At 43.0% G+C, this 72,089-nt stretch overlaps 2 protein-coding genes across 11 annotated transcripts in view; both read left to right on the top strand.

The window, feature by feature from the left end:
• LOC311129838 (forkhead box protein P2-like) overlaps positions 1 to 5,269 on the top strand; it is a gene marked incomplete at its 3' end in the record, with an annotated part of 49,245 nt that extends 43,976 nt beyond the window's left edge. For all 10 annotated transcript variants that reach the window (XM_084162324.1, XM_084162331.1, XM_084162332.1 and 7 more), the window contains one exon: positions 1,501 to 5,269. In XM_084162324.1, coding sequence (XP_084018450.1) covers positions 1,501 to 1,645 — 145 coding nt within the window. The remainder of the gene's footprint in view (positions 1 to 1,500) is intronic.
• A 30,725-nt stretch (positions 5,270 to 35,994) lies between these two features.
• Positions 35,995 to 65,812, top strand: LOC311129111 (myoD family inhibitor domain-containing protein-like). The gene is made up of 5 exons (XM_084161394.1): positions 35,995 to 36,233; positions 36,525 to 36,687; positions 38,395 to 38,523; positions 57,349 to 57,654; positions 63,755 to 65,812. The coding sequence occupies exons 2-5, from the start codon at positions 36,594 to 36,596 to the stop codon at positions 64,006 to 64,008; spliced, it is 783 nt and encodes a 260-aa protein (XP_084017520.1). The 5' UTR covers positions 35,995 to 36,233; positions 36,525 to 36,593; the 3' UTR covers positions 64,009 to 65,812.
• The last annotated feature ends 6,277 nt before the right edge of the window (positions 65,813 to 72,089 follow it).

Raw genomic sequence — 72,089 nt, 5'->3', positions numbered from 1 at the left:
GCCAGACACGTTCTAATACAGAGAGTACTTGATAAGGATTTTTCTTGCTCTCTCGCCTTCTCTCTCTCACTCTCTCCCCCCTCTTAGTCCACAGGGATTCCCTGATGCATCCGACGTGTCAGAAATAATTAGGTTTTGTCAGATTTATCATCGCGCCACAAACCCTTTCCCTGAGTAGGGCCCCGGATCATGTTAAGCCTTGTTTGTGTGTGACAGCATTATTATTCTTGTTAGTAGCCCAACACTTCTGCCCACACTCTCCCTGTTGTTCTGGAGGGGAAACGTCCCCACGTCCCCACTCAGACCGGTGTTTCAGTGTTTTCACATTGCCTTTATTCACAGTGGCTAAAGATATTCTTCCATTTAGAGTTAAAAACATGTATCATGTGTGTCCGACTGAACTGCCGGGCTGAAGTTGATTAATGGCGGAGACTAGCTGCAGGTTTTTCCTCTGGAGGAGCGACACGCACGCCCCTGCATATTAACGACGTATTGCGCTTTCTATTAACAAGATAAAAAAAGCTTGACTCCCCTTGCTCCGGGGGACTAGAGGGGATGAGAAATGCTCCATTATTTAGTATGCAGTGTGTTTTATATATATATATATATATATATATATATATATAGATATTTTAAGTCAACCAGGTGCCATCAGTAAACTTTGGAAGGTCAATCATGTCTGGGTATTAGCTGTTTTCACATTTTTGTCATGCAATTTTGGTGCAGTTGCATAGAGTGGAAGTGATGTTTCATGTTGAACTATCGTTCACAAATACTATGGTTGTTGTTACATGCTGTTTAGCAATGTAATGCCAGCTTTGATATATTTATGATAATTCTGGATGATTTCAATTATTGTCAGCAAAATTGTACATGTTTTCTCTGAAAAATATGAATATATTGTATGTGTATTAAATGGAATATCTAGGATACATTCTGTAGAAGAGGGAGGCTATTTTAGTGATTTCTTAGATGTTTTTTTCTGGTTCACCCCCTGCTAATTGTGCTGAGGGGCTTCTCCCTCACAATCTTTCTAATTACCTTTAACAAATAGCAGTATGATAAAATATGTGACCAGGGTGAACAGTTGATTCCTTAGAGCCTTGTACGCAAACAACTCAGATATTCATAAGAGGATCTCTTTGACTTCGCCACCATTGTAGACCCCTGTCTGCAGCTCACTGACCAACCACCAGACAGACAGAGAGACAGGTTTAGTTCAAAGCTGTGTGCTCAAACACCTTGGTAGTGCATGGGTGAAATCCGGACTTGTGGCACTCATTTGAATTTTAACCAGCCTAACTTCTCACTTCAATAATAGTTTTTGTGTTTAATTGTATGGGAGTTCACACATTCACCACCACTGTATCGCAGTAGCTCCTACCTGGGTGGATTATGGAACTAAGGCACACTGGTGGAACTGTATCAATTTCCTACTCTGATATTATATGTCTTTATGTATAAAATAATGAACAACATATTTCATCCATTCCTCTCCAGGCCAGTGATCCACGTCAAGGAGGAGCCGTTGAACATGGACGACGATGACTGTCCGATGTCGCTGGTGACGACAGCCAACCACAGCCCAGAGCTGGACGACGACCGGGAGCTGGAGGAGGGCAACCTATCAGATGACCTGGAGTGACTACTGGAGTCCCTCCCACTACTACAGGCCCCTCCCTCCACCTCCGTCACACTGTCCTCCTACCTGTTTCCTCACAGGCTGTCCTCCTAGAACCCGCTAGAACCAGAACCAGAACCACTCCACACCCAGAACCAAACAGAACCAACAGAACAGACCACAGCTGACTCTCCTCCCTCCCGACCCACGGACTGGAGTATTTATTGAGCATGCATCCGAAAGACGAGGCCCAAAGGAACTCTTTGTTGCAGCCCTTTGGGATCCCTGACTGAACATGACAGGCATGAGATGTCTGGTTTTTAAAACGACTTTCAGACCTGTTTCATTAAGATGGCTTGGCCACTACATACACACAGACAAACACAGAGGCTCATGAATGGAAAACGATAAAAACACGAGTCTGGAAACCCGTTCTGTAGAAAGCTAACGGCCTCATATACTGCCAAAAAATATGTTTAAGTTTGTGAATATCAAAAACCCTCACAGTAGTTGTTGATGTTAGAAACGATTGCTGGTTCAATTCAAACGTTGTTGCTCTGTCCATCATTTGCACAGGAGTAGTATCAGAAATTAGTGTCACTGCCTGTATGTTGCTAAAATTCTAAAAAAAAAAAAAAAAAAAAAAAATAATCTTTTTTTTCTTTTCGCCTTATACTTTTTGTATTATGATTTCTGGCACCACCAACTGTAAATGCCATTTCCTATTTCACACCAGTAACAGAAGCACGGTATCAAGACTGTTGCAGCTGTCAAAAAAGTAGGCTTCCAGTCTGTATCTGTTTGTGATGAAAGTAATTAACGTGATATTAAGTTTGAAAAACGTAACTGTTTGTGTAAGCACCAACCAATACGGAAAAAAATGCATTTCTGCATATTCTTCTGCTGTTCTCTTTTACCTCCTTGTTCTAAAGCTTTGTCTACCTGCAAACAGTCACAGGCAACAGCTAGAAACCAAAGCCAACACTATCAATGGCCAATAGCTTAGACAGAAGCCACCAGACTCTTTGGTCAGCCTTCTGTGACTTTAACTAGTACAAAGAGAAGCTTTCCGCAAACTACCTTCTAAATAACCTCTGGGATCGTTTCATTTAGCCCTGTACAAAGATGATTCAAGAAAAAAATTAAAGATTTTGATGTGTAATTTGATAACTCGTAGAGTGTCCACTTGGAGTTTAGGGCGAGAGAGGAGTATCTACCAGGACTAGAGGAGAGGAGAGGAGAGGAGAGGAGAAGAGAGGAGATGTGATGATATGTAACTACAGCCTGTGATAGGGACTGGTAGAAAGCAGCTATACTGTAAAAGTGGATCATGACCAAAACAAACATTTGTGTATTCAATGGAAGTGCAGAACATTGTGTTGTTGTGAAGATTGTATTTGATTTTCGATTTCTTTTTTTTTCTTTTTTCTTTTCGTTACCCATCACGCCATTGTTTTTTCTAATCTAGTGAATATGTAATGTTTAGTGGGACTGTCAAATATGTCATGTCTTATTTCCGTGCGGTTTGTTTAGAGCCGCGTTTAAAACCGAAACTGAAAACATAGTAACCAAACATTTAAAATATCTAGTAAAGCCAAATAAGTCATAATTTCAAGTTGATATGAAATGATGTGGCTTGGTTATCACGTAAAAGCAAATAATATAGCCATTGTAGAAGAGGGGTATCAAAGGTGAAAATAAACCTTTTCTAGGTGATATTTGCTTTATTCTATAGTTTAAATACTTCATTGTCTAATTTCATAGCTTCTTAACTATATAGATACAGTCAGTGGTAGCATAGGATAAGCTATCTTTAACTGCACTGCATTCTGTATAGGGTAAGCAACTTTTATATCACATTTGGGATTCTTGTGGCAGGAACAGAAGTTAGTGATTGTCTAAAAATATATTTCATTTCTCTCAGCTAAATGTCATCTAGAAAAGTGGATGTTGTTGCTTTAATGGTCATTTCCGTTTTCAGTCAAACCAAAGTTACACAAAATTCTGCCTCTGGTTATGGGATAGACACTCTAGAAATTACATACACACACACCGGTTACAAAGGCTCACACACACACACACAGTCCTGTGTTTTTGGTCTGCCAGCTTTCCTGATCCTTGTTATGGTAACCTTCAGATGCAGAAAGACAAATACTGTCAAATAACTGACTGAGTTGTATTGTATTTTAACTATCAGTGTGTGTCTGCTTTGTGTGTATGTATGGAAACATACTGTGCATATGTTGTTTTCAAGTGTTGTGCCAAGCCAAAAAAGTTGGCTGCTAGAGCTTAGCGCACTACATACATAACCAAACACACATGCATAACCAAACACACGTTACACACACACTCATGCCAGTTCCACTTCAAGAGGGTGCTGGGCCCAGGAACAAAGCTTATCCCTTATGTACTTTGATGGAGTCAGCAAAATGACTTGAGGACGACGTTCATAATAATCTTATCACACCAAATATAAGGACACAGCGTCTTTCAAAAAAGGGTTCTCCCACTTACCCCCAAAAATGAAGGCTTTCTAAAAGGTTCTACCTCTGCACAACCAATTCAGAACAATTAAATGGCAGATTGCACGTCAAGTTATTAGAATGCCACAAGAGCTGTTACACTTTACTCAATGGACATGGCTCAACGGACAGTTTACATTCCCAACGTCAGATATGGAAAAAGATTAGTATTGTAATAGGTTGTCCTCAAACATTTGTAGAATGATCATGTAAAAATACCTTTAAGGGAATATTGTGTTTTAAAATGCATGTCTAAAATCATTTGGTGGACTGGAAAACAATCATTAATAAATAAAAATAATATAACAAATACAAATTATCAGGATGATGACCTAAATGTAAGTACAATGCATAAGAATGCATACATCAGCTATACTGTTTGGGAAGGAAAAAACTGTCAGCCACAGAATGCATATTACCTGTAGATTTTGCATGGGTTTTGTAAAAATAAAAATGTCTAAAATAGTTGCTTGCACATAATACCAGAAAGATCTCCAGAACTACAATCTGCTCCTCCACTAGAGTTTAGGATTGTCTGGATTTTCTGGGATGATTTTGTCTGTATTTTGATAACTGTGCATACTATGTAAAAATGTTGGTGGACCCATAAAATTTACCAGACTTTTTTCTAAGAGAAAAAAAAAATCTGTGTTTCTTTTCTGAATTTCATGATTTTTTACTGTTCTCTCATTGCTCGCTAAGAATAGCAAACCTGTTTTTTCTGCATCTGCTTTGCGTAGCTGTAAGGCTTAACCTAATGTGTGTATTTATTGCTTGTACCTCTGTGCATACTTTATGAAGCATTATGTCTGGCAGTTGAGTCATGTCTACTTTCTACTACTATCATTCTCTAATAATTGGGAATATGATCCCCCTATGTATACAGTAAATTGGGACTGTAGCAAACACATATGTTTATGTAATTGGTGAATACATTTTATGTTTTTGTTTTATTCCTTTATGATCGAGGTTAACTCATTTTTGATACTTTCATTACCGTGTACTGTGTCCGTGCGTTAAGATTCTCTGACATTAGAAAGTCATGGTTGAGAATTGTAACAAACTTTATTATTTTCTGTATTCATGGCTTTTCACTGCTGACTAAAATAAAGGACCAAAACTAGGATTTGAAAAGCAACTGTCTACCTCCAACTTCAGGGAGTTCTTACTTTTTTTGTACACATATATATTTTATTCTACAAAGGCACAACCATGAAAAATCGAGCTGGCATTATGCTTTTAACGTTTCTGGACTGTGCTACTTCTGAGAATGAGAAAAAAAACAATTCAATTTTAATGTGTATGTTACAAGGCTTTGTTCCAGATTCTAGCACCCATAGTCTTGTTTAGAGGAGGGGGACATGCGGATCCATTGGCAGAGCCCTCTGGAGCCAACCCCCTGGACCAGTAATGGCTCTGGGGCCACGTGTTCAAGCCACCCTTTGATAGAGTACACCCATGGCCCAGTACACTACTAGGCCTGTAGTTACTGGAGAGTTTATCATAAGCCTTGACTGGGGGTAGTTTATCCAGGGAATAACATACTGTAGGGATCAACAGAGACTCAGAAGAGGCACACAGGTACCCACTGTAGAGAGGTGTGGGCATCAAGAAAGGGCATAAAACATGTTTTTTATGAATTGCTGTTTATGGTTACAGTGAGGGAAAAAAGTATTTGACCCCCTGCTGATTTTGTACGTTTGCCCACTGACAAAGAAATGACCAGTCTATCATTTTAATGGTAGGTTTATTTGAACAGTGAGAGACGGAATAACAACAACAAAATCCAGAAAAACGCATGTCAAAAATGTTATAAATTGATTTGCATTTTAATGAGGGAAATAAGTATTTGACCCCCTCTCAATCAGAAAGATTTCTGGCTCCCAGGTGTCTTTTATACAGGTAACGAGCTGAGATTAGGAGCACACTCTTAAAGTGCTTGGAGTGCTCCTAATCTCAGCTTGTTACCTGTATAAAAGACACCTGTCCACAGAAGCAATCAATCTGATTCCAAACTCTCCACCATGGCCAAGACCAAAGAGCTCTCCAAGGATGTCAGGGACAAGATTGTAGACCTACACAAGGCTGGAATGGGCTACAAGACCATTGCCAAGCAGCTTGGTGAGAATGTGACAACAGTTGGTGCGATTATTCGCAAATGGAAGAAACACAAAAGAACTGTCAATCTCCCTCGGCCTGGGGCTCCATGCAAGATCTCACCTCGTGGAGTTGCAATGATCATGAGAACGGTGAGGAATCAGCCCAGAACTACACGGGAGGATCTTGTCAATGATCTCAAGGCAGCTGGGACCATAGTCACCAAGAAAAAACTATTGGTAACACACTACGCCGTGAAGGACTGAAATCCTGCAGCGCCCGCAAGGTCCCCCTGCTCAAGAAAGCACATATACAGCGCCGTCTGAAGTTTGCCAATGAACATCTGAATGATTCAGAGGAGAACTGGGTGAAGTGTTGTGGTCAGATGAGACCAAAATCGAGCTCTTTGTCATCAACTCAACCTGGAGGAGGAGGAATGCTGCCTATGACCCCAAGAACACCATCCCCACCGTCAAACATGGAGGTGGAAACATTATGCTTTGGGGGTGTTTTTCTGCTAAGGGGACAGGACAACTTCACCGCATCAAAGGGACGATGGACCATGTACCGTCAAATCTTGGGTGAGAACCTCCTTCCCTCAGCCAGGGCATTGAAAATGGGTTGTGGATGGGTATTCCAGCATGACAATGACCCAAAACACACGGCCAAGGCAACAAAGGAGTGGCTCAAGAAGAAGCACATTAAGGTCCTGGAGTGGCCTAGCCAGTCTCCAGACCTTAATCCCATAGAAAATCTGTGGAGGGAGCTGAAGGTTCGAGTTGCCAAACGTCAGCCTCAAAACCTTAATGACTTGGAGAAGATCTGCAAAGAGGAGTGGGACAAAATCCCTCCTGAGATGTGTGCAAACCTGGTGGCCAACTACAAGAAACGTCTGACCTCTGTGATTGCCAACAAGAGTTTTGCCACCAAGTACTAAGTCATGTTTTGCAGAGGTTGTCAAATACTTATTTCCCTCATTAAAATGCAAATCAATTTATAACACTTTTGACATGCGTTTTTCTGGATTTTGTTGTTGTTATTCTGTCTCTCACTGTTCAAATAAACCTACCATTAAAATTATAGACTGATCATGTCTTTGTCAGTGGGCAAACGTACAAAATCAGCAGGGGATCAAATACTTTTTCCCCTCACTGTATATTCCAATGTTGCTGTTCCTTCTTCTTTTTTCAAAACAATTCTCAATGGAATTGTGTTGACTGATGCTATAGAATAAAGAACAGTATGGATGACAAGCAGTGGATAGCTCAACTCATCTCAGCTAGGTTACACCTTGTCAGTCATGGATCGCTCTTACTGACACGCTCATTGAGATTCACACTGAATCCACCATGACCAATAGGTCCCCATTAGCTTCTCTGTATTCTAAGGGCTCATTCACATTCCAAAGAGTGGCCAGGGACATTCTATCTGGGATGCTTTGAATCATGTCCGCTGGTCATTTAATGACAACGCCAACCCGTATGTTATTTTCTCTATGTGATGTCCCATGAGAAGTCAATAGGAGATCAACACACACACACACAGTCCCCCCCAATGGCAGCCTGAGCTGCAGCCATGCCTGCTGTTATCTCCCTCAATGGCGTTCCAGAGCATTACCTCTCGAGGCACACTTGTCTCTCGTGCTATTTATGCACTTGGAAGTGTTTGTGAATTCAAGTGAGGAGTTGCAACAAGGACGGGGCTGTGTACTACACAACATCAGAGCGAGCTCCCACATTAAAGTGTAAGGCAACGTTACAGACCCCTCTTTCAAAGACCATGAAATAATAATGTGTTGTGGTTAGAGAGGTATCCGTGAGTCACACTGGCTGCTTTTCATAAAGTGGAGTTATTTACAGTGCGATGAATAAAAGAAAGGGGTAGTGGTGCAAACCTTTTCCACATGAACGCTGGGAAGAGAAGTCCCTTTTATTTCCAGAGGAAATGGAGAGAATTCTCTCTTAAATAGGTCAGAGTTAATTTCTAAACTCCTTTAGAAGGAGCGGTGCACTGGGTGAATGTAGCAGCACCTTTATAGTCACACACTGGAAGTATATAAATTATAGAACTGCAGTACATGTGCATTTTTGACTCAGAAATGCACATAAATGTAGCCTATATGGAGATTGTTTTATTCTCAGTGCTTTTATTTGTTAATATTCATCTTCCTATACAAATAGATTAGAACAGTTAATATTGTTATTGACTTCAAAAGTTACTTGATCCTTTTAGTGCTTGTAGGATACAGACTTTATCCCTCAAGTGATAAAGTGTATCATTTTAGCTTTAAAATTAGGCCTAGCAAATGAACTCCATCCAGCTACATCTAATTTCATTTCCAACACTGACCAATTAGGTCAATTTAGGCCGTCTCCTCCTGGGATGTTGTAGTAAATATCTCCAGTCACATGTTTATTGATTGAGCGTCCGTCCGAGGACTCGTCTCCCTCTACTCCTCTCCTCCTCCTGGTCTGACAGTGTGTGTCAGCTCTCCAGAATACCCTCACCCCCAGGCTGCAAAATTGCCTGCTAAAGAGTCAGAGGCAATGGCGACGCTAATTGAGATCATCATTATTATAATTGCGGGCCCTGAAAAGCGCGTCTTAAATAATTTGCATTGCTCTCGAGTTGATATTGGACCGGGTGCAAAAATAATTGCATAGCTTCGAGGCACGTTTGGGTTCGGCACTCGTTTTTCTACCGGTGCCAGTTTTATGCCATGACTCCATGTTCCGTAACGGACGCGGTCACACCACTCACATGTTTGTCCTATCAGAAGCACAGAGCCAGACAGGGCTCTGCTCTGTTTCAGTTATATTAGGCTGACAAGTGCTTTTGTTAATAAAGGCTATACAAATGATACAATGTTTTGCTATGATGCAGTATTATGTTATATTAATATAAAATGCTATCAGTTTAGTTCAAACTGATTAGATACCCTTTAAAACTAAGTGTTTTTATCCCTTTTTGTTTTGCTATTTAAACAAAATAGGACAATGAAATGAACAGTTTTCGATTTAACGTGCATAACAAAACTTTAATGAAACCAAGTACTCTATTTGCTCCTAATGTTATACAGCGTTGCCTCTGTGGGGCCAAAAATAATGTGGCCCTTTTAACATAGACATTCACAAATCATGACATCAGTGGGTCCTGGGCTAAAGGTACATTTTACTTTCTGTGGATATAATGGGCTATGAATGAAGTAATGCATGCTGGAAAAATGCATATTTCTCCCACTGAAACAAGGGATTAACCGAACAAAGTGGTGAGAAACTGCTGATATTCATGAATTCTTGCCTGTGGCATATCCAGCACCTACCACACACACACACACACACACACACACACACTGCCCCACGAGACAGACAGACAGACACACACACACACACACACACACACACACACACACACACACACACACACACACACACACACACACACACACACTGCCCCACGAGACAGACAGACAGACAGACACACACACACACACACACACACACACACACACACACACACACACACACACACACACACACACACTGCCCCACGAGACAGACACACACACACACACACACACACATGCTCAAAGCACAAATAGTGAGACTCCATAATGGCAGTAATGAATATTATATGGTATCATGATATTGTTCAGTAATTGTTTTACAGCTGGTTATACAGACAACAACAACACATTGAGGCACTGGGTAAATCTCAGACTGTAAAATGAGAACACATCAAACATGAATGAATGAGAATCAGATTAACTAAATCCGCTTATCAACAACATCCAATCCCTTCCACATAAGTATTTTACTGCACATTATTACTCATAATATATCAACATTTGAGCTTGATAATGTGGAAGTGGCTGGAGTGATATGGCTCAAGGACCTCCACTATCAATTTCAGTCCATTTGGTGGGAATCAGATCAAGACCTAATTGCCAATCCACATGAATTTATTAAAGAATGATTTCAATTACATACCACCACCATTGAGTTCTGATGCACTAAATTAAAAGAGGACTCTCGATTGCAGCTTTTCCCAACTGGAACTTCTGAGGAGGAACTTTCTGTTCGGTCTTGGCCCCCCCCAAAAAAGGATGGAGAGAGGGATGAAAAAAAACCTGAGGAGAGGAGTAAAAAAAGTCAAATCTAGCATTAGTGAGGAAAAGTGGGTTAAATCACTTACTGAAGATTTTTAATGACATTTCAGTGTTCCTCGTATAATTACTCTTCATCTAAGATATCCCATAACTATGTTGGACAGTCTCGGTTCAGGCTCGCTGGCTCGCTTCATTAGCATGTCATTCCTATTTCACATCAGAAGATTTAATTGTAATGCTGAATATGCACAGCTCTCCACTGAAGACCTAATCAAAGTGGATGCACTTGTATTATTCATATCAGAAATCGGCCTGCTTGCTATTTTTTATAAATAAAAGAATACAGATGCATAAATCAGCTGTCATTTATTAGCATGATGCTGGCATATCCGCTAGACATGCAAGCCAAACCATTCTATCTTTCTCTCTGTTCCTCCCTCTGCAACATTTATCCCCCCAAAAATGTTGACAAGAAAAGAGGGGGGGGGGGAAATTACATTAAATGTACATACTAATTCCTCACATTAAGTAATCAGATTACAAAGCAGGTGACAATGGGCACTGGAATTCAAATTATTGGCAATAATGAGGCATGAGAAAGGTGCACGGCATGCATAGAGAAAAGATGAAGGGATGGGGCATTGACAGGGGGAAGAAAAGAGGGGGAGGACAGGAGGGGAGGAAGAGATGAAAAGAGGGAGGATTAATTTACATTTAATGGCAAATACTTTTGTCCTGGGAAGGAAGAAACAGTGGTTTTGAGTTGGGCTGAAGACAGTGTCAACCCCCCACACAGGTTCTGCTGACCAACTATAAAATACAGCTAGCTGTGTTTAGATTCTTATGTCAGTCAATGCATTCTGTTCTCTGTTATCCAGATGGGCCAAAGCCTTTTATATAAGTGAAGAACACTGCTGATCTGGATGGCACACAGGGTGAAGCAGAGGAGGATTTGAAATGGCAGGTTATTGTGACTGAACTATTAAGATTAGAGAAAGAGGCGTTTTGGAGAGATTAACCCCTCATTATTATTTGTCATCCACATCAATAAAAATGCTTTGTATGCGTTTGGCATACAGTGAGGGAAAAAAGTATTTGATCCCCTGCTGATTTTGTACGTTTGCCCACTGACAAATAAATGATCAGTCTATAATTTTAATGGTAGGTTTATTTGAACAGTGAGAGACAGAATAACAACAACAAAATCCAGAAAAACGCATGTCAAAAATGTTATAAATTGATTTGCATTTTAATGAGGGAAATAAGTATTTGACCCCTCTGCAAAACATGACTTAGTACTTGGTGGCAAAACCCATGTTGGCAATCACAGAGGTCAGACGTTTCTTGTAGTTGGCCACCAGGTTTGCACACATCTCAGGAGGGATTTTGTCCCACTCCTCTTTGCAGATCTTCTCCAAGTCATTAAGGTTTCGAAGCTGACGTTTGGCAACTCGAACCTTCAGCTCCCTCCACAGATTTTCTATGAGATTAAGGTCTGGAGACTGGCTAGGCCACTCCAGGACCTTAATGTGCTTCTTCTTGAGCCACTCCTTTGTTGCCTTGGCTGTGTGTTTTGGGTCATTGTCATGCTGGAATACCCATCCACAACCCATTTTCAATGCCCTGGCTGAGGGAAGGAGGTTCTCACCCAAGATTTGACGGTTCATGGCCCCGTCCGTCGTCCCTTTGATGCTGTGAAGTTGTCCTGTCCCCTTAGCAGAAAAACACCCCCAAAGCATAATGTTTTCTCCTCCGTGTTTGACGGTGGGGATGGTGTTCTTGGGGTCATAGGCAGCATTCCTCCTCCTCCAAACACGGCGAGTTGAGTTGATGCCAAAGAGCTCCATTTTGGTCTCATCTGACCACAACACTTTCACCCAGTTCTCCTCTGAATCATTCAGATGTTCATTGGCAAACTTCAGACAGCATGTATATGTGCTTTCTTGAGCAGGGGGACCTTGTGGGCGCTGCAGGATTTCAGTCCTTCACGGCGTAGTGTGTAACCAATTGTTTTCTTGGTGACTATGGTCCCAGCTGCCTTGAGATCATTGACAAGATCCTCCCGTGTAGTTCTGGGCTGATTCCTCACCGTTCTCATGATCATTGCAACTCCACGAGGTGAGATCTTGCATGGAGCCCCAGGCCAAGGGAGATTGACAGTTATTTTGTGTTTCTTCCATTTGCGAATAATCGCACCAACTGTTGTCACCTTCTCACCAAGCTGCTTGCCGATGGTCTTGTAGCCCATTCCAGCCTTGTGTAGGTCTACAATCTTGTCCCTGACATCCTTGAAGAGCTCTTTGGTCTTGGCCATGGTGGAGAGTTTGGAATCTGATTGATTGATTGCTTCTGTGGACAGGTGTCTTTTATACAGGTAACAAACTGAGATTAGGAGCACTCCCTTTAAGAGTGTGCTCCTAATCTCAGCTCGTTACCTGTATAAAAGACACCTGGGAGCCAGAAATCTTTCTGATTGAGAGGGGGTCAAATACTTATTTCCCTCATTAAAATGCAAATCAATTTAGAACATTTTTGACATGCGTTTTACTGGATTTGTTTGTTGTTATTCTGTCTCTCACTGTTGAAATAAACCTACCATTAAAATTATAAACTGATCATTTCTTTGTCAGTGGGCAAACGTACAAAATCAACAGGGGATCAAATACTTTTTTCCCTCACTGTATCTCCTCAGATTGGAAATTATGCTTATTTTAGAATAAATCACATTACCAATTTTCAGATCTAACCAATTCTAAATTAAATCTTATCATAATGTCAGAGTGGTGTGTGTGGATGAGTAAGGAATCAAGCGCAGGAAACCAGGAGGACTTTAACTGAACTTTAGTAAAGTCCGACACGACAAAAGACGTCAACCCAACCGGGTGGCGCAAACAAATTACGCACCAAACACTGTGCGGGGAAAACAAGAAAAGGCGCACGCAGTGCGAACTCTCGAATAACACATACGAGAGACTCAAAATACTAGAGTACAAGCTGACAACGAAACAATCACGCATAACACCTGACCCAAACACACGAAACTAAATAGGGAAACAATTAAGACACAAATAAGGGACAGGTGTTATGAACAGACAAAACCAAACGAACATGAAACATAGAACGGTGGCAGCTAGTACTCCGGAGACGACGACCGCCGAAGCCTGCCCGAACAAGGAAGAGGAGCAGCCTCGGCCGAAACCGTGACAGTACCCCCCCCTTGACGCGCGGCTCCAGCCGTGCGCCGACCCGGAACTCAGGGACGACCCGGACGACGCGGAGCAGGGCGCGCAGGATGACCCCGATGGAACTCGGTCAGTAGGGACTGGTCCAATATGTCCCTCCTTGGCACCCAGCACCGCTCCTCCGGACCGTACCCCTCCCACTCCACGAGATATTGAAGACCCCCCATCCGGCGTCTAGAATCCAGGATGGACCTCACGTGTACGCCGGAGCCCCCTCGATGTCCAACGGGGGCGGAGGAGTCTCCTCAATCTCAAAGTCCTGGAGTGGACCAGCTACCACCGGCCTGAGGAGAGACACATGGAACGAGGGGTTAATATTTTTGTAATCAATAGGTAGTTCTAACCTATAACTCACCTCGTTCAATCTCCTCAGGACTTTAAAGGGCCCCACAAACCGCCGACCCAGCTTCCGGCAGGGCAGGCGGAGGGGCAGGTTTCTGGTTGAGAGCCAGACTCGATCTCCAGGTGCGTACACTGGCCCCTCACTGCGGTGTAGGTCGGCGCTCGTCTTCTGTCGACGTATGGCACGCTGCAGATGGACGTGTGCAGCGTCCCACGTCTCCTCCGAGCGCCGCACCCACTCATCCACAGCGGGGGCCTCGATCTGGCTCTCATGCCATGGTGCCAGAACCGGCTGGTACCCTAATACACACTGAAAAGGGGTTAGTTGGGTGGAGGAGTGGCGAAGAGAGTTCTGTGCCATCTCGGCCCAGGGCACATATCTCGCCCACTCCTCCGGCCGGCCCTGACAGTATGACCTCAGAAACCTACCCACATCCTGGTTGACACGTTCAACCTGCCCATTACTCTCCGGGTGGTAACCCGAGGTAAGGCTTACCGAAACCCCCAACCGTTCCATAAATGCTCTCCACACTCTAGAGGTGAACTGGGGGCCTCGGTCAGACACTATATCCTCGGGTACCCCGTAATGCCGGAAGACATGGGTGAACAGAGCCTCTGCGGTCTGTAGGGCAGTGGGTAGACCCGGCATGGGAAGGAGACGACAGGCCTTAGAGAACCGATCCACAACGACCCGGATGGTAGTATTCCCCTGTGAGGGGGGAAGGTCGGTAACAAAATCCACCGAGAGGTGGGACCAGGGTCGTTGTGGAATAGGCAGGGGTTGTAACTTACCCCTGGGCAAATGTCTGGGCGCCTTACACTGGGCACACACCGAACAGGAGGAGACATAAATCCTCACATCCCTAGCTAACGTTGGCCACCAGTACTTCGTGCTAAGGCAGTGCACTGTCCGGCCGATACCCGGATGGCCAGAGGAGGGGGACGTATGAGCCCAACAAATGAGGCGATCGCGTACCTCGAGCGGAACGTACGTCCGACCCACAGGACACTGTGGAGGACTCGGGTCGGTGCGTAACGCCCGCTCGATCTCACCATCAACCTCCCACACCACCGGAGCAACCAGACAAGACTCCGGTAGTATGGGCGTGGACTCAACTGACCTCTCCTCTGCGTCATACCGCCGAGACAGAGCATCTGCCTTCCCGTTCTGGGACCCAGGGATGTATGTGATTTTAAACACAAACCGGGCTAGAAACATAGTCCAGCGAGCCTGGCGACTCCATTCACCTTTAGGGCCTGTACCACGGCTAACAGCTCCCTGTCTCCTACGTCATAATTCCGCTCCGCCGGACTGAGCTTCTTTGAGTAAAACGCACAGGGACGGAGTTTAGGTGGAGTGCCAGAACGCTGGGAAAGAACGGCCCCTATCCCGGCTTCTGACGCGTCCACCTCTACTTGGAACGGTAAAGAGGGATCCGGATGCGCCAACACCGGCGCCGAGGTAAACAGGTCCTTCAGTCTCCCAAATGCCCTGTCCGCCTCAGCTGACCACCGCAAGCGCACCGGACCCCCCTTTAACAGAGACGTTATGGGAGCTGCCACCTGTCCAAAACCCCGGATAAACCTCCGGTAATAATTCGCAAAACCCAAGAACCGTTGCACCTCCTTCACAGTGGTTGGGGTCTGCCAATTACGCACAGCTGACACCCGGTCTACCTCCATCTTCACCCCTGACGCAGATAACTGGTAACCCAGAAAGGAGACCGACTTCTGAAAAAACAGACATTTCTCTGCCTTGACATATAGGTCATGCTCCAACAGCCGCCTCAATACTCGGCGCACCAGGGCTACATGCTCAGCACGGGTAGGACTATACACCAGAATGTCGTCGATGTACACAACTACTCCCTGTCCCTGCATGTCCCGGAAAATCTCATCGACGAAGGATTGGAAGACTGAGGGAGCATTCATCAACCCATATGGCATGACTAGATACTCGTAGTGTCCGGAAGTCGTGCTAAACGCTGTCTTCCATTCATCGCCCTCTCTAATGCGCACCAAGTTATATGCGCTCCTAAGATCCAATTTTGTAAAGAACTGCGCACCGTGCAGTGACTCCGTCATAGTCGCAATCAGAGGAAGTGGATAGCTGTACTTCACTGTGATCTGATTGAGACCGCGGTAATCAATACACGGGCGCAGACCTCCATCCTTTTTCTTCACAAAAAAGAAACTTGAGGAAGCGGGTGAAATGGAGGTCCGTATGTATCCCTGTCTAAGAGACTCAGAGATGTACGTCTCCATAGCCTTTCTCTCCTCTTGAGACAAGGGATACACATGGCTCCGCGGGAGAGCTGCTCCTGACTGGAGATCTATCGCACAATCCCCCCGTCTATGAGGCGGCAGCTGCGCCGCCCTAGTCTTACTGAACGCCAGTGCCAAATCCTCATACTTGGGGGGAATCTGCAGTGCTGGCATTAGATTCGGACTCTCCACCGAGGTCGCCCCTATGGAAACACCCAGACACCGCCCCTCACATTGAGCAGACCACCCTTTAAGAGCTTTCTCTCGCCACATAATAGTAGGGTCATGAGTCATCAACCAGGGAAGACCCAGCACTACCGGATACGCAGGAGAGTCAATCAGATAGAGCTGAATTATCTCCTCATGACCCTCCTGCGCCATCATCTGAAGGGGTGCTGTGACCTCCCTAATCAACCCAGACCCTAACGGACGGCTATCTAGGGCATGGACGGGAAAAGGCTTATCCACTGGAAGGAGGGGAATCCCTAACTCTATACAGAACTGGCGATCTACAAAATTCCCAGCTGCGCCTGAATCTACCAGCGCCTTATGCTGGGAACGAGGTGCAACCTGTGGGAAACAAACAGGCAAGGTTAGGTGCACGACAGAAAGCTCTGGGTAAGCAGGGCGCCTACTCACCTGGGGGGACCCCCCAATGCGTGACCTGCCTTCTCCCTCACCGGAGGACCCGCCCCAACACCTAGCCGCGGTGTGCCCTCCACGACCACAGTTAGTGCAAGGGCCGGGTCCCCTCGGGCTCCTCCTCCTCCGTTCCCTAGCGCCAGCACCACCGAGCTCCATAGGGCTCGGCTCGGAGGTGCTGGAGAGTGGAATGGGCGAACCCCCCCTCCCGGGACGTCCACGGGTGGCGAGCAGGGTATCCAGCCGAATGGCCATGTCGACAAGCTGGTCGAAAGTCAACGAGGTGTCCCTGCACGCCAACTCTCGCTGGACGTCCTCCCGGAGGCTGCAGCGGAAATGGTCGATATGGGCCCGCTCATTCCACCCTGCATCGGCCGCTAGGGTCCGAAACTCCAAGGCAAAGTCCTGGGCGCTCCTCATCCCCTGTCGGAGGTAGAATAGACGCTCCCCCGCCGCCTTCCCCTCTGGTGGATGGTCGAACACAGCACGGAAGCGGCGGGAGAACTCCGCATAGTTCGTGGTAGCGGCGTCCATTCTCCTCCACTCAGCGTTGGCCCACTCCAACGCCTTGCCGGTGAGACAGGAGATGAGGGCTGAGACGCTCTCGTGTCCCGAGGGCGCCGGGTGTACGGTGGCGAGGTAGAGCTCCACCTGCAGCAGGAACCCTTGACACCCGGCAGTGGAGCCGTCGTACGCCCTCGGGAGCGAGAGCCGAATCCCACTGGGTTCCGGAGATGAGACAGGAGGGCTGACCGATGGGGCTGGTTCGGTTCGTGGGGGTGTGGGAACCCCGCTGGTCTCCCATCGGTGCAGAGTATTCATCACCCCCTCCAGGGCATGACAGACCTGGTTGATGCGGTCCTCCTGACCACGAAGACGTTCAGCCATCTCGGCTGTTGGCGCGGTCGCTCCTGCTGATTCCATGGAGATTATGCGTGATTCTGTCAGAGTGGTGTGTGTGGATGAGTAAGGAATCAAGCGCAGGAAACCAGGAGGACTTTAACTGAACTTTAGTAAAGTCCGACACGACAAAAGACGTCAACCCAACCGGGTGGCGCAAACAAATTACGCACCAAACACTGTGCGGGGAAAACAAGAAAAGGCGCACGCAGTGCGAACTCTCGAATAACACATACGAGAGACTCAAAATACTAGAGTACAAGCTGACAACGAAACAATCACGCATAACACCTGACCCAAACACACGAAACTAAATAGGGAAACAATTAAGACACAAATAAGGGACAGGTGTTATGAACAGACAAAACCAAACGAACATGAAACATAGAACGGTGGCAGCTAGTACTCCGGAGACGACGACCGCCGAAGCCTGCCCGAACAAGGAAGAGGAGCAGCCTCGGCCGAAACCGTGACACATAAAGCCTCACCAATAATTGTCTTGAGTAATTCTTATGATTTTGTTACTCTTAATTCCTAAACAACAAAGTATTTACATAAAAAATATTGACAGTATTATTACTGATCTACATTTCACTGATCTACACTTTTTGTCATGACATCACCGTTGTAAAGCCATATAATTGGCTTCTCCTCCAGGTCAGATGGCATGGGTCATTAACAGTAGTCATGGCAACGCTGAGCCAAGCAGAGCCACATTCTCAGCTGCTACTTAGACCTAGGAGGCTTCTCACCTGCTCATCTCACCTCTACAAGCACACACCAGGGATGGATAGCAGGATCTGAATTCTGAAGTATTGCTGGATTTATTTTCTCCCTGGTCATTATAATAGGTTGATTAATCACGTCATTGATTGGCCAGATATTCCACTCACCTGGTGACCCAGGTCTGAATCAGCTCCTGATTAGAGGGTAGAAAAATCTGCAGTATTTCTGACCTTGAGGTCCAAACTTGAGAAATGGCACTGCTAGGCTAGTTTCATGGACTATAGCCCTATACATTGAACAGACTGGGTGTTAAAGTAACTGTCCAGTCAAAATGTAACTTTTAAAAGTTCGTATTCTGTTAACCCATACCCAAATAATGTTGTTGACTCATCTTATACTCGTATTTGTGGCCAAAGCATAAATTGGAGAAAAACCCCCACCTCAAACTTGTATCTCAAACAGGCCGCATAGAAACTGCTTGCTATTTCCTCATAGAGGATGATGTCATCCTCCTGAGGAAGACGAGCTGGCCAATCAGCGGTCTACTTGCATTAATATTTTTAATGACCGGTATATGCCCACACCATTCTGTTGTTAGGGTACGCCCAAACCATTCCAACACAGAAAAGCTGCTTTTTAACATACTTAATTACCATTTCACTCATATTGTAATTAATTACAGGTCAAATTTCAAAGAAATCTGGAAACACTGGACAGTGACTTTAAAAGAGAAGCACATCCTTAAGTGTTAAAAAGTGGTATTGATTGATTAGAACTTGAGGTTCGTGTGTGACGTTTTTGTGTTCATGACCGGATAGGAACTCTGATGTTTTATCTACAGTAAGTTGGGAAGACAATGTAGAGTACTGTACAATTGAATCAGGCCGCCAATATCAAACAAAATCGTCATGCCAACAAGTAACAGGGGAATTTGGCATCCCTTTGTGAAGAGCTCTTGTACCTAAGCAAACTATCTGTGTGTTCTGAGTGATGAAAGGGGGAGTGCTTTTACCACAGTGATGAGCGAGAGAGACGGGTAGAGAGAGAGAGCGAGAGAGAGCGAGAGAGAGGGAGAGGGAGAGAGAGAGAGAGAGAGAGAGAGAGCGAGCGAGAGAGAGAGAGAGAGAGAGAGAGAGAGAGAGAGAGAGAGAGAGAGAGAGAGAGAGAGGGAGAGGGAGAGGGAGCACCTGTCCAGCACAGTTCAGTTATGAGTTTGAGGTATTTCTCCCATACCCATGATATATAGCCCACTGAAGTGTCATGGTGAGGAGCTGTGATGATATTCACTCCAATCTCTCCAGTTTTCCATTCCAAACCCCTTTGATCTGTTATTTGCATTTTACTGGCCATGGGGCAAAAATTATTTGGATGAGATTTTCTTTTTGCAGCATCTTCTTTACCCTCAACACACCCAGCATACCTGCTGGGGCTTGTAGTCATCCCTCCCTCCCTCCCTCCCTCTCCACCTCCTTCTCTCTCTCCTCCCTCCTTTTAATGTCTACTCCCTCAGTTTAGCCCGGGATCGAAACAAACAAATCCAAGGACACGAGGAGGCAGGGATTCAATCTTCCCTCTTCACCTTCCATGGACCCCAGAGCATCCTGTACAAGCCTCCCAGACAGCAGAGCACGACCAGGGGGAGTCCGACAACATGGATCCCCCTGAGGAGGGGAGCAGGAGGGTAACCCTTGGCTGAGTGATTCAGGTATAGAGGTTATGGAAGCCTGCACTGCTGTTTTTTTTACAGCAGAATGAGCCTGGTGGAGCCGAGCTGAGCCGGGGTCTCTCGATGTGAATGAGTTCATCTCAGCCAGTATGTGTCTCCTGCTGTCTTTGGATCCGGCCCTGGCTGTGTGTGTCTGTATGTCACCCTCTTCTAGATGAACACCATTGAATTCTGGGTATAGCTACAGCTCTCCTCGCATTTGATGTTTTAAAACAATTTATATTTGTTATCATATCAAAGAAGGAGGCGTGTGGTTATCAAAAGCATGAGGCGCACAGGCTGCCGAGGGCTATTCCAGCATCGCATTCATTCCTTATTCTATTTTATCTTTCTTTTGGTTTTGACTAATGTCAGTAACAGCTACCGGTAATAAACTGGCTTGTTAGGGTTTTGCTGTTGCCTCCGAGCGCAGGCTTTGATACATTGTCAGCCCTATTTGGCTGGGTTTCCTGATTACCTTATACCCCAACTGCAGGTTTATTGATAGAAGTGAATAAAGCACAAGCAAGCTGACATCCACCACCGCTTCATTTTAAAGGAGGCGTTTCCTTTGATGTGAAAGTGATACATTGTTCTGGCAAGTAAACGTCTGGTGTGTGTTATAATGTCAGCCCTGCTTCAAGGCCCGCCCATGCCGAGATTGGGGTACACACACACACAACAGAGGCTTTTTCTCTGACTGCAGACTGATTTCATTTCAACTGTATGAAAAAAACCATCAATGGGACAAAACCCTGTCTGTGTGTGTGTCTGTGTGTGTCTAGTGCCAAACTGTCTGCTATTCAGATCTCTGACCAGACTAATTGTCTTGTTGTGTGTCTTCCCCTTGGTTTCCTCCTTAGTGACATGCTTGTGCCTCCGTCTCTCTCTGTCTCCACAGACAAAGGCCCTGTACTGTATACGATCCACTCTCTCTCTGTGTCTGTCTGTCTCTCCACTCCGCTGAGCCCAGACTCGTGTCAAATCAAAATAACATCTTGAAAAATTCAGTCAACATAGCCCTACAAACAGAAAGGCCCCTGGTTTTGTATTCATGTATTCAGGTGTACATTGTATCATGGTGTAGGCCGTTCTGTTGCTCGGTTGACGAACACGGCGATTCCCATCAAAATTTGATGTATTCATTTATAGTCACTAGCAAGTATGTTTGTTTACAGATAACGGTGATGTTTACTGGTCCAGACCTGCCAGGAAGGAGTGACTACACACATGCAAATAGGTGTCTTATCATACGAGTGGTCGCCTATACACACACCTGCAGGTCATATCTCTTCTGGCGAGTCTCCTGTGTACGGTATGTACTGTATGTCTCCACAACTCCCACATTCTCATTCTCCAAATGCTCTCCTTCATCTCTTTCTCTCTATTTTTCTCCCCCCCCCTCTCTCTCTCTTTCTCTCTCTTTTTCTCCCCCCTCTCTCTCTCTCTCTCTCTCTCTCTCTCTCTCTCTCTCCCTCTCTCGCTCTCTCTCCCTATCTAGCTCTCTATCTCTCTCTATTTCACTCACTACCTCTCTTTATCCTTCTCTCTCTCCCTATCTAGCTCTCTCTCTCTCGCTCTATTTCACTCTCTACCTATCTTTATCCCTCTCTCTCTCTCTCTCTCTCTCTCTCTCTCTCTCTCTCTCTCTCTCTCTCTCTCTCTCTCTCTCTCTCTCTCCCTCTGTCTCTCCCTCTCCCTCTGTGTGGCGGTCACACACACACCTGGGAGAGGCCATGACAGTGGAGCCAGGTTGAGCACATGCAGGCTGGTGTGTATGTATGTGTGTGTGTGTGTGCGCGCGCGTGTGTGTGTGTGCCGCGGTGTGAAGAGCCCCAACGCACGGCTGTGACAAACACCAGATGTGCCCGGCGTGAGAATTATTGGCTCCCTCTCCTCCCCTCCCTCTCTCTCAGTGTATTTACATCCTTGTTTAGTGTCAGTTTCCCAGGGTCAAAATAAAGTGCTGTTGCCTGGGGCTGGCTCCGAGGTTTTGTACCACTGTGTTTGCTGAACGTTCGCCATCCTGCCTGGTTCTTTTCCCGTCATTTTTTTCCAAATTAGTTATTATAAGATACCCGATGGCGGTCTCACTTGCAGCCTGCGCAGATCTGGAATAATATGTAAATAGAGAGTACTGATAGTTCATTTAGTGCAGACGGCTTACTAAATCAGGAAGGGGGAGCCCCCCTTGTTTGCCTCCTCTTGTGACCCCGCCCTCCCACCTCCCCCACCCCCCTCCCCCTCCTCTCTTGCCTGTACCACATTTCCGTTGTGCTCTATTTTGGATCCGCCCCAAAACCTCCTTTCGTGTCAAAATGCATTACGAACATCAAAACATTTCTGTTTACAGCATCATAGTCGTGTCAATTAAATCTGATAAATTATTCAAACATTTATCCTCTCCCTGGCCTGGGGAATTTTTAATCAAGCTTTGGTATTTGCTTTAAATTAGCACTGTCAAGTGTGCATTTGTGTAAAATCCCTCGTATCATTAAAGATTTATCAATTGAAATCTGTTTGGGTTTATTTTGCTGTTAATTGGCTAGCAGGCGTATGGAGGCTGACTGGGGCTCCATGTTCCATGCCTGCTGCTGCAACAAGTGGCTCAGAGCCAGAAGCCAGAGCCTGAAGAGGCATTGTAGTGGAGGACAGATGTGAACCACATGTGAGGGGTTGGCATGCAGGTCACACGGGGGTCAAATGCCATACTGTCTCTCTCTCTCTCTCTCTCTCTCTCTCTCTCTCTCTCTCTCTCTCTCTCTCTCTCTCTCTCTCTCTCTCTCTCTCTCTCTCTCTCTCTCTCTCTCTCTCTCTCTCTCTCTCTCTCTCTCTCTCTCTCTCCTCTCTCTCTCTCTCTCTCTCTCTCTCCCTCTCTCTCTCCCTCTCTCTCTCTTGCACTCTCTACTCTCTCTCTCTCTCTGTCCTCGCTCTCTCTCTCTCTCTCTCTCTCTCTCTCTCTCTCTCTCTCTCTCTCTCTCGCTCTCTCTGTCTCTGTCGCGCTCTCTCTCTCTCCCTCTCTCTCTATCTCTCTCTCTCTCTCTCTTGCTCTCTCTACTCTCTCTCTCTCTCTTGCACTCTCTACTCTCTCTCTCTCTTTCTCTCTCTCTCTCTCTCTCTCTCTCTGTCTCTGTCTCTCTCTCTCTCTCTCGCGCTCTCTGTCTCTGTCTCTCTCTCTCGCTCACTCTCTCTCTCTTGCGCTCTCTACTCTCTCTCCTCTCTGTCTCTGTCTCTGTCTCTGTCACTCTCTCTCTCTCTCTCTCTCTCTCTCTTTTTCTCTATCAGATTCAGATTCAGATTGCTTTATTGGCATTTGAAGTACAATTTGAAGATATTACCAAAGCAGTATAGTGGTACAGCATTTCAGTAAATACAGTACAATGCAATGAGGTTAACAACAAAATGTACATGGATGATGTTGGCACTATGTATTACTTGTAAGTTATATACAATGTAAATACTTCAGGGAATGAATCTCTCTCCGCTCTCTCTCTTCCCCCTTTCTCTCTCTTGTTCTAAGTGTTTTTCTCTCTCTGTTTGTGCCTCTCCCTCTCTCTCTCTCTCTCTCTCTCTCTCTCTCTCTCTCTCTCTCTCTCTCTCTACAGATCACACCATCCACTCATTCCTGCCAAACGTCTTACATTATATGTTGTGTGTTGTGCAGTGTACTTCTTACTCTTGGCATGTTTGAAGCAATATCAGTGATGATATGTTTTGACAACATTTCAAACCCCTCGCTTTGTAATGCTAATCTCACTGATTCAATAGGAAAATACGGACACATGCTAAATGGATACCTGATGGATGGCTGAAGTCTTAAACATTGATGGTTGGACTCCACGTTCGTGAAGGATAGTAATATTAACTGGTTGTGATGGAAGTGTTTTTAGGGTTTCACTGGTTCCTCTCGCCGCCCGGACCCAGGGGTCATTGTTGGGGCTGGATCACAGGCTCCATGTGCCTCCCTCCGTGTGCCCCAGACCTGCAGCTCACATCTGGCTGCAGCGCGGCTCCTGCTCCACTAAATGCGGCCAGGTGTTTGCCCACAGCGACGCTCACGTCTTCAGGCTTGCAGACACTGATGTAATTGCTCTTTTCGTTGAACTGTGAAAAATGAAAAGGGAGAAAAGGGAGAATGCATGTGTGTGTGTGTGTGTGTGTGTGTGTGTGTGTGCATGCCTGCATATGTGTGTTTCTGTGTCTGTGTGTGTTATTTGTGTGCTTCTGTCTCTGTGTCATGCGAGTCCTCTCCCCAGAGAAACAAGGCGGCGTTGCACTATAGACGTGAGGCCTGCTTGCTTTTAGAGATGATGTGAGGGCAATATCAATTAATGTATTCATGATATTTATATATTTAAATATATTTATAAGGGAGTAACCCATAGGGGGTGGTGGCCTCCCATCTTCCTAATGATATGCAAATGGAGTGTAATACTTAATGTTTTGTTCTGTCTCAAGCTCATCCCAGTGTGTTCAATGGGGTTGTGAGTGACACAGTAGACAGCAGACAGAAGATGACTAGATGACTGGCCTATCCAATAATGCCTCGAACACTTGATACAATGGGCAGTTAGGAATCACAAAGGAGCTTCACCAAAGCTAATAGCAAAATAACCATTTCTAATGCAAAGCCATGGCATTGAATTATAATTTGTGAGTTAAATGTGTTTTCATGTTGACTGTAATTAGATCTCTTATCAATAGGTGTGTCTTATCTCCTCCTCTAATATATTACAGCGTCATAACACACAAGCACGCACACACACACACATGCACACACACACACAATCACACACACACAGCCTCATCAGGATGCTGAACTGAACCCTTCCAGGTTAGCCACATAGGGAGATATAATTAATCGGATCTAATCTTCATTTAACTGGAAACCACAGGGGGTCTCAGACAGGTAATGCGGCATTCATCGCCTGGTGAATTAAGTTGTTGTTGTTCGTTTTAAGTAATGTAAGGTTCTCAAATCCAAATTTCATAGGGGGTTATTATAATAATCATTTAAAAAAAGCTATTGACTCCAAAGTCAAACATCAAAATATCATAGGGGTTTAAAACTGTAAACATTTAATAGGTATTAGTTTGTCGGACACAGTATCGACTTCCTCTGTTCTGTTTTAGAGTGTGATCAATCTGCTGTTATTGATGAATGTTCTCTTGGTGAGTCTACCTGTCTGTTCTGTGTGTTGAGGCTGAGATGTTGTAGTGTTAGTGTACAGTACATTAGCTATGTGACAAGGTGAGAACAGGTTACCATGTTGGCTCCCCAGCCTGGTCCCAGATCTGTTTGTGCTGTCTTACCAACAAATGGCCATTATAGTTGGCAAGACAGCACAAACAGATCTGGAACCAGATTATTTTACTGGAGCACAGGTTAGCCACATCTACATTCCTCTGTCGCCATGACGCTAGCAGGAGATAAACCCCAAACAGAAACAGAGCTGGAACAGACTCCAAAATGGCACCATATTCTCTACATAGTGCACTATATAGGGCAGGGATGGGCATCTCCAGTCTTCAGGGGCCTAATTGGTGTCATACTTTTTCCCCAGCCCCAGCTAACACACCTGACTCCAATAATCAACTAATCGTGATATTCAGTTTAGAAGGCAATTAGTTTAATGAGCTGTGTTTGCTATGGATGGGAACAAGTGTGACACCACTCTGGCCCCCGAGGACTGGAGTTGCGCATTTCTGGATGCCATTTCAGACACAACCTGGAACAGACTCTGCTCTCTGATCTGTGTGAATGGCTGCAGCACTGCAGTTAGCATCAGCCAGCAGCAGGGTTGTCATTTGTAATAATAATAATATGCCATTTAGCAGACGCTTTTATCCAAAGCGACTTACAGTCATGCGTTCATACATTTTTGTGTATGGGTGGTCCCGGGGATCGAACCCACTACCTCGGCGTTACAAGCGCCGTGCTCTACCAGCTGAGCTACAGAGGTAATGTCAATGTGGTCATTGAGGATGTTTTCCAAAGAACCCCCTCTGCCTTCTGATGTCTGATAAGATTTTTCCAGAGCGTTTGTCAGTTCTGTTCTGTTTAACGTCCTTCCATTTCTAGGAACACATGAACAAAGATACTATAACCAACAAAGACCATATTTCTGCTGAATCAGCAGAGGATACTATTTATTTTATTGAGTTGTTCCTTTAATATTAATTCATTTTTCAGTTTGCGGTCAATACGTATGTATGATTAAACCTCAAAGTTATTTTGCAAGTACATTTTAAAATTATGGTTAATATCATATGTATTGATTTGGCAAGCTGATTGGTGATTTATCATTTACCTTCTCAAATCCTCTTTAGTAATGCTGATATTTGGAGAATTCTTGATTTACATAATTAGACATCTTTGATCTGAGATTTGTGAAATCCCCTCTTTCTCCCGTCCTGCCTTGTTTCCTTGCACATCTCACAACCTTCACATTAATACTGTGAGTCCTTGGCTTAGATTTGACATTTGAAAAGGCATGTTTGACTGTATGAAAAGAGAAAATAGCATCATCACATTCTGAATGGATACAGGCCAACTCAGGCTTGTATTTACGTGAGGTGGCACAGGCACACACTCAAGCACACACACACACACACACACACACACACACACAGACACATGAAACAAACACACCTACACACAAGCACACATAAAACTACACACTCACAAATACACATATAATCACAACATTGGGCCTGACTGCTTTGAATAGTATAAAGATGCCCGTGGACTTATTTCCGCTCTAACTGAGTTATCAGTCTGTGTTGGGAGCAGGGGCCTCTATGAAGGAGACCCACAGAGCGCTCCAGTGCTTTATTGATCTTTAGCTGCACTCCTCTTATTCTGAATGGTACTCATCGGACACATACCTCGGACTGTGATCCCATGTCAGTGAGACCAATGCCTTCTCAACAGGCTACCCCTTACTATACTAACAATACCCATTCTACCTGTTTGTCAATAACATACAGCACTGTACATCAAAGTCAATGGATCTTTTTCATTGACAAAATACAGCAAGGTGTAATTTATTGGCGTGCATAGTAATTGCAGATAATGAGTTGAGAAGGAAGACATGGTTGGGGGATTTGGATGAACCTAGGTGCTTGAAGGTTTATTTGGGATTTTAGGACTCTAGTCTAAACATCTCACTCAGCCTGTGGAAGTGCTTGACCTGATTCTACAAACAAGGTAAACAGCCATCCGGACATTTAGAATGTCTCGTCAGAACACATCAAACATTCTAAACAGGAAATAACTAAAATTCAACCTCAATGCTCCCACAGTATCAACTAGCTAATACTGTTGCACTGTCCACTATTGTGCTAGCTATTCGTACCAAGCCATCTGGATGTTACATCATTTCAACATTGATGTCATTGCGTCTCACCTTTAGCTTGGTTTGTCTTTAATTATTGTCAGAGCAGCGCAGAGAGCCAGACCTCATCAACTGGATAAATATTTGACTGCTGTTCCATACAAATTGCGTTGGGTTAATTTTATATCTGCACACCCAGCCAAACCTAGACACTGTGGATTGGCTTCTTTGCCGGTGACCACAGTCCATCTCCACATGAGGTAAATTAAAACCTACATTTGTTAAAAATGTGATATTCCTTCACTTCCAGATTTGCCTTATTTAATTATAATATACACTACTGTTCAAAAGTTTGGGGTCACTTAGAAATGTCCATTAAAATAACATCAAATTGATCAGAAATACAGTGTAGACATTGTTAATGTTGTAAATGGCTTCTTTAATGGAATATCTACATAGGGGTACAGAGGCCCATTATCAGCAACCATCAGTCCTGTGTTCCAACGGCACGTTGTGTTTGCTAATCCAAGTTTATCATTTTAAAAGGCTAATTGATCATTAGAAAACCCTTTTGCAATTATGTTAGACAGCTGAAAACGGTTGTGCTGATTAAAGAAGCAATAAAACAGGCCTTCTTGAGACTAGTTGAGTATCTGGAGCATCAGCAATTGTGGGTTCGATTACAGGCTCAAAATGGCCAGAAACAAATAACTTTCTTCTGAAAGTCGTCAGTCTATTCTTGTTCTGAGAAATGAAGGCTATTCCATGCGAGAAATTGCCAAGAAACTGAAGATGTCGTACAACGCTGTGTACTACTCCCTTCACAGAACAGCGCAAACTGGCTCTAACCAGAATACAAAGAGTAGTGGGAGGCCCCATTGCACAACTGAGCAAGAGGACAAATACATTAGAGTGTCTAGTTTGAGAAACAGACGCCTCACAGGTCCTCAACTGGCAGCTTCATTAAATAGTACCCGCAAAACACCAGTCTCAACGTCAACAGTGAAGAGGCGACTCCAGGATGCTGACCTTCTAGGCAGAGTTGCAAAAAAAAAGCCATATCTCAGACTGGCCAATAAAAAGAAAAGATTAAGATGGGGAGTCTGAGATATTCCATTAAAAATATGCTGTTTCCAGCTACAATAGCCATTTACAACATTAACAATGTCTACACTGTATTTCTGATGTATTTGATTTTATTTCAATGGACAGAAAAATTGCTTTTCTTTCAAAAACAAGGACATTTCTAAGTGACCCCAAACTTTTTAACGGTAATGTATGTCAAGGTCTAATCTGAGGCTTAGGCAGGGCCATTCAATTAATCAAAAATAGTTTTGTGGAATATTATGGTGGCTTCACAGCATTGTGTATGTGTGTGTGCGTGCGTGCACGCATGCGTGTGTGTGTGATGATATGCCTCTAGTCTTGCCCTGCTGCACCCAGGGGGGTACACTAACAGGACTCTGGGGTATGTGTTTGGCACCGTGTGAGACGGCTCAAAGCTGGACACACAGGCTATGTGGCGTCACGCCTTCACAAATAAGTAACCTGTGATTTTTTTGCCAGTGTCTCCACTGTATATCTTTGGCTTAGGTTTATGCTAATGATACGTCTCTGATGAATCAGAAAGATCTAAATAGTGTGGTGGTGTTCAGCTTTGAAAACAAAGTCAATCAGATCGAGCCAAGGACGAGAAATGCTAAAAAAAAAACTGCTCCAAACTTTAAAGGGGCAATCTGGGATTGCTACATCAATTTTTGGACTTTTTTATATAAACCCATTGATTCTTGAAAAATATAACTTATGAATGCCTAATGAGCTTATTTCAACTGTCAAAACCCATCAGAACCCAAAATATAAGCTTGTTTTACTCCATTGTGTGTAAATAATATAATTGTAAATGTATAGCCTCAAAACATGGTTAAAACCATAATGTTGATATCATGGACGGTCAATCCTTGCATCCATAACTCTGTCAAATTAATTTGAAAGTGGTTACATCTCCGCAGCCCCATCCCTCATCCCTTTACCAAAACAGTGGTGGAGAGCTCGCTTTGTTATTGTTTGAACTGCAGATTGCCCCTTTAAGTTAACAAATCGTATATTTTATATTATCAAAGCAGAGAAGAGTTTTATATATCTTTGGTTTGCATCGTAACAGAGTCATACTGAACATAGACTACATGTACCTTCATCATGTACCACACCAGCTGTGACACACTGTCACAACCTCCGCCGAAGTTGGTGCCTCTCCTTGTGCGGGCGGCTATCGGCGGTCGTCGTCACCGGCTTTCTAGCTGCCACCGATCTACGTTTCTGTTTTCCATTTGTTTTGTCTGTATTGTACACACCTGGTTCCCATCACGTTCATTTGTTTCCCTTTTAACCCTCTGGTTCCCTCATGGTGTTGTGCGTGATTGTTCTTTGTTTGGTGTTTATACTGCTGTGAGCTGATGTAATTAGATTTGTAGTTTTTTCGAGTAAAGTTAGTCTATTACTCAGTTCTGTGTCCTGCGCATGACTCCGTCCTACCGCTGCACACTGACACCTGACACACACTGTCCACATCAACATGCAATCTGTAGCTTATCAAAGAATGTTAACACTAAGGAAATTAACTTCACATCAAGGTGCCGACTATCATGTTACACCGCTGTGTGTTGATGCCTACAACACAACCACTCACATGTCAAACTTTCCGTAACCTAGAATGACATGTATTTAGCATGTAGTCACACATTCCGCTCTTACTGGGGTGTCATTTGACATGTTGTTGGTCTCACGTACTGTAACTCTGCTGCAGCTGTGAAAGTGGAGAAACTGACATTAGAGCAACAGGCTGCTGGTGGTAGGGGTTAGTGGGGTTGGTTGAGTGTCTGTGTGTGTGTGTGTGTGTGCTTGTTAGTGTGTGTGAATGTACATGTGTGTGTGTGTGTGTATGTGTGTGCGTACATGGGTTTGGGGGTGCTGATGAGTGTTGCAATGACCCCCTCCTCAAGTCAGGGCCAGGGGGTCCAGTTCCACATTTAGAACTAACTAATACTGACTCAGATTAACTCCTTTTTCACTCATACTCTCTGCTCATCTGTATCAACAGCAGAAAATTAGTGCAGGACTGCGATGGATTGGATGATTTGACACATGTATCAGTGGCTTGGGGTAGAAGGTCAACAAGGTTAAGCAGCACAACTTTGATCTTTGGATCCCATCATCAGGAGCTGTCAGCCATATTGTTATAGCCTAACTGTCACGTTGTCCTGCTGTTGTGCATGTGGACTATGAGTCGTCTGGCCTTAGTTATCATCATGAAAACCTGCCGAGCAGTCGATTGTTTTTTAAATATTCGTTTTCCTTCAACTTCTCTTTTGCTCAGACCAAGGGCCATTCTTTAGTTTTTTATTGGAGAAAGGGATACATATTCATGAACTCATGACTAGTCTGACCCAGTGTGAACATTTGCTACTGATTACGTGCATTCTTCACTCATTCCAAAGTTTGAGTCCAGATGTGTACAAGGCAAGCGGAGGAGGAATATTACTCAGCTGCTCACTTCTTCTTCTTCTTCTTCTTCTTCTTCTTCTTCTTCTTCTTCTTCTTCTTCTTCTTCTTCTTCTTCTTCTTCTTCTTCTTCTTCTTCTTCTTCTTCTCCTTGAGGGAGCTGGTGTTTGTTTGCATTTGAATCACCAATCAGTTATAGTAATTACCCAACCGTGCTGATCACCAGGAAACGTGTTTTTTAATGAGTCGCACATCTATTCATGTCATATTCGTTTCAAGCAGACAGCTCCAGACTAGGCTTGCTCTGTGAAAACAAAGTCTGTCTCAGTATCTGACAGTGAGACCAATAAAAGTGTGCAGAGTGTTGATCAGAGAGTATTTCAAACGCCGTCAGAAATGACCATAATGCCGTTAATCACACAGGGCGTCAAGGGTCACCCAATGCCACGGTGAGCTTGGTCTGTGGACGGCTGGCGTTTTTTCCTCTGTTAGCTTCAAAGCTCGACTTATTAAGTTCCACTCATTCTAGCCATCGACTTCCTTGTGAGTTTCTTTGAAGGTTTGATCAGTTACGGGTGTGCATTGTGGCTGTGCCGTGGTGTTGTGGTTCAAAGTGACACCTTCTCATTTCGCTCGGCCATTAAAGTCAAGACGAGGACCCGGCTCCGTCGGTAAGTTTCACATTTCTATTCCAATCACAGCGCAGAAGAATAAGCTCATTAGGCATAATTACTGGTTTCCAGTTCCACTGCTTTTCTTTTCCGCCGTTTGGGGTGAAACTTTAATTCCATAACAAAAACCAAATGCGTCCACCACAGGCCGCTGGTGAGAGCGATGCATAAGGGCCATGGTGTACCTCTTAGTTAACTATAAGAACATCTGCAGGTCCTAGTTTAGGGCTATTCAACTCTGGGCCTTGAAGTTCTCCACAGCACTACAGGGTTTCCTTTCTTTCCCTCTAATCAGGGACTGATTCAGAGCTGGGAATGAGTGGACTTTCTCGCCAATCAATGACATTAATCCATGAATCAACCAATCATGAACTACCAGGAAGATTTTTTTTTTAAACAGCATGAGGCCCAGATCTGAATACCACTGACCTATTTCCCCTAGCTTTGAACAGTTTGTTCTTACCTAGGAGCACCCACATAGCCTACTGTAATTAAGTGATACTTTTCTCATTTGGCTTGTATAGTAATTGATGATCAGTTAGGAACACGCTGCAAAGCGCGTGCCTTGACTCTGGGAGAGAGTGGGCCTCCAATTTGTGTGGCAAATACACAATGTATATATCGTTCTATATCAGGACTCTATAACTTTCTCTAAACAGTGGGCCTGGGCTGCACAGTTTGTATGTTGCAATGTTTACAACATTACAACAGCGAATGGCCTTTTATCACTAGAGTAGTGGTGGTGGTGACAGATAGTTTTGCTGCATTTTTTGCACTGTGAAGTACTGCGTTTTGGACAGTGGACTCAGACAGTGAATAGGGATTACTGACTGGCTTTTGTCTGGGTCCTTTCTACTCCAGCAATCAGGCAGGCTGCCAAACAAACAGATGAAGTCAATAGAGACATTTCCTGCGTCTTCAGAGATGTGACTGCAACAGATGCACAATGCTGACACGACACTGACACAATGTGACAACCTGCTGTGATGTAGTGTGTACACAGAGGATTCCACCTCGCCTTATTTAGGCGCTGATACCGCACATGATCACACACAAGATAGTGTTTGTCAGTGTGTGTCGCTATATAAAAAATGCAGGGGATAATAGATTTTGCAATGTAGTCTGAACGCATGAAAAATCACTGTCTCAAAGAGGAAGCTTGACTTGCGCAAGAAGATATACATCTGAGATACAGTAGTTGAGTTATTTGCAGTGCTCAGCATTCAATCTTTGACTTGTACAATATAAATTCCATCAAAGTCAGGGTCCTAGTACTTTAATGCAATTTTAGCCATATCCATTCCCAATTACCATCCATTGAAACACCCCAAACAGACACAGGCAATAGCTTGGAAGCACAGCAACCATGGTTTGCCAATATTTTACCTTTAGCAGGGAGTCAGGGAGTATCTGTATCCAGGTAATTACCATCTGTGGGGCACAGAGGCCCACCGTGATTACAGATGAGCCCAGTAATAGATTCAACACTTAGAAACGGGGAATGCTGCATTCCTCCAGTCCGACTGCAAGGTGTGTAGGTATCTGCAAGATGGATTATGTGGGGTTTGTGAGTTCAGCATTGACACAGATTCATCGTAAATCATTATGCCAGAGAGCCGGAGTGATTTCTGCATTAGGAGCAGAAAATGGAGTTCACCCAGTCAATGAGGAGGGCATATTTCACATCAGTCACCCCACTCTCATGTTATATTTCACTTCTGTTACCAAAAGGGTTCATGGTATATAATAGCAATCAGCAAGATACTGCACTAACAATAGGTCCTATACGGATCCTGCACAGGGGCCACTGCATGGGGTGCTATCTTTCTTTTAAAGCAAAGACAAAGTTCAAAACGAATGTTTAACTAAATAAATGCATGTCTAATGTAAAATCTTTAATAGATGGTTTAGAAAATAGCGTATTGTCTTTTTAAGGCATTTGGCACAGAGCTGTGAGGACAGTTCCCACAAAGCACAGACCAACGCCAGCGTCTTTTAGACGTCTTTTTTTGGTCCTGTCCAGACCCGCCGTCTTTCTTTGGGGGTATTTTTTTGGTGCGGTCCGGACAGGCCTTGATTTCAATGTCCATGGACATTACTTTTTGGTCCGGTCCGGAACAAATCCAAACCAATCTTAGACGTCTATATTTGGTTCAGATTTGGTCCGGACGGGCCTTGATTTCAACATCCATAGACGTCTGGTCTGGTCCGGACCAGCCTACATTTGGCCCAAACATAGAGGTCTATAATTGATTCAGATTTAGACATCTATGCTTCACAAGTTTGTACAGCACAGTACAGTACAGTAGAGCACAGCAGAGTACAGTTCATTACAGTACACTATAGTACAGTTATGAAAAGTAGAGTATAGTACAGTACAATATATATATATTCTTTTACATTTTAGTCATTTAGCAGACGCTCTTACAGTTAGTGAGTGCATATATTTTCATACTGGCCCCCCGTGGGAAACGAACCCACAACCCTGGCGTTGCAAGCGCCATGCTCTACCAACTGAGCTACAGGGGACCCACATTATATTACTAAACTGTACTGTACTCTACTCTACTGAATTAAACTAGTCTGTACTGTACCAGGCTTTCCTCTAGGATTTTGCCTGTGCTTAGCTCTATTCCGTTTCTTTTTATCCTAAAAAACTCCCTAGTCCTTGCTGATGACAAGCATACCCATAACATGATGCAGCTACCACCATGCTAGAAAATATAAATAGTTATACTCAGTGACGTGTTGTGTTGGATTTGTCCCAAACATAACGCTTTGTATTCAGGACAAAAAGTGTATTTATTTGCTAAATTTTTTGCAGTACCAGGATGCATGTTTTTGAATATTTGTATTATGTACAAGCTTCCTTCTTTTCACTCAGTCATTTAGGTTAGTATTGTGGAGTAAGTACAATGCTGTTGATCCATCCTCAGTTTTCTCTATCACAGCCATGAAACTCAGTAACTGTTTTAACGTCACCATTGGCCTCATGGTGAAATCCCTGAGCATTTTTATTTTTTTTACCCTTATTTTACCAGGTAAGTTGACTGAGAACACATTCTCATTTACAGGAACGACCTGGGGAATAGTTTCAGGGAAGAGGAGGGGGGATGAATGAGCAAATTGAAAGCTGGGGATGATTAGGTGGCCATGATTGGCTGGGCCTGGCTCCCCAGTGGGTGGGCCTGGCTCCCAAGTGGGTGGGCCTATGCACTACCAGGCCCACCCATGGCTGCGCCCCTGCCCAGTCATGTGAAATCCATAGATTAGGGCCTAATAAATGTATTTCAATTAACTGATTTCCTTCTATGAACTGTAACTCAGTAAAAAAAAAAATTGTTCCATGTTGCATTTATATTTTTGTTCAGTATATTCAAAACACAGGAAAATCCCGTTTCTGTCTGCACTGCCCCTTTAATAAGATGCATTACAAATTGTATTATGCAAGTTTTAAAAGTACTTTTAAATAGTTTTTTTCATCAGTAGTGATAAGCCTAATAGTTAGATAAAAAGCTATTTGAGTCATGTGATGACTTGGGCAGATGATCTGCTACAATATTGGACAAGGTGCATCGATGCATATCAAGATAATGATGGGTGACAAGCAGATAATAACCTTCAGAGGAAATAAGCAGCAGCTATACTTTGAGGACCCTTTTTTCTTGAGGGGGTAGATCAGCTTCAATATTGCAGATAGATTGTAACTTCCATCAATGTAATTGTCTGCATCACTTCCAATCTCCCATATGTTTTTTTTGTCCATAATAACCTATATACTTATTATGCACTCAGTATGCTTTACATTAGTTATCTTGTTGTTATTAGTTGTTGTTAGTTGTTATTAGTCCCATCCTTCAGCTCCATTCAACACCTCCATCTATCTCTTAACACCATCCATATTGGATTTCTATTTGCCATATATTTTTCAACTGTACTGTGATGTTTCACAAAAGTTCTGAACCCTTCTATTCTCATTGTTTCTACAGATTGTAAATTGAAAATAAACATTTTTGCTAAAAGTATTATTATATTATTGATCGATTGACTATTACTTTTCAGATCACCCAGTAGTGCTATCTGCAGGGTTAGCTCCAGGTAAATATTGCAATCCTTTAGCCATTCATGGACCTGTGTCCAAAAACGAGCTACTTTGTGGACACTTTGTTTAGGATACAGTCAAGTGGCAATAGTTTACACCTCAAAGTTTACTTCTCCCATGGTCCTTTAGACACACTGCACAATAACTTTCTAATTTCTGCATCTGGCCGAGCGTGCGCAAGTGGTTTTCGGAATCCGGATATGATGAAAATGTTTCAGATCAAACTTTCTTCAAGCGAACCAGCAGAACGTCGAGGACATTAGGAGTAATATTACAACTTTTCCCGCGCGAACAGTGTGATAAACGGAATAAACGAATAATTGGAAACGTATTGATAACTTTGGAGATATTTGAATTTACAACTAGCGCTGAATTTTCCAACGAGAAGGCGTTTCACTATGGAGGAGGGATGGAAATAAGTCAAACTTGAGGCAGGGAGTTGTCATGTTTGTAAGGTACTTATCAACAAACGTATTATGCATGTTCACATAGTGTAGGCCTATGTGATTTATTCGATAATAAATAGCCATATGTATAAATGTAAACGACTTAGTTGCAGGTATCCTTGCCATTTCTATAGTTTATGTAAGGCAGTAGAGGGGGAAAATTCCACTAACTTTTAACGACATATTGTGGGTTGACGTCACTCATACTCTCCTCTCTATGATGAGCGAGAACCAGCAACTTGCTCATTGTCGTTAACTTGAGTGGTAGTTTGTTACTCAAGTCTACATTCAATTTCCCAGGGTTGAGGGCTAAGGAGGAAAAGGAGTTTCTTCTTTATCTGTCGTGTATCTCTTCAAGAGGACTGTCTCATGTCCACGGAGACAGTCTTACCTCCGGAAGGGCCTGCCGGGCCAGGGAAGAACCTTCAACAGGAGACAAGTCCTCTTCTCCCAAACTCTCACGGTATGACAATATACTGCTTATAAGGGCTGACAACATGACTGTTATGCAATTGTTGTTTATTTGTTTGGTGAAGGTGTTGTACTTGTGCTCTACATCTCTTCTGTTGGTGTCAATTTACCATTGAAGGAATATTCTATCAATAATAACTTGGTCAAGATGGAAAATTAGTCATAATTGAAATCATGGTCTTGTTTTCCTTGCATGTCAAAATCCCTCAGTTCACTCAGAACAATAATAACAACCAACATGAACCCATTCCCTCAAATTATATTCCTGTAGTTTTGCCAGACATCGGTATCTATACACCAGCATTAGGTATGATAATGTTTTCATTATTTCCCAATAAAGATTGAAGGAATGCCTTGGTGACTATTAGCAGGAACCACAGCCAATTATAGTTTTTAATTAACTTTCTAGTTGCCCGTAAGATTATCACATGTAAAATAAGCTTGGCCCCATTTTTTTTTTCTTCTTCTTTCAAACAGCCGCTGAACCGTTACCCATCCTATTTATACCAAGGATCATTACAGCACTGTCAAAAATAGCAAAGTAGGACAGAGTAAGCAATCACAGGGACGGGTGGCCAATGGATTTTCGCTGGACCTTCAAAGCCTTTCTCAGTTAAGACTGCATTTCCCCTCTCTCAGGAGGCTGTAGGTGTTCTGAGAATAGGCTAATTTATTTCTAACTGTAATCACTAAATACAGCGATGCATCACACTGCTACTGTAAGTGTGCATCGATCTGAGAGGGAGGGAGTCACACCAAGACTAAAGACTTGCCATCTATCAGCCCATGCCTCTGGCTAAGATTGGGCCATATCTATCTAGAGCCACTGTGGCTCATTCATCCCTCTCCTTCATCTGTCTGCCATTGCTTACTAAACAGAGCGGCAGCATTACAGGTCTGCAACAAATGCATCTTCCGGCTAAGGTAAATAAAATTTGCCATGTTGTGCTGAGCCATTCGTCACCTTCTTTTCCAGAACCAAACAACATGAAAAGGGCTATGTTACAACCAAAACATAAACCAATATCACAAAACGAAAAAACCCAAAACAGGAACTGTCTGAAGCAAACGGGAAGTCGTTTTTTCAACTGTCATAAAGACATTGTAGATGTTTTTGATGTTGTAGCATATTGGCTAAACATAGCAGGAATGGAGACGGCATTTTTGCAAGGATCCTTTAATGTACAGTATTTGATGGGGGATCACATAATACTAATAAAGTCACTCAGAGAGATGGGCTGTCCTTTTTCATAGTTATCGGAGAAGGTTTTTGCCTACATATGTTTTTCAATGTAGATTAATGCTGTCTTTATGGTTGTAAAAACCTTGGCAGGTAGTGCACACCCGGGAGCAGAGTAGAGAAAATGAGATCCAGAAATCTGGCATTGGGTTTTACCTGAACCGCCCTGCTCCCGACTCTGTTGTGTAACCTTTCGCCAAATGACAATGTTTTCTCCTGGCAAAAATAAGGCAGCCCTGGCTTGGCTTGTCATTTTGTCCCTGATATTAGTATTACGTCCACCGAAGTTGACCTTATCACCGTTTACATATTTTTCTGAGTAGAAGTACACCTTTATTTTGACCAGTTGAGCTGTTTAATGGGAGGACATGCAAACAATCTCTCTGTCAGTCTCTTTTCCCCCCTTCTTTTTAAGCTAAACTGTTGTTCATTTTCTTATGTTGTGTGCTTTGATCCTAGATGCTTGTGACAGTAACGAATCATCTGAAACTACAAACCCATCCAGAACGTTGTGTCCCAGAGGCACGTCCACTGAAGGACAAAGTCACGTGATGGGGGAAAGCCCTACCTATTGTGACCCTGTTCGAAGTAAGTGTTACATTGAGGGGTACCTCAGGAAATCCTGCTATTACGTGTTTTCCCAGATCCCCATCTGTTACTTTACTGGGATCCACACAAAACACAATACCTAACAATTGTACTGTACACATTGACAGAAACAATGACATAGTGACAGAAACACTCTAAACATGTATAGCCTTGTGCAGTAGCCAAGCCCAGCTATCTTACCTGAGTAATGTTTTTGTCATGACCATGTTCTGTCAGGACCTTCGGACTTGTCAATCAACACTTGTTGTCACTGTTAGGCCCTGTGGCAGAGTGACGCATGCCCGTTGACAGATGGTCCTTCTGAAAAGTTACCCTCCCAGTTTCAGAGAGAAATGGCCAGATGGTATTGAAGTTTAATACAATGATCTTGTGGGATTAAATAACAATAACATGGGATGAAGTAACATGCGTGTTCTCTCATTCTGCTATAATGACCAATAGTTGGCATGTTTCCTTCTGGTTGCTCTTCCAACCCTTCAGCTTTCTGTAGTGTGAGTGTGGAAATCCTGTTGTGGTTTGGCCTTGATTGTCCATGCCCACTTGTTTGAGCTTTCAGTGCACTTTAATCTCTTTAGAAGGCATGTCTAGTGTTTTAGTGTGTCTGCACTGTAGCCATGTTTATAGTGAATCAGATAACATGCTTAGTTGTCCTTATTTGTGAGAAAAAAAATCTCCCTTACTAGTGCTGACTTTGCTGATAGCTACTTTATTGAGGAAAAATGTACTATGACTGTGATATGTGGTTGTCCCACATAGCTATCTTAAGATGAAAGCACTAACTGTAAGTCGCTCTGGATAAGAGCGTCTGCTAAATCAGGGTTTCCCACACTCTGTCGTGGGGCCCCCTAGGTGAACTTTTAGTTTTTTGCCGTAGCACTACACATCTGATTCAAATAATACAAGCACGATGATTAGTTGGTTATTTGAATCAGCTGTGTAGTGCTAGGGGAAAAGCAAAACGTGCACCCATGGGGGCTCCAGGACCGAGTTTGGGAAACCCTGTGCTAAGTGACTAAAATGTAAATATGCTACCCGGCTGAAAGATTCAGTTACAAATGAAAGGAGAGAAGGGACCATAGCAACAGCAAAGCAATCTGTGGTTATTTTGCAGTCTAGGTGATACACACTTTGTTGTTTCTTAACCCTTTACACTCATACCAGTATACGGGTTGAACATTTGGGCACTTATAAGCGTTGAGTAACATGCTATACATGACGTCAGAGCTCTGGCTCTGTATGGGTTTTGACTGACAGCCGTTTTGAACATGAGCACCACACGCGACAAGAAGTTGCCCCCATCCCTCCTGCTAATTGGGCAACTTTTTGAGAAAAAAATTGTCTGAGGTGATTGAAATACTGTAATCTAACATGACTTAAAGTATTATGCTTAAATTCAAATATACTAATTGATAAAAATAAATAGAAATTTTGATTTAAAAAAAAAGGTATTCGTAAATGTTATTATAGGTAGGACTGGTGGAGTTATGTCGCACACGCAGCTAACAAAAACATATGGAAATGTCTGCTCTACCCAAAATTACAACCAAATAATTGCAGCATTACCGCAAAAATGGAAGAGGGAAGTGGAAGGAGGAAAAGTAAGGAACTTGGATATTGGCCCTGCATTAATTGCAGGTAAGTTGGATTGGCTTGATGGGCACTTCTTACGTACCATACGGTCAAGCTGCTCCCACAACAGCTCAATAAGGTTGAGATCCGGTGACTGTGCTGGCCACTCCATTATAGACAGAATACCAGCTGACTGCTTCTTCCCTAAATAGTTCTTGCATACTTTGGAGCTGTGCTTTGGGTCATTGTCCTGTTGTAGGAGGAAATTGGCTCCAATCAAGCGCCGTCCACAGGGTATGGCATGGCGTTGCAAAATGGAGTGATAGCCTTCCTTCTTCAAGATCCCTTTTACCCTGTACAAATCTCCCACTTTACTACCACCAAAGCACCCCCAGACCATCACATTGCCTCCACCATGCTTGACAGATGGCATCAAGCACTCCTCCAGCATCTTTTCATTTGGTCTGCGTCTCACAAATGTTCTTCTTTGTGATCCGAACACCTCAAACTTCGATTCGTCTGTCCATAACACTTTTTTCCAATCTTCCTCTGTCCAGTGTCTGTTCTTTTGCCCATCTTAATCTTTTCTTTTTATTGGCCAGTCTGAGATATGGCTTTTTCTTTGCAACTCTGCCTAGAAGGTCAGCATCCCGGAGTCGCCTCTTCACTGTTGACGTTGAGACTGGTGTTTTGTGGGTACTATTTAATGAAGCTGCCAGTTGAGGACCTGTGAGGCGTCTGTTTCTCAAACTAGACACTCTAATGTATTTGTCCTCTTGCTCAGTTGTGCACCGGGGCCTCCCACTCCTCTTTCTATTCTGGTTAGAGCCAGTTTGCACTGTTCTGTGAAGGGAGTAGTACACAGCGTTGTACGAGATCTTCCGTTTCTTGGCAATTTCTCGCATGGAATAACCTTAGAATAGACTGACGAGTTTCAGAAGAAAGTTATTTGTTCCTGGCAATTTTGAGCCTGTAATCGAACCCACAATTGCTGATGCTCCAGATACTCAACTATTCTCAAGAAGGCCAGTTTTATTGCTTCTTTAATCAGCACAACAATTTTCAGCTGTGCTAACATAATTGCAAAAGGGTTTTCTAATGATCAATTAGCCTTTTTAAAATGATAAACTTGGATTAGCAAACACAACGTGCCTTTGGAACACAGGACTGATGGTTGCTGAAAATGGGCCTCTGTACGCCTATGTAGATATTCCATAAAAAATCAGCTGTTTCCAGCTACAATAGCCATTTACAACATTAATGTCTACACTGTATTTCTGATCAATTTGATGTTATTTTAATGGACAAAAAATTGCACATTTTATTTATTTATTTGCAAAAAATATATATGGGGGATTGGAAGTGATGCAGAAAATATTGAAGCTGATCTACCCCCTACAAAAAAAAAATGAGAAAAAAAAGAAAAAAGAGAAATTGAGGATTATGATAAATACCGCTTTGGATGACTTCCAAGCAAGCCAAACAGCCGTAAGTCCAAATGTGCACTTCACATCTCCAAACTCATGTCATGTACAGTGTCAATGTTTTGATCACTATGTTTACTGTACAGTTACAAGATGACATGTCGTCATACCCTGGGTTGTTCTGAACAGAATGAGCCTATGTTTGTTTTACCTGAATGCACTCATGACTCCTTTCTGTGCGCACCAAAATTACGATTGGTTTCACTGAATTGCCTTGTGAAAGCCTAACACTGTAAGATTGTATTGAATAACTTAGCTAGTCATGTTAGCAATAGAACATGCTTTCAAAAATCATGCCCACCGGACACAGATTGCGATTTATAATGGATAGTTTTTGGATTACGTAAACAACGGTAATTGTGTAATGGCGGTGATGCAGGGTTGTGTTCCAAACAAAACAACTACAATGAGGGAAAAAAGTATTTGATCCCCTGCTGATTTTGTAGGTTTGCCCACTGACAAAGACATGATCAGTCTATAATTTTAATGGTAGGTTTATTTGAACAGTGAGAGACAGAATAACAACAAAAAAATCCAGAAAAACGCATGTCAATAATGTTATAAATTGATTTGCATTTTAATGAGGGAAATAAGTATTTGACCCCTCTGCAAAACATGACTTAGTACATGGTGGCAAAACCCTTGTTGGCAATCACAGAGGTCAGACGTTTCTTGTAGTTGGCCACCAGGTTTGCACACATCTCAGGAGGGATTTTTTCCCACTCCTCTTTGCAGATCTTCTCCAAGTCATTAAGGTTTCGAGGCTGACGTTTGGCAACTCGAACCTTCAGCTCCCTCCACATATTTTCTATGGGATTAAGGTCTGGAGGCTGGCTAGGCCACTCCAGGACCTTAATGTGCTTCTTCTTGAGCCACTCCTTTGTTGCCTTGGCCGTGTGTTTTGGGTCATTGTCATGCTGGAATACCCATCCACAACCCATTTTCAATGCCCTGGCTGAGGGAAGGAGGTTCTCACCCAAGATTTGACGGTACATGGCCCCGTCCATCGTCCCTTTGATGCGGTGAAGTTGTCCTGTCCCCTTAGCAGAAAAACACCCCCAAAGCATAATGTTTCCACCTCCATGTTTGACGGTGGGGATGGTGTTCTTGGGGTCATAGGCAGCATTCCTCCTCCTCCAAACACGGCGAGTTGAGTTGATGCCAAAGAGCTCGATTTTGGTCTCATCTGACCACAACACTTTCACCCAGTTCTCCTCTGAATCATTCAGATGTTCATTGGCAAACTTCAGACGGCCCTGTATATGTGCTTTCTTGAGCAGGGGGACCTTGCGGGCGCTGCAGGATTTCAGTCCTTCACGGTGTAGTGTGTAACCAATTGTTTTCTTGGTGACTATGGTCCCAGCTGCCTTGAGATCATTGACAACATCCTCCCGTGTAGTTCTGGGCTTATTCCTCACCGTTCTCATGATCATTGCAACTCCACGGGGTGAGATCTTGCATGGAGCCCCAGGCCGAGGGAGATTGACAGTTCTTTTGTGTTTCTTCCATTTGCGAATAATCGCACCAACTGTTGTCACCTTCTCATCAAGCTGCTTGGCGATGGTCTTGTAGCCCATTCCAGCTTTGTGTAGGTCTATAATCTTGTCCCTGACATCCTTGGAGAGCTCTTTGGTCTTGGCCATGGTGGAGAGTTTGGAATCTGATTGATTGCTTCTGTGGACAGGTGTCTTTTATACAGGTAACAAACTGAGATTAGGAGCACTCCCTTTAAGAGTGTGCTCCTAATCTCAGCTCGTTACCTGTATAAAAGACACCTGGGAGCCAGAAATCTTTCTAATTGAGAGGGGGTCAAATACTTATTTCCCTCATTAAAATGCAAATCAATTTATAACATTTTTGACATCCGTTTTTCTGGATTTTTTTGTTGTTATTCTGTCTCTCACTGTTCAAATAAACCTACCATTAAAATTATAGACTGGTCATTTCTTTGTCAGTGGGCAAACGTACAAAATCAGCAGGTGATCAAATACTTTTTTCCCTCACTGTATAAGTGTCCTTGCTCTAGTTCCTCAACGGCACAGCTAGGAGAGCTAAAGAAAGTACCTTTTATAGTTGAAGACTGTTCTTTGAATTATAAAAGTGCATTGAAATTGCTTAGGAACTGTGCATACTTTGGAGAGGTGTGTGGCTGCTTGGAGACACCAGTTAGTCCTCAACCAAACCCCTGTCATTTTTTTGTCTTATGATGCACCTATCCCACATTTTCCAGAAATAGTCTTATCATGTTACTGAATGTCTCCGGAGTATTTTCAGTTTTCGTTATCAGCAAATGCGGCAAAATGTACAGTAAATGTAAAATGCACATAAAATCAACAGTGTAATGGTTGCATTCAGTCTTGTCAGGTGAACTGTTGTGTCCTCACCTTTAGTGTAATAATTGTTCCATTATCTCCAAACTGTTCCCTTTCAACTGCTACCATGGTTATGCATATGCTTTTCATATTCATTCTGTAAAACATTTACATTCCCACGAGTGTAAAGGGTTAAGCAATGTAAACGCTTCCTCATGCATCATTTTGCCCTTTTGTTCAGCAGAAATAATAGGGGAAACGAAAATAAATTGATTGGAAAGTCCTCGCCATTTGTTTTTGAATGGAAAGTACATGTCACACCCGATTTCCAACTCGGAGTCCCACTGAGTTAGAACTGTGATAATAGAAACAACCTGTTCTGTTCCTGTTCTCCAGAATGTTCTTCCAATTCACTACCAACTGATCTCTTGTCTTCAAGTGTCACTATTAACCCACTCACAATGCCTCTTACTGCTCGTCATTTAACCTGCGAAGTTTGCCAAAGCAATACTTTACACTTAAATCACACTGCTTTAGCCTCTTGGCAAAATCTCATTACCTCAAGATTTACTGTTGTTTGAAACAGAGTTGAGTATCCACTTTCCAGGTCAGAATAGTACAGCAGTACAAACAGAAAAAGCAGGATCTCTAACTCCTCTAAACCCCTCGTGTTTGCCACTCCATAAGGAGAGTGTGGTGTCAGGCAACGCTAATAGCAACAACAACCTGATTGCTTCCATCCATGTAGTTGTTTTAAGAGGATTGTTTACATTCTGATACAGCAACTCTTTGTTTCTAGGCTGTTAAACTTTTCCAGGGCGCCTTTTTGGTCTTACGCTAATGACTTGCCATTGGTTTGTTTACCGGAGCAGTTTCGAACAGGGATTTTGAAGCAAGAACTTTTCAAACCAAGGTTTCTACTGTAGCTAGCAGGTGTAGGTAGGGTTGTGATGGTCATGGAATTTTGGATGATGGTAATTGGCTAGCCAAATGACAGCGGTCAACGTAATGACCGTTAGAATAGCAATGTAAAAAAAATATATATATATTTTTTTTTAACATTGACGTACATTTTCTCAGCTCCGCTCCTGACAAAAAAATAAATTCCATTGCATGAGCCACATCTGTTAACATCATTTGAATTAACGTTTTACATTACCATGACAATTATTGCAGCCATTGCGAGTGTACCCATGAGTTTACCAGTCAAATTGCCACACGAATGCCTGGCCGTCCTGTCTTCAGTCAGCTGTTCGTTCCACACCCAAATCCAAAAATATATATACATATTTTTTTAATTGTTATCCAAATCAAAAAATATATATACATATGTTTTTAATTGTTATCCAAATCAAAAAATATATATACATATTTTTTTAATTGTTATGACGGTTATTTTATTTTCATGAAGGTCTTCATCCATAACCTTCAGTTACATGGTTATACGGTTATTGTGCCAGCCCTAGGTGTAGACTATGCAGTGTACTGTATGGTGTGCTGCACTACTGGCAAGTGAAATGCATCACTTTCATCTAAAAATAAAGAAGTCTGTGACAACAGTTTTAATGTAGTAATTGTAGTCACCCCCCACAGACTGTGTTTGGGACGACAAATCTCATTTTGAGCGAAAGGTGCAGGAACATGTTTTAATCACTTAAAATAATGATAAAAACCAAATCTGTGTATAGAGGGCTTGTTTAGCAAATTGAATGTAAATATAAATATTTTGAATATACAGTAAGCTTACAGAATGCAATGTTAGACATCCAGGCCGAGGGAACTGATGAGCACTGAACAGGTCTGGTTGATTGTAATGAAGCCCTCGCTTACTGAAACAGGAAATCGGGAGGGAATCATCTGACTGACAACATAGTGCCATTTTATTCCTTTTTCTTTCCTCCCTCTGTCCGATTTCCAAGTTGTTGGGTGCCCTATGCTGCATGTGATCTGTCTGGGTCTGTTGTTTTTATTAGCCTGAATCAAAACAGAAAAACTGCCGCTTGTTATTTGAACGTGTTGTCTATTTCTGTCTTAAAGGGTATCTTCCAACCCCACTTTCAGCCTTTGCCCAACCCCTTAAAAAAAAGAAATGCATTCAGGTGAGAAGTAGCTCATAAATATTAATTTTGCGGGTGGGAAAACTTAGTTGTACCTGATCCCAACACTTTCTCACTAAAGCATAGTTACCAGAAGTCCCCTGGCACACTCTGATAATACAATTCTGTGTATTGCGATTATATTAGGCTCTGGACAGTTGGCTCACAGTGGTAAGGCGCTGAGTTCTTTATCTATTGCCACCTGCGGTGTAAGTTCGAATCGCCCATGGGGCACAAAAAATATATAATGAAATGTGGACTCACATTTATTGCGTTATTGCTTTGGGAAGAAAAGTGCAATCATCACCTTCAAAATGAAAATTAGGGGCTCAATTCAATCCAACCCGCATTGCAGTATTTATGCAGTAGCTCTTTTTCCAATGGTCAAATTAACTCTCAGATTGGTCTTGGGTACTGTATAAAAACCTACAACTACTACCAGGGTGACCCCTCTCACAGGTATGGTTTCACTTTTCAGAATTAATAGTATATGGGCACAGGAAAAATATCTGCCCCTTGTGGGGTTAGAACTCACAACCAGTGAACTATGAGCCAACTGTTTTAGCAGACTGTGCCAGTCATAGCGATTGGGAAAAATAGTTGGCATGACCACCATTGTCATCGGTCTTTTGACGATGGATGTAGCTACGAATATAAACGTATAATCATCATAGCCTGTTTTTTTTATTTGTAAAAGCACATAGATGTGTATGAAACTAAGCAAAAAATTTGAATTTGGTCATGTGGAAATGTGCCATACTGCCTTTTGAATTTTGTGTAACGTCAGTAGTCAAGGAAGCATCATGCAAAATATATTGGCACACTCCACTTACCAAGACCATTGCCAAATATAGTAAGCCTTGAGGTGGTACCACCCAGCTCATCTAGAAAATAGTGTATTTCATACTGAACCCCCTCCCTTGAGATGACATAGAGGCACCTTCTCAAGGTGCCTCTACATCACGATTTCAATGCTAGAGTTGAACCGCTAGGGGCAAAAAGACCTAGATTTACTACTAAAAGACCAAAATATATCACTTTTGCAACAAACTGTTAAAATGAAGACCATAATTGACGTGTTTCACTACAACTTAGCCTAAAACATCTGGTTTTCATTAATGTTACTCTTTAACAGTTAAACTTGTGTTATTTAGCTCAAGTTATTTCTGACCTTTAATATGCAAAACGTGAAGGTCATGTATGTTCAGGTCACTATTTCTTGTCAGAGCCCTTCAACTATAAGGCCCCAGTATGTGGCAGCTAGCAGGGTTTTGTGTGGCTCGGCCTCTATGGGGATACACTCAGCTGATATCTCCTCCAAACAGGGCTTTGGCTCTGCAGGCCCGGGCCTTAAATAAATTGCCATGACCTAACGCCAGTTTTAGGTGTTTAATCGCCACATTATTCAATGTGATTGTCAAATAGTTGAAGTGCTCTCGCCATGGATAAAGAAGAACCCTGGCTGCTGAACTGATTTTATTTTTTTTATCTTGAGGGAAATTCTGAAGTGAAGTCGTGAGGTCAAATAACATGGCTGTCGCCTTGAAAAGAAATACATTAGTGTGGCCTTTGTGTGAATCCCTGATTGTGCTTTTACTCTGGAAGCTTCAAGGTTATTACCCGGGTGCAGAAATCACCTTTAGGAAGTTAATATTTGACACTTCCAATGGTAGATGTATGTCAATGAATTGTTGCTTCGCTGGTGGATGTTGCAGAAGAGCTTTCTTCTTGCTTATTGATGCCTCAATATAGCATCTATGAAATTAGTGGGATATCCAGGAATCGTCATTGTTTTGTGTAGTGTAAAGATGAGTTAGACCCACATACAAAATGTAACACCCTAGTATACAGGGTAAGATCCTGTAAACTTCAGAAACTTTCATATATCATCAGTATTAAAAAAATTAGTCTATCTGTTTTTTTTTTGTGCTAGTATTTCTGCCAAAAAGAACAGCATGGTTGTTGTTACCTAAGAGCTAAATCTTTATTGTAATCCAGTAGACACCCGTCTCTACTGAAAAAATGTCTAAAGCAAGAGCCCATTAAAACAGAGGCATAATTTTCAAGTGATTACTTACCAGTGGATCATGGAATCAAAAACAGTATAAATAGGGTGAAATGGTAGCACAGGGGTTGATTAAAATGGCCATTGTAATTCTACCTCTGTGGTAATTATTTCCTCATTGTCTTGCTGTAGATGGATTTCATATGGGAAATTTCAAGCATTCAATTAGCATTTCCAGAAGTGTTGAAGCCTATTCATTGTGGATGTTTTAAACAAAAAAAGAGAGATTGAAAATACTTAAGTGAAATTATTTGATACAGTGCCTTCGGAAAGTATTCAGACCCCTTGACTTTTCCCACATTTTGTTAGGTTACAGCCTTATTCTAAAATTGATTTAAATAGTTTTTCCCCCCTCATCAATCTACACACAATACCCCATAATGACAAAGCAAAAACAGTTTTTTAGAAATGTTGCTAATTTATTACAAATAAAATAATGATATCACATTTACATAAGTATTCAGACCCTTTACTCAGTACTTTGTTGAAGCACCTTTGGCAGCGATTACAGCCTCGAGTCTTCTTGGGTATGACGCTACAAGCTTGGCACAGCTGTATTTGGGGAGTTTTTCCCCTATTCTTCTCTGCAGATCCTCTCAAGCTCTGTTGGATGGGGAGCGTCACTGCACAGCCGGTTTCAGGTCTCTCCAGAGATATTTGATCGGGTCAAGTCTGCGCTCTGGCTGGGCCACTCAAGGACATTCAGAGACTTGTCCTGAAGCCACTCCTGCGTTGTCTTGGCTTTGTGCTTAGGTTCATTGTCCTGTTGGAAGGTGAACCTTTGCACCGGTCTGAGGTCCTGAGCGCTCTGGAGCAGGTTTTCATCAAGGATCTCTCTGTACTTTGCTCTGTTCATCTTTGCCTCCATCCTGACTAGTCTCCCTGCCGCTGAAAAACATCCCCACAGCATGATGCTGCCACCACCGTGCTTCACCGTAGGGATGGTGCCAGGTTTCCTCCATACATGACGCTTGGCATTCAGGCCAAGGAGTTCAATCTTGGTTTCATTAGACCAGAGAATCTTGTTTCTCATGGTCTGAGAGTCTTTAGGTGCCTTTTGGCAAACTCCAAGCGGGCTGTCATGTGCCTTTTACTGAGGAGTGGCTTCCGTCTGGCCACTCTACCATAAAGGCCTGATTGGTGGAGTGCTGCAGAGATGGTTGTCCTTCTGGGAGGTTCTCCCATCTCCACAGAGGAACTCTAGAGCTCTGTCAGAGTGACCATCGGGTTCTTGGTCCCCTCCCTGTCCAAGGCCCTTCTCCCCCAATTGCTCAGTTTGGCCAGGCGGCCAGCTCTAGGAAGAGTCTTGGTGGTTCCAAACTTCCGCTGTGTTCTTGGGGACCTTCAATGCTGCAGAAATGTTTTGGTACCCTTCCCCAGATCTGTGCCTTGACATAATCCTGTCTCGGAGCTCTATGGACAATACCTTTGACCTCAAGGCTTGGTTTTTGCTCTGACATGCACTGTCAACTGTGGGACCTTTATATAGACAGGTGTGTGCATTTCCAAATCATGTCCAATCAATTTACTTTACCACAGGGGGACTCCATTCAAGTTGTAGAAACATCTCAAGGATGATCAATGTAAACAGGATGCACCTGAGCTCAATTTTGAGTCTCATAGCAAAGGCTCTGAATAGTTATGTAAATAAGTTATTTCTGGGTTTTTTGTTTGTCATTATGGGGTATTGTGTGTAGATTGCTGAGGATTTTTATTTAATCAATTTTAGAATAAGGCTGTAATGTAACAAAATGTGGAAAAAGTCAAGGGGTCTGAATACTTTCCAAAGGCCACCTTTCCAAGAAGTCAGTTCGTGTACCATCCATTTATGTACTGAAATCTCATACACAAGTATTTCTAATGTGTGGGATATCAGATATCACCGTCATAATTCAAACACAAGGTTATTGGCTATGGAGAACGAAAGAAACAAAGACTATGGAGAACGAAATATTGATTGTTTTGCAGTGTTGGAGGAAGGATTTGAATACTCAAACACATTCAAATTATTGTCAGTTTTCTAATAATAGTAAAACACACTGGCCTAGATCTCATTCCCTAGTTTACCTGTCTTCTTGGAGCAGTCAGAGCAGGTGTCCATAGAGCTCCACTATATCAACTCTACTACAAAGGCTCTGCTGCATTCCCTGAACAGCAATGCCCTAGTGCAGCTCCACTCTGTTGGCTCCCAAACCAACCCCACAACACAGCACAGGGGTAGTGCCTTGGAGAAGAGAGAAGGAAAGCTCACACACACACATGGGGGCCCACATCAAATGAGAGTGGTGCAGGGGGGGATTACTTGGCCTCTAACAGGGTTTTGGCTCCAACATTAAGGTTAAAACCCTTTTCTATTACAGAGATCTCTAGTGATGTTGCCCCTCCTGTGCCCCCATCGTGTTTGCAGGTTCACCACCTCTCTGGTAGGTCATTCTGTCAGGGCTCTGATCACTGGACTGTGACTGGGGACCCGGCTGGGCTGGCTCCATTCAGACACAGTGCAGACGGCGCTCCCCGGCTAGAGCTGAAATCAATACGGCCGTCTCCGTTAAAAACCCACTCAGAGGCAGACTAGCACCTCTGTCCCCTAGTCTGATCACACAGCTTAAGGCCCTGATTGGCACCTCTGAAGACAAAGACCATTGACCCACAGCTGTCCCATTAGCTTTGGTTAATGCTCAGATTGATACTGAGCAAATAAAGGTACCATGTCTATAGATATTTTTTATAGACTGACGGCCCCATACAGACCCTATATTGGCTGGCCGTTATGGACTGCTCAGTTTTGCCAAGTTTCTTTTGTCGTTTTTTGTTGTTACTGTGTGTTGATTTGAAATGCATCTGTCCTCCTCTCCAGTGCTGTTAGTACTGCAATGCCCTCCCTCCAGATGCATTGTGCCCCGTTTGAATTTCAAACAAGTCAGTTTCCTGTGGAACTTGTAGCTAACTTCAGCATAGAGATTTAGAAATTGGTGGAATCTGTGAGTCATCGATTGAACTGAAACTGAAAATACTCCCCGTTCTCCTCATCCCCCCTCCCTCTCTTCACTCCACTTCTCTGTTGCTTAGTTTTGGTTTTGAGTCGTCAGAGAGAGGGTGGAGCACTCTGCGAGCTTGGAGTCTGGCAGCTCCCCTAGGCCTGCTCTGAGTCACGTCATAATTGATCTTTCTAGAAAATGTGGTAGCTGCCTGTGTAAAGCCTAAATCTGTGCAAGATGTGCACTTTCTCAAACTTGTGAAGACATTTTTACATTTGATTTTACTACATTCCTCTTTTGGTCTCAGATGGAAACAGATTGGGGAAAAATTGGGATTTGATAAAGCTTAAGACAGAAATGGAGGGAGAAAAGACTGCATTTAGTGTCATTCAGCAGCGCTCAGGTTTTAAGGCTGTGGTGGATGTCCTTGATCTGTTCTGTTATGCTACATTAGCACTACTCAAATTAGCAGCACACCAAATTCCACACAACACAAGAGGGGAAAAGAGAAGAACTTCAATGCCTGTGCGCTTTTGCCTTTTGTGCAATGTGAATGATTTTCCTCTCAATGTGATTAATTTAAGAGAAAATGGCATCTCATTGGGTGTTTTTAATGATTTAGATAGCAGTCAGACATATTCATCTCGCCAAATGTTCCGTTTTGAAATCGAAGGATAATTGATGATAGCCTCCACCTTCCCCAAGAGCGCCTGAAAGGTTCAGGTTGTCGAATCAAGCTCTTGTCTTTCAAGTTGCTTTCTCCACTGTAAAATGTAATTAAGCAGAACAAAGTCCGAAGGGGTTATTTTTTTCCCTCAATCAGCGGCGAAATTACCAAATTTGAAGTTAGTAAATCCCAGACGCCCTGCTTTCCTTGTCATTGTTATCAAGAGAGCGTGAGAGGGGCAGTCTAAAAGAGGGAAGGAAAGAGACTGGGGGAAAAAAATAAAAGAGGAATGGTTCAGAAAATTAAAACACTCAAGTGTCAGATCACTACAGCAGGTTACATTTTGAAGAACCAAATTTGAATGATAATTTGTCACAAATAATTAAGTGTGCCACGGTGAAAAACAGCTGAGTAATAGTGACTTTCCTCATTCAAAACGGCAGGAAAATAAGACATGAGCGTAGATATGGTTGTTTCTCCAGGAATGAGATGCTATATTATACAATACCCTCAGAATAGAGGATAGGCGGTCTAATTGAGTTACAACAGTTCTGTCACATAACATCTCACATCTTGCTGAAAGAGTATCCTATCAGAGAAGGTAATTTAGTTTCCTCAACAAGCACAGATGGCCTATCGTCACTAGGCTAAGATAAATAGAGCTGTGTGTGATCAGTTGGAAGGTTACTTTTTTAGTATAGGAGTGATCTGACATTACCACGACAACCACGATTGTCACATGTTTTATTCTATTGAAGCAAGATTCATTTTCCTGTTACGCTGCATGTGTTGAATGTCTTCCTGCTATACTAAATGTTATGGTGAATGCTAGTCTGTCTCCATTAATTACAGTTAGACTAGGCTAGTTGGACTAGCTTATCCAGGCTATTCTAAGCTACAGCACCCTAACACTCAGCAACATTTTCACGCTAGATTTTCTATTTAATCAATTTGAATGCAATTCAAATGCAATTTGTACGCCTGATATTTGCATGTACAATGATCACAGCCTGGGTTGTGTTGAGTTGGAATAGTCGAAAGGACAATTCATGATGATTCTGACATTGCTTGTCCCTTCTAACAACCTGTCCTCCGACACAATAAAGAAAGTCCTTGTCACGGAGTTGGAAGGTCAAACCGTAAATGAGCATTGATATGCCGAAGGAACATTTTAATCAGAGCCTTTGTAATAACATTCATGGTCCTATTTTTCCCCCTCTTCTCTACATATAATTCCCCTGGTTTTGAGTCTATAAATATGGGAATGGGAGATGTATAATTTCTAATGAGAAAATATATCCCTTTGGATTGAGCTGCCCAGCCAGCCAGACATTACAGGGCTGTTTGTTAGGAGGGGAAACACCACCCCAGGCTGTTTAGGGGATGATGAGACCGCTGCTAGGTCATTGGCACATTCACAAATTAGCATTTCGATCAACCAGGTATACGGCCAGAACATGTATAGGAGACATGTTTATAATATGTACTGTAATGGTTACGAAGATAAACAAACAAGTTGATTTAGAAAGAAATGCTCCTGTTGGATTAGTTTACATCTTGCTTATAATATTTGTCTGTTTTTTTCCTGTGAGTATTCCACTTTCCACAGTGCATTCCACAGTGCATTTTGACTCACAAACCACAAGCATGGTGTATCTGGCTAGCTATTAGGAGATGGGGCTGGATGGATCTGTTTAGCCTGCTGACATGTGTCATTTGAATAACTATGTATGTTCCTTATGACAGGCATCCTAATAGGTCTCTGCAAACAGATCTCTCTCTCTCTCTCTCTCTCTCTCTCTCTCTCTCTCTCTCTCTCTCTCTCTCTCTCTCTCTCTCTCTCTCTCTCTCTCTCTCTCTCTCTTAAAATTAAAAAGGCTTGAGCCATAGAAACACAGCGCTCTAGTTTTCACTCCAATCCAGCTCCTGCCTTACGTGTATGACTTACAGTGTAGTAATGTGCAAATTAGAATTTCCAAGCTGCCCTGTTTTGACCTCTTAGTTATATTTCCGGTACCTGTACTATTTTAGAATTACTGTTTATACAGCACATTTGAGTTGATGTTCATAAATATACCTGTGTCTTCCTGGTGGGTCCATGTGATATACTTCCCACGGGGGGGCCAGTATGAAAAAATATATATAATAATGTATGCACTAACTGTAAGTCACTCTGGATAAGAGCGTCTTCTAAATGACTAAAATGTAAATGTAAATATACTCCTTGTGTTTTTTGGGTGCGATTTTGAATTCTTCCTATAGGACCTATTTTCTGCCCCACAAAAAAAAGTTGATGTTTATACACAGTTTTACATACAGAGCGATCCCGCACACAGACCGTAGTGCTCTCTAGGCGCATTGGCGCTGCGGTCCCCATGGCGTGGGGTACTACTCGCTGAAGACTTGGTGACAAATGGCAATTATATTTGTGTGTTCTTCATGAATCCATCATACACTGGCCTTTTTAAAAATGCTCCCAAGATATTTGAGCCTGTCAGATACAAGGGACCAAATTGGGATGCTGCTTAGACAGTCAAGAACCACTCACCCCCAGTTCCCGGTGATATGTTTGACAGCCTGTGTAGAGGAATACTCCATGTATTATTCAACTACAAATGTACACTCTCAACAGTTGTTGATGTGTTAGAAATAGGGTGGTTAGAAGTCCAATTTGAAGTGTTTTTTCCTCTCCTAAACATGGTGTTTTAATGCGATCTGTCAGGTTGTGTATTTCCACCAGCTCCGAACAGGTTTTTGTGGTAAACCACACAACTGTTCAATTTTAATCGCTTATGATTTTTTAAACGTGTGGGAGTTGTTCATTTTTTTATGGGAGATATGTTTTCTTGTCCGGATAGGAACACTGACTTTGCAGTGCATTTATATTACATAGGCATTTATATTGTATACCCGATCTATAGAGTATACAATTGTTATCCAAGTTGATATTGTCTGTTGCTGCTTGTTCTATGTCTCTATTATTACCAGAAGGAGTTATACCGTATATTCTACTTGGTTCAGTGTGGTTGCATGGTTCATCATGTCATCATCTTTGGCAGGATCATCATTACTGTGATCAATGATTATGAATATTACCCTGTTCCTGTTCATTCATCTTAGTCTCCCATTGCCTTCTCTGGATAAAAATAAAACTATTTGCCAGAGAGACTGGGAACCTGTACCTCGAAATGTGTCTTCACAGGCTCGCACTTGAACCACTTTCTAGGCTTTCTAGTGTGTCAGAAACCCAAACCACTGCTTTTTTTATGCAGTGGTTTCCTAATAACAATTTATACTTTGTAAATTGAAAGCTTGACTTTCTCCAAAGGGAAATGTAATTATGCTGGCTGAGGCAGAGAATAGACAGACTGTGGTGTGGGTTGGTCGTTTGTGGATGCCTCCATGACCTCTGTATGAGAAAAGAGACTGCTTTATTACACCAGCTGCTATGGGTAATTTATTTCATAGGCAAGTGTCGTCTTTTAGGCCAGAGTGTGGCGTCACATAGGCCTGCCTACATACTTCAGTAAAGGCTATTGAGCTTAAGATAACTTATTATAAATAAAAAAACGTTTACCCCTTTTTCTCCCCAATTTCGTGGTATCCAATTGGTCGTTAGTCTTGTCTCATCGCTGCAACTCCCCTACGGACTCGGGAGAGGCGAAGGTCGGGAGCCATGCGTCCTCCGAAACACAACCCTGCCAAGCCGCACTGCTTCTTGACACACTGCTCGCTTAACCCGGAAGCCAGTCGCACCAATGTTACGGAGGAAACACCGTCCAACTGACGACCGGAGTCAGCTTGCAGGCGCCCGGCCCGCCACAAGGAGTTAGTAGAGCACGATGAGACAAGGAAATCCCGGCCAGCCAAACCCTCCCTTAACCCGGACAATTGTGCGCCGCCTCATGGGTCTCCCGGTCACGGCCGACTGTGACACAGCCTGGGATCGAACCAGAGGCTGTAGTGACGCCTCAGCACTGCGATGCAGTGCCTTAGACCGCTGCGCCACTCGGGAGGCCAGTTTAAGATAACTTTTGTACTGGTTATAGTATGGTGTGTTCGCTGCCGATTCTGAATTCCACTGTTACAAAATGTGCCTTATTACAGAATAGATTGTTGATGTTCACTATGTAAGAACAAAGTTGATATTTCACAAGTTACATGTGGATATGGCGAAAGAAAACAACAGCAATTGTTGAATCTCCTTGTTAGCCATCCGTAGTTTTGCTAACAATGTCACGTAAAAAGCTGTCAAATCCATCATCCTGGGTTTATATCGGAACATAATGAATTCTCCTTTGTGCCAACCAGTTGTCTAATTCAAATTGCATGGAAACCTGATCCCAAAAGTCTATATTTGTTTATAGAGGCAGCGTGCGGACCACTGTACGAGGAGACAAAGCAGTGTCTGTTTTTAATTGCATTGTTTTACATCTACATTCTCGTCAGAGAGGTCTCCCTGGGTGCTGAGAGTGTGTTGTAAAAAAGAGGTGGGCTAGAACTCGATTTTCCTTTCTCTTGTTAACAGTAATTGCACTAGTTGGTGAGCACACAGGAAAGAAAGAACGGGCATATTCAGACCGCTGTTTGGTGCATCCACTTTGACTTGGAGAAGTTCAGGTACAGTAGTAGCACTCTACAAATCAACACTAGATCGTGTGGCTGTCGCCAACAAAAAGTTCCCCTGTGATTGTTGTATTGCCGTACGGGCCGCCACTTGTACAATACAGCACTCGCACCCTAAAATGCAGAGTTTGTAAGAAAAAGGGAAAAAAAGAACGAGGGAGAAACACAAAAAAAGAGATGAATAATTCAACGGAGATCAATAAGTCACCATGCTGCTACTTCTCTCTGCTTTCCTTTCCGGTGCAGATGGAAGGTAATGCAGGAGCTAGCTCCCTGTAGAGCTGAATGTGCAGGAGTCGCTTCCCCTTCTTCCACTGGAAATGTCACCGCTCCCTTTATTTTATCAGATGGCCCGACGTTCATTCTTCGGTGGTTGACTCTTCATGGCTGGCTGCTGCCTGTCACACGTGGAGCGACTGTAAGAGTGTAAAGAGCCAGCGCTTTGAGAAAGGGGAAGCTAAATCACTACACTACTGTAGCAGAGGCAGGAATGCAGGATCAGTCTCTCTCTCTCTCTCCATCTTTCTCTTAACTCACCTGGGTGCTGCTCCAAGAAAACGCTTGTTCCCTCACTGTTCACCTACAGGGATACTGTACTGTGTGATCATGTGGCTGTGTGAGGGTTGTAATCCTCTTCTGTGCTCCTTTATTTGTTAAGGCTCCATAATGGCAGTACTAAAAAGGAGAGTTATTGAAGGTTTAGCCTCGGGATTCCCGTATCTGTTCTGATGGTATGAAAAGATCAAAACAAGAAATCTTGAGGGTTACAAAAAAGTTACCTTAAGTGACTTACTTGATACTTGTCATGAACACCCAACATAACAAAGACAGTCAGTACCTTGAACGTTCTAAACATCCTCCTCAAACCCAGAATCTAGCTATAAAATCTTAGTAGAGAATAAATGCGATGTTCTCAGTCAAACATGCTACATGCTGAAAGCACAGTAAGTGCTCTCGAACTGAAAAGAGAGGAGTGTAACATTTTTTAAATAACTTTTCCCGTCCAGCTCAACCTCAGCCGCTGCCCCAGCCAACCGCCTCTGCGCAGGGAGAGCCCGACGAGGGAGGAGAAGATGCTGCTTCTGCCAGGAGTCAAAATGGCCACCAATCCTCCACCGGCCTGAGTAACAGCGATGGAATCCACCGGAAATGTTCCTGTGGGGCAGAGCAGCACAGGAAGCAGCACCCATCGCCCGGCGTCTCCCAGAAGATGCAGAGCCAGCTTCGTTCCAGTCTGTCGGTCAACAGCGACAGCAGCAGACGGAGTAAAGGAAGCTCCACCGGATCCCAGAAGCCTGGGACGCTGCCAGAGGGTGAGTTATTAGTACTGGGCGCCGACTGTACACACAAATACTTCTTATATAGAACACACACACACTCTCACCAGGAGGTAAGTACTGTGCTCCAACTTCAGGTCATTAGAGTCACTCACACACTAATCACACAATGAACACACACTTCCCTCATCTGCTTGGCTTGACTGTCCCCTAACACTTCATCAACACCTTTAGTGCAGGTCTTCCACCATTTAACATGCCATTTGTCGAGGGGACAGAATAGACGGTCAAAAGTTGACAGATTCTCTCAGTTCTCTTATTTTAATGATGAAATTGGTCAAGGCCTGCCTAATATGGCTTTATTTTCCTCAACAACAACTGAAAGGATGTATTTTAGAATTCAGGGGGAACCATCATTTTCTAAGGTGTTGTGCGGAGGTGAGTGCAGTAATGAAGGTGATTGGTGTTCTGAATGACTAATGGTCAGCAAGGTGTGACCTTCTAATGAGGCTGAGCTGCCCAGGGTGCCTGCGAAGTGGCATCCCTCCTTCCACACCTCCCTCCCTCTGCATGGGTCTGTCCTCCAGTCTACAGCCCGACTGTGGCTCCTCATTAACAGTGGCTCTGTCCATCTGTGAATCACACACACATTCTCTTTTTACCTTGTAACAGCTGTCTGCTATCTGTTATCTGCTATCCATTATCTAACCTGCCTGCTGCTCCCTGCTTATCATCGCCTCGTCTCTGAGTCCGCTCGCTTTGTCTTTTACTTTGTCTTATAGAGGAAGAAGGAGAAAAAATAAGATAGATGATAAGTGTGAAATATGTGATACAGTGAGCTCTAAAGTATTGGGAAAGTGACACATTTTTTGTTATGTTGGCTCTGTACTCCAGCACTTTGGATTTGAAATGATACAATGACTGAGGTTAAAGTGCAGACTGCCAGCTTTAATTTGAGGGTATTTTCGTCTATATCGGGTGAACCGTTTAGAAATTACAGCACTTTTTGTACATACAATGAGGGAAAAAAGTATTTGATCCCCTGCTGATTTTCTACGTTTGCCCACTGACAAAGAAATGATCACATTATAATTTTAAATGTAGGTTTATTTGAACAGTGAGAGACAGAATAACAACAAAAAAATCCAGAAAAACGCATGTCAAAAATGTTATAAATTGATTTGCATTTTAATGAGGGAAAGAAGTATTTGATCCCTCTGCAAAACATGACTTAGTACTTGGTGGCAAAACCCTTGTTGGCAATCACAGAGGTCAGACGTTTCTTGTAGTTGGCCACCAGGTTTGCACACCTCAGGAGGGATTTTGTCCCACTCCTCTTTGCAGATCTTCTCCAAGTCATTAAGGTTTCGAGCCTGACGTTTGGCAACTCGAACCTTCAGCTCCCTCCACAGATGTTCTATGGGATTAAGGTCTGGTGACTGGCTAGGCCACTCCAGGACCTTAATGTGCTTCTTCTTGAGCCACTCCTTTGTTGCCTTGGCCGTGTGTTTTGGCTCATTGTCATGCTGGAATACCCATCCACGACCCATTTTCAATGCCCTGGCTGAGGGAAGGAGGTTCTCACCCAAGATTTGACGGTACATGGCCCCGTCCATCGTCCCTTTGATGCGGTGAAGTTGTCCTGTCCCCTTAGCAGAAAAACACCCCCAAAGCATAATGTTTCCACCTCCATGTTTGACAGTGGGGATGGTGTTCTTGGGGTCATAGGCAGTATTCCCCCTCCTCCAAACACGGCGAGTTGATGCCAAAGAGCTCCATTTTGGTCTCATCTGACCACAACACTTTCACCCAGTTATCATCTGAATCATTCAGATGTTCATTGGCAAACTTCAGACGGGCATGTGCTTTCTTGAGCAGGGGGACCTTGCGGGCGCTGCAGGATTTCAGTCCTTCACGGCATAATGTGTTACCAATTGTTTTCTTGGTGACTATGGTCCCAGCTGCCTAGAGATCATTGACAAGATCCTCCCGTGTAGTTCTGGGCTGATTCCTCACCGTTCTCATGATCATTGCAACTCCACGAGGTGAGATCTTGCATGGAGCCCCAGGCCGAGGGAGATTGACAGTTCTTTTGTGTTTCTTCCATTTGCGAATAATCGCACCAACTGTTGTCACCTTCTCACCAAGCTGCTTGGCGATGGTCTTGTAGCCCATTCCAGCCTTGTGTAGGTCTACAATCTTGTCCCTGACATCCTTGGAGAGCTCTTTGGTCTTGGCCATGGTGGAGAGTTTGGAATCTGATTGATTGATTGCTTCTGTGGACAGGTGTCTTTTTATACAGGTAACAAGTTGAGATTAGGAGCACTCCCTTTAAGAGTGTGTTCCTAATCTCAGCTCGTTAACTGTATAAAAGACACCTGGGAGCCAGAAATCTTTCTGATTGAGAGGGGGTCAAATACTTATTTCCCTCATTAAAATGCAAATCAATTTATAACATTTTTGACATGCGTTTTTCTCGATTTTTTTGTTGTTATTCTGTCTCTCACTGTTCAAATAAACCTACCATTACAATTATAGACTGATCATTTCTTTGTCAGTGGGCAAACGTACAAAATCAGCAGGGGATCAAATACTTTTTTCACTCACTGTAGGCCCCCCATTTCAGGGGACCAAAACTATTGGGACAAAATTCACTTATGTGTATTCATAGCACACAATGATTACATCAAGCTTGTGACTCCTACAAACTTTTTGGATGCATTTGCTGTTTGTTTTGGTTATGTTTCAGATTATTTTGTGCCCAATAGAAATTAATGGTAAATAATGTATTGTGTCATTTTGGAGTCACTTTTATTGTAAATAAGAACAGAATGTTTCTAAACACTTCTTCATTAATGTGGATGCTAGTCCTGAATGATACCCTCAAATTAAAGCTGACAGTCTGCACTTTAACCTCATAGTCATTGTATAATTTCAAATCCAAGGTGCTGGAGTACAGAGCCAAAACAACAAAATACTTTTGGAGCTCACTGTAAATGTGTTTTTATATGGATTGGGGAATTTGAGATTGTTTGTCTTCACCAAGGTTAAGCTATTTGACATATGCAGCAGATTAATGGTAGGGCTAAGGTTGACAAGTGAAAGAGTTCCCTATAAATAAAAGGTATGATACGAGTTAAATATTCACCAATGATGTATTCCACAGGGGTCATGTTTTTCTTCCACGTCTTAATTGGCAAAGAAAAATAGCAGCAACAGTTCAATAAGTCTGTCTCATTACAGCTTTTGTGTTGGTTATTTTTCGACTTGTGTTTTCTAAATCAATATGTTCACACTCAAGTATTTATTTCCCGGCGGAAAACAGCAAGCTGTTGTGTTTGAATGTTTACATGGATTACCATAATCTGTTTGCCTGTGAAATTAGCTACTAAACAGCCCCTATGAACACTAGAAAAATAAAGCTCCACTAGAAGGGAACCTAGCTCAGGGGATTCTAGAGCAGAGCATTCTTGGCACATGTTCTCTGGCACAGAAATAAAGCTGTGATAACAGTTCTGTAGACGCTACTGACTGAAGACTCGTTTACCACTCGTCTTTTATTCAGGCTGGGGGTCGGTTGGGGCCTTTTTGAGGTTTTTATTTGTTGTATAATCCATTATATGATTTTTGAGCTCCTTTTTAAGTCCCATTCAATTCTTTTTAAGGCCTTTGTGGTGACTGAATTGGAATGCTTTCTTTGCGCCAACTTCACACCTTGGTTTGTGTGTATATTCCCCGTAGCCACAAGTTTGACCCTCATTCATGCATTATGGACTTGCACTCTAAAGACTACTGCATGGGGTGGGCCTCTCCTCTCAATCGCTATCTCTCACCCTCCCTCTCTCCCTCCCTGTGCCGGGCAGGCAGCTAGGCAGTATCCTGGCCCTCCACCCAACAGTCTCTCTTCATTTGAATGTTTTCGCTTGGCTCGATGGTGTGCACCCATTCCAGCTTGTTTTATGTCATGCTGTTCCTCTTTTTGATGTGAGCCTTTTGGAGTTTTTTTCCCAGATGTCTCAAACTATATCCTCTGAGGCGCTCGCTGCTGTTTTTGGCCCTCCAGAATCTGGGCATTTTCGCCGCGGCCTGACATTAAACATGAACGCTCTCTCACTGAGGCGGTGTCAATTTGCGCCGTATTTTTCTTTGTGGTAGGAGAGATGTCTGGCGTTCTTGTGTACATGACCCAGCCCCCCTCGCCCCCTTCCTCGCTCCCTTCTGTACGGCTCTCACTAATCGCTGCTGTTGAATTATACATCCAAGTGAATAGCTAACTAAGATGCCCCAACTACTTGATGCTATGGACAGTATTTAGATCATTTTGTATCAGAACATAGTGTACTGTGCTGGTGCTAGCTTAATTATTATTACTTTCAAGGTTTTAGATGCTTTTAGGTTTCATCATTTGACATTGGCAAAGTTCTACTCATTTCACTTTCTCTAGTAGTACACAATAGCTTTAAGCGCTAGAATACGGTGCACAATATGTATAGGCACAGTATCATGAATTAATATTTTTTAATAACTTAATGTCATCGTTTCAAATATTGAAATATGAAGCATTTCTTTTAAAGTGTCTCCGTTGTAGTTGCCTATGATAATTAGCGTTCAAACATCTTGGGGAACACAATTGTATCGTTCATGTTGGCATTCTCTGGTTTGTATCCGATACAGCGCTACTGGTCAAGCTCTGCGGCCTGCCTGTGTGAGGGAACAGGAGAAAAAAAACGACTTTGATTAAACAAACATGAGCATTCAGCATTCCTCTCCTCTTTTCCTTCTCCTTCGCTCTCTTCCTCAAACCCAGTCAAAAAGGTGCCCTGTCTTTCTGATAGGCTGATGGTCTGATGAAAGTTATGCAAATGAATTCTGTTTGTATTGGCATTTCTCTGCATCCATATAATGTCTTGCAGCTCCCAAGCTCTGCTGGGCCTTGTGTAGAGGTGCATGTTCTGGCCGGAGGGTGTGGTGGGGAGAGCCTTCTCAGCTCCTTGCATGGTACAGAAAACATTATGGCAGAGGAGATCTGTGACTTAGTACCCAGGACTTAGTTGAATAGATCATCTTTGTACTAACGTTGTTTAAATTGCTTGCATGTGCTTTGATTATTTTAATCCTACCTGTTCTTTACTTATTGTTTTGCTTAAATCTGTTGTCCGTCTGTCTATTTTTTGTTTTTACTGTGTACCAGCTGACTTTCATGTAACGGATGTTAGTGCATGACATCACTTACATTCTGTAAAATGTTTAACACCACTGAACAAAAAACGGAATAATAAATTCCATAAAATAAAACAACAGAGAGGAGGGTTCTCCATCCGTTCATTGGAAAACAACAGTGATTTGGTGTCATGCTCCCCAGCCACGTAAAAGGTCTAAAAAGAGGTTCAATGTTAATCAGTGATGAGAAAAACGGCAGCATTAGCACAACAATTTGCCAGGGAGAAGAATTCGGACTTTGCTAATCAGCTTTACGTAATCAAGTCTGTGCATTTGCATGATAATTCCCCAATTATTCAGAAAGCTGCTAATCACAACTCAAAAGTGGAATTGAGTCCCTTTGGAATTTTTCCTGATTCCCTTTGGCTCTCCTTCCTCCTCCCTGCTTAGTCTGCTCCTTCTACGCAGCTTACACTCTCTTTTATGCACCTGAATGCACACACACAGGTGCACGCCCACACAATACACACACACATACACACACAGTCATGGGCACAGTTTCATCCATAGAGATACAATATTCTACTATTGAATATACTACTGTTGTTCCATTTCATTCTGTGGTTTCATCTGTTTTGTTTTGTCAGTTAATAGTGAGAGTCTGTTATATTGACCTGTTTACTGTTAGGACATTATCATACTGTACGTGTCGGCGTAATTGGCCAGTCTGATTTGTGACTGTATAACTGCTTGAGCCCTGCTCAAGGCTTCTGATTACCAAGGACCAGGGATTAACTCGCTCTGTTCCAGGCAGGGGTTTTAATCAGATTTTTTCCCACTGGCTTTTAATAGGCTTTTGTTCTTGTTTTCTGTTTGTTTTCTTTGTATTTGATCATGCTTTGTGTGGTTTTCTGTGTTTCTCATTCATCCTTCATCCTCCATCCGTCTCTATGGACATGGTGTGTGTTGGACCCAGACTGCTGTGTCCACTGCATCCTGGCCTGTCTGTTCTGTGAGTTCCTGACCCTGTGCAACATGGTGGTGGCCCAGGCTAGCTGTGGCACCTGCACCTCGGAGGCCTGCTGCTGCTGCTGCTGCGCTGAGGACATGGGAGACGACTGCAACTGCCCCTGCGACGACATGGACTGTGGCATCATGGACGCCTGCTGCGAGTCCTCCGACTGCCTGGAGATCTGCATGGAGTGCTGCGGCATCTGCTTCCCCACATAGGAAGGACCATGATGGGGGATGGGATTGGGAAGTATGGCCGTAGTGCTACTGCTACCTGTACTTTACACTCCAGCAGAGAGGGAGGGAGAGAGGAAAAGTGTGTGTGGGCTAATGGGTGGGTGTGTGTGTGTGTGTGTGTTCGCGTATGTGTGTGTGTGTGTGTGTGTACAAGTGCTTGTGTGTGTCTTCTTGATATAAGCCCACACAGAGAGATGTATTAATCTACACTGGGCCTCTCTGCCAACATGGCCAAGCAGGGGCCAAAAATAGTTTATAAATGCTTTTGTTACGTACCACAAGTATAAACATGTTATATGAAAATGTAATTTACCAAAGTGTGTGTTTAATGTTGACATATGTTAATCAGCTCTTTAAAAAGTATTACCTTAGATGCCTTATTGAATAGGAAGATCATCTCTATCACTTCAGGAATACTGTCCGACTGAAAGTTTTCTTATTTTTCACTACCAAAATGTCAATTCCTGACACTAAACCAAAGGAATACATGTTTTACCTTGATATTTAGCAGCCTTTTAGTGTTTTTAGTCAGTATATCTGTATGACACTGTAATAACTTTATGTGATGTTTCTGGGATGTGTTTTTCCTTTTCATATTAATACACTTTAAATTAGAGGCATTGTATAAGAACTACAAGACACACATTCATGAACAATTTGCAACAACAGATCAGGACAGCCGTAGGTATAGTCCATATCTACTGTAGTTTGATAAACGATACGTATTGAAAAGCTTCATGTAAAGGAAGTTTGAAGATCAGCACTAAATCAGGTAGATTAGTGTATACCTTTTCTGTTAACAATGTATTTAATCCAGATATCAGTTTTTGTTCTGTATCATTTAAATTGTGTAAATAATGTACGTGCTTTGTAGGACACATTTTAGTTGTCTTTTGGATTCAAGTGTGCTTGAGTTACTTACATAACTGCACAAATGGAGCTCCATTATGTATAACCAATGCTAATCTCGTACACCCAGAACTAAAATCTTTGTTGCTTGTTAGTTGTCGCATCTCAGTCTTTTGACAGATGTTACGATGCCATTTATGTTACGTAGTCTGTCCACGAGAGATTCAACTTCTGCTAATAGCAAAATATCTACCTATATCAACAAATCTCTTTTTGAGAAGGGTTGATGGATGACAGGCAGGGTTAACTATAGGGTTAACGTGGAGTTAAAGGACATCTGGGTTGTCAGGCTTTGGAGTATGCTGTTATTAGATCAGAGGAGATTTTGATTTAGGCCTTCCGTCAGCAGTTCACTCCAGATATGAGTAGTATTATTCTTGTCAGATTGTTCCTGATTGTTGGCCTGATATAACTAATGATTAATGAACATTTGAGTTATACTGTAGCGTGCGCCCTCACGCAATGTTAAAGCCATATTGTTGGAAATGATGGTTTTAGTCTATCCTAAAGACTCTCACCGTGGTTTTCACCTGTCAGTCTTTCAAGCCGTGAATTTACTGGATATACATTGGAAATACTGGCTTCCTGGAATATGCAAGGGATAAGAAATTTGTCCGACTGGTGAATTGCACAACATTTTCTCATTGTAGAAAGCAAAATGTTATGACAATCATGTTTTTATATTGTTGACAATCAATTATTTGCTCTGTCTTACACTCACTTTGATTACATACTGTACGGTACGACTGTTACTTCTGTGATGTTATTTAGCATGTATTTGGGATACTGCCTCAGTATTACTTGTTCAAATGCACTCTTTAGAAACAGAAAGTGATAAGGAATTAAAACATGGCTGACCCTGTTTGCCATAAGCGGCTTTTGGATTACAAGTGAATGACTCACAACACAATAAGGAAATATTCTGGGCTGTCAGATTCAGAGGAGAAGAGAATCCTAAACTAATGCACAAAATTCTGTGTATCAAGTTGAGTTTGTGGTGAATCATTTTCTCAGTCTCGAAGAAGAGATTTGCTTTGATGTTGTTTTAGTGATACTTAACACAGGGACTCATTAGTGTGTTGCTTTTCTAAATGGGAATGTTCCTTCACTTCACACCATTAAAGGTAATGTGCTGTCAAATCTTAGGCCTACTTCTCTAATGGTGGATTGTTATTATGTTTAAAGGAGTTGGAAGGACACCTCCGCAGACATAAGCCGCAGACCTCTCTCTTAATATTCGTATGATTAACTAACACAGTCTTTCTCTGGATATTTTATTCTGGATATACAGTCCTATTAACAGGAACAACACTATAGATAATGTGAAGACTTCTTCTCCAAGCATAGTAGTATTTACATGTGTTTATCTTTTTTCTCAAACTGTAGTATGTTTTTATATTCTGTCTACTTGATCTGTATATGATATACTGTACCGTCTTCACCTTTTCCCATCTTCTATAAGACCTCTTTTCACTGCATTTAGCATACAACACACTTTGTAGGTTGTTATACATTAATTCAGAATCATGTTTGAAATAATAAAAAAAGATTACAATAAGTATGAACGTTGTTAATGTACTTATCTCTTGTCTTCAGATTTGCTATGAGCCATTGTGTAACAATTCTTGGCATGGAAGCAGATCTGTTGGCGCTTTAGCCAACTGTTTTGTCACTACATTGTATTGGCATGAGATGAACATATGGCTAAAGCACAAACCGATCTGCTTGTAGGCTATCAGTATGTTATAGATATGTCATCTGTACTGTACATCCTTATTTGGTGGGCAGCAGTCAATGTGTGGTGGTCTCCAAGTCAGGTCTGTGTGCTCTCTACTTTGACCAACTCTATTAGTTGGCAGTTAGTTACTATAATCCCTCAAATTGCATAATATTATATTTTTTTATCAATCTATAGTGTTACATTAAATGACACCGGTGTGTCATGTGGGGGGTCAGTAGTATGACTACAACACCGACCAGAGAACCTATGATACTCTACCTGTTACGCTACCGGCCTTTTTCATCTTCCCCACCATTCATCACTCAGAGACAATAGGTAGTCTGTAGTTAGAGCGCCTCTCACGTAGACGCAGCGGAGGAACATGGAAACACGGCCACCAACACTCGGCGAGGTCAGCAGGGACCATGGAGACCACGGGCCTCCTGCCGGGTAGAGCACAGCCCTGACCTCTCAATTAACCCCCGCGCCCAGCCCACCTGGAGATGGGGTGATGACGGCAGGCGAACCCCCTGCAAGCTAAAAGACAGGGAGGATCCTTTTGTCATTTTCTGCCCAGGAAATTACCATCTTATTTCACTAATGCATTGTAAAATATCGGCCCCGGCCCCCGAAAGCCTTTCCTTTCTCTATAATCACATAGGAGTTATTTCTTTCACTCTTTTTTTCTTTCTCTTTTTTGAGAGGAAAATACGTGAAAACCCCAGGTGTGTAAGTGTGCGATGACCTTTTCACAAAGTCACCCACCTTTACCGTCCTTTTAATCAGTCCCCCTCTGTTCCTGGCTGTGCGAGTGCCTGTAATGTCACAATTAAGACGCCTCCATTGTTTCTGTTTTCGGTCTTGAAATTTGGCGCTTCTTGGACCTGGGGTCATCTCTCTTACAATATTAAATAAGTCAGAGTGCCTTGCCACCCCTCATTCTCTTTCTTGCTCTTTCTCCTTTCTCTCTTCTTTCTGGGTGGGAGGGAATTGTCACTCAGAAAATGAATGTCTTCTGCCCTTAGCCATGAGAACAAATTTATACAGTCACTTTTTATTACATAAAGGGACGGGGCTTTAATGGTGTTTTTAGTTGCATCATTTTCACATTAGAGGTAGACTTCAGTCACATATTGATAAGATCAACCATACCGGTAATTCTATCCAATGCAAGTCATTTGATAGGAACATGAGGGTGGGTGCATTACATGGCAATTTGCCGCATAGGGCCGTGTCTTCCAAATGGCTCCAGCTATAGTACTCTTCATTTTGTTTAGCATTACAGTGTATTTGTCTGTATTTGTCTGTGCTTTTGTACTTCTGTCCTTTCAGCCCGTGCAAATTAAACCTCATTACCTTGTAATTAGAACAGAGATGCAGCATGTTTGGTAATAAGACATCTCGTGTTCCATTTCACTGATGAAGCTGGAGTATTATTTTATTCTCTGCCAAGGCGAGGAACACCATGCAGCCCGGTGATGCACCTGCTCCGAACATCTGATGTGAAGATGCATAATGCAAGCAACGTCCTTTCTTCTCACAGCCCGTGTCAAAGTTTGAAGGACTCCCGCTATTTAGGCTTGTAGCGCGGTATAAAATTAATATGAGGCAGATCTTTTGGAGGGGGTAAGCAAGAAAGAGAAAAAAAAAATGGAGTTCAAGCCATGTCACTCTCAATTAATCTCCTCAGGTAGTGGCCCCATTAGGGTTCACACACACGGGCCCGGTTTACTATGCAAATGGGGTCATTACCTGGAGAAGTTAATTGACTCTGACACAGGGCCAGAATGGTGAAACCACGTGATGTTTATTTGCTTGTTATGAAAATGCTTGAGAATATGGCTCGAGTCTGCACACATGAAAATCATATTGATGGAATAAGATGAAAAGATAGTGGAGAAGTCACGTCGAAGGGATGTTTGAGATTAGAAAGTTTGCCCGTTTTTATCATTTTGATGGATGATTATTTATAGATATGGCTAGATATCTGAGCCTTTGTAGATGTATTTTTAACGTAGTAGTGATTTGATGTATGTGAATTTAATGATGTATGAACGCAGTTATATTTAACAAGAAATATTCCACCATTACCTCACACAGGATATCACTGTCATACAAACAAATGTATTATCTTGTAAAAAAGAATGCAATTTTTGCAATTTTTCTAAACCACAGTTACCTACAAAACAGACACCCAGGAATTAAATGTAAATGATTTCCAGGTTAGAAGATTTGTATTCTCATTCTATTTTGCGCAGCAACGTGTCATTCTTCTCATACCCTAAATATTTAAAGACTCCCTTCACAAAAGCTTTGCTGCTGTACGAGGGCATCTCACTGTGCTTAATCCCTCTGTTACCTGGAGGCGCTGCCGACAACATGTAAAGACGGCAAGCACCCGGCGCTTACAAAGATCACGAGCTGAGCCCAAAACATGCCAGATGAATGGGGCGCAGAGGTTCAAAGTTTCTGCCTCTTGACTCTGTGAAGTGGGGACTGACAACACCTGCCTGAGAGAATGAAAGAAAGAAAGGGAAGAAATGAAAGAAAGGAAGGAAGGATGGAAGGAAATAGAGTATACACATTGGATGTTTTCAAATAATTTCCCCTCGATTGCACAAAGTGCCCCCCACCCGTTACAGCCTTCTACCCACCCCACCCTCTGTGTGTTGTATCTGTAAGTAAGCGTGCATGTAAATGGAGCATTTGTGTCAAGGCTTGTCAGCTTGTGTCCTTTGTTTGGGGGGGTGTTGTTTAAGACTGGTGGGCTGTGGGCTCAGGCCTGTGCACTGCAAGTGAGACATCAGACTAAAGTTGTGCACTTTCAACTTTTTTCCCCTTCCGAAGGCAATGGACCGTGTGAGAGGCAAATTGAGAAGGACGTGTGGAACAGAAATGCCTGTTTGTTTGCTTGTACACGGTCCTTGAACTATAAATTAGATGTCACTATTGTTACCCGTCATTTGCTGATGTGGATGTGTTGTATTTTCTCCCCAGGTCGCTGGTTTGATTGTTTGCTCTTAACATCACTTAAATGAACGGCTTGGAGGCCAAGTCATCTCGTTGAGATTGACAGTTTGTTTGGAACGCTGAGTGCTTGCCTCATTATACTCAGGGTATTTACAACCATGTAATGCTGCCATGCTTGTCAAAGGTACATAACTAACTAATGCAGACACTAATATCAGATATGTACAGTGCGGTATCCCTCAGGGCAGTTGCCTTGGGCTGTTACTCTTCTCTATTTTTTACAAATGACTACTGTAAAACGTAAATTAAACGCAGTCTCAAATAGCCGCCTGTCCCTTTCTAATAGCCTGGTATTGGCCCACATTTGCGGTAATAAATGCCTGTTTTAAATAAACGGCGGGTTTAAATGAATTGTTTATGATGTTACCATGAATGACCATGAATTGGTTACGAGGTTTGTTTGATTTGTTACATTAAATAATTCAGTAATGACGGCAATAATCCGTTTTTATCGCCAGTGAGAAATTGCTAGCCATTGGCTGCTAACAGCTGAGAACTGCTAGCTAACTGGCAAGGACAAAAACAGTCAACAACTTCGGGAGTACAGACCCCTAGAAATCGTCTGATCACCGTCTAGTGGCGAAAGTAAGAACTGTTGAAAATGAACAGTCAAAGACGTCAGGTCAGTAGCATACCACCCTGCATCCCATTGCTGGCTTTCCTCTGAAGCTAAGCAGGGTTGGTCCTGGTCGGTACTATTTCAGCCACACCCGTTGCTCTCAGGTGTTTTAAAATTTAGCACACAGCCATACAATCTCCATAGCAAACATTGGCAGTAGAATGGCCTTACTGAAGAGCTCCGTGACTTCCAGCGTGGCACCGTCATAGTACAGTGCATTCGGAAAGTATTCAGACCCCTTGACTTTTTCTACATTTTGTTACGTTACAACCTTATTCACAATACTTCATACTGATAAAGCAAAACGTTTTTTTTGATTTTTTTGCAACAAAAAAAGAAGCATACAACAGAAATATCACATTTACATAAGTATTCAGACCCTTTACTCAGTACTTTGTTGAAGCACTTTTGGCAGAGATTACAGCCTCAAGTTTTCTTTGGTATGACGCTACAAACTTGGCACACCTGTATTTGGGGAGTTTCTCTAATTTCTCTCTGCAGATCCTCTCAAGCTCTGTCAGGTTGGATGGGGAGCATTGCTTCACAGCTATTTTCAGGTCTCTCCAGAGATGTTCGACCGGGTTCAAGTCCGGGCTCTGGCTGGGCCACTCAAGGGCATTCAGAGACTTGTCCCGAAGCCACTCCTGCGTTGTCCTGGCTGTGTGCTTAGGGTTGTTGTCCTATTGGAAGGTGAACCATCAACCCCAGTCTGAGGTCCTGAGCGCTCTGGAGCAGGTTTTCATCAAGGATGCTCTCTGTACTTTGCACCATTCATCTTTCCTCGATCCTGACTAGTCTCCTGCCGCTGAAAAAAAACATTCCCACAGCATGATGCTGCCACCACCATGCTTCACCTTAAGGATGGTGCCAGGTTTCCTCCATACGTGACGCTTGGCATGCGGGCTGTCGTGCCTTTTACTGAGGAGTGGCTTCCGTCTGGCCACTCTACCATAAAGGCCTGATTGGTGGAGTGCTAAAGAGATGGTTGTCCTTCTGGGAGGTTCTCCCATCTCCACAGAGGAACTCTGTCAGAGTGACCATCGGGTTCTTGGTCACCTCCCTGTCCAAGGCACTACTCCCCCGATTGCTCAGTTTGGCCGTGCGGCCAGCTCTAGGAAGAGTTAGTGGTTCCAAACTTATTCCATTTAAGAATGTTGGAGGCCACTGTGTTCTTGGGGAGCTTCAATGCTGCAGCAAATTATGGTACCCTTCCCCAGATCTGTGCCTCGACACAATCCTGTCTCGGAGCTCTACGGACAATTCCTTCGTGGCTTGATTTTTGTTCTGAAATGCACTGTCAACTGTGGGACCTTATATAGACAGGTGTGTGCCTTTCCAAATCATTTCCAATCAATTGAATTTACCACAGGTGGACTCCAATCAAGTTGTAGAAATATCTCAAGGATGATCAATGGAAACAGGATGCACCTGAGCTCAATTTTGAGTCTCATAGCAAAGGGTCTGAATACTTATGTAAATAAGGTATTTCTGGTTTGACTTTGTCATTATGGGGTATTGTGTGTAGATTGCTGAGGATTTTTATTTATTTAATCCATTTTAGAATAAGGCTGTAATGTAACAAAATGTGGAAAAAGTAAAGGGGTCTGAATACTTTCCGAAGGCACTGCATGCCACCTTTCCAACAAGTCAGTTTGTCAAATTTCTGCCCTTCTAGAGCGGCCCCGGTCAACTGTAAGTGCTGTTATTGTGAAGTGGAAACGTCTATGAGCAACAACAGCTCAGCCGCGAAGTGGTAAGCCACACAAGCTCATAGAACGGGACCGC

The sequence above is a fragment of the Coregonus lavaretus genome (genome assembly GCF_964263955.1).
Source record: "Coregonus lavaretus genome assembly, chromosome: 5".
In the NCBI taxonomy this organism is placed as follows: domain Eukaryota; kingdom Metazoa; phylum Chordata; class Actinopteri; order Salmoniformes; family Salmonidae; genus Coregonus; species Coregonus lavaretus.
The sequence above is the reverse complement of the archived record's forward strand: the minus strand, read 5'-3'. Positions and strand labels throughout refer to the sequence as shown.

Bases quoted from the DNA above. Each gene is read 5' to 3' on its own strand.
- LOC311129111 (XM_084161394.1), top strand. From the start codon at position 36,594: ATGTCCACGGAGACAGTCTTACCTCCGGAAGGGCCTGCCGGGCCAGGG. The intron at 38,524-57,348 runs GTAAGTGTTACA...TTTCCCGTCCAG, and splicing joins CTATTGTGACCCTGTTCGAA to CTCAACCTCAGCCGCTGCCC. The intron at 57,655-63,754 runs GTGAGTTATTAG...TGTTGGACCCAG, and splicing joins GCCTGGGACGCTGCCAGAGG to ACTGCTGTGTCCACTGCATC.